At 36.6% G+C, this 72,089-nt stretch overlaps 1 protein-coding gene across 1 annotated transcript; it reads left to right on the plus strand.

Moving 5' to 3' along the window:
• The first annotated feature begins 1,386 nt into the window (after nt 1–1,386).
• On the plus strand, nt 1,387–58,481 carry ints13 (integrator complex subunit 13). Its single transcript, XM_028815494.2, has 17 exons — nt 1,387–1,884; nt 4,298–4,551; nt 6,272–6,346; nt 11,564–11,766; nt 12,895–12,975; nt 22,007–22,097; nt 24,412–24,540; nt 31,991–32,075; nt 38,065–38,157; nt 38,245–38,334; nt 41,587–41,765; nt 42,273–42,437; nt 46,047–46,201; nt 50,357–50,587; nt 50,783–50,922; nt 52,392–52,527; nt 58,226–58,481. The coding sequence occupies exons 2-17, from the start codon at nt 4,327–4,329 to the stop codon at nt 58,260–58,262; spliced, it is 2,115 nt and encodes a 704-aa protein (XP_028671327.1). The 5' UTR covers nt 1,387–1,884; nt 4,298–4,326; the 3' UTR covers nt 58,263–58,481.
• The last annotated feature ends 13,608 nt before the right edge of the window (nt 58,482–72,089 follow it).

A 72,089-nucleotide genomic window follows, 5' to 3' on the forward strand; every position in this document is an offset into this window, starting at 1 on the left:
GCCGAGGATCAGACCGCCAAGGTTCCCGTCTTCGGCCCTCACCCAACTCACACTGCACCCGACATCCTTGGCACCTCCCATAGGTGGTGAGCCCATGGGAAGGGGGACCCACATTACTTCTTCGAGCTGTGCCCGGCCGAGCCCCATGGGTGCAGGCCTGGCCACCAGGCGCTCGCCATCGAGCCCCACCTCCAGGCCTGGCTCCAGAGGGGGGCCCCGGTGAACCGTGTCCGGCAAGGGAAAACGTTGTCCAAAGTTTTGATTCATCATTGGAGGTTTGTTGAACCGTTCTTTGTCTCATCCCTCACCTAGGACCAGTTTGCCTTGGGTGGCCCTACCAGGGGCATAACGCCCCGGACAACAGAGCTCCTAGGATCATTGGGACACGCAAACCCCTCCACCACGATAAGGTGGCGGTTCAAGGAGGGGAGTTACTGAGTTATGCTGCATAATTTATATAGTAGTAGTTTGTGTTATAAACCTTGAAACTTTAATTCTGTATGGCTAGATAGTCTACCCATCTATCCATTTACAATCACTGGATTGCCTTTAGTTTAATGTGTCACTATTTTCAATAAACAGAGCAAGACTGTAAGACTGTCTGCCTTATTTAAAGTTTTCTCATTACTGTAACATCATAATACATCACTTTTACTAAGCTGTATTCTCATAATGGTGTGGTAATGCAGTAGGTAGCAGTGCTGCTTTGTGGATCTGGTGTCCTATGTTTGAATTCTGCACCTGAGTTTTGACTATGTGCAGTTTGTACATTCTCCTTGTGTGTGTGTGGATTTTCCTCCCACCTTCCCAAAGACAATAAGGTTAAGTTAAGTTGCAATTCTGAGTTGGCCCTATTGTGTGTGAGTGTGTGTTTGTGACGAGGCCCTGCTATTGCCTTGTATTATTTCTTGCTTTGTGTCAAGTGTGGCTTGAATTAACAGTATCCTCACCACTAGGACTGGATTAAACAGGTTTGAAAATTACTGAAGGTTGATCAATCACATCGACCCCACACAGAAATGGGGAAAGAGGAAGAAGAAGAAGCCCGGTCAACCAGGGTACTGTCTGCAATTTCGGATTCCTCCCACGTCCTCAAGACGTGTAGACTACGTTGATTCAGATCTCTAAAGAAGCCTGATTTGAGCACATGTCCGTGTAGATCCGTGCAGAAGCGTCTTGGGTCCGCCATGGGCTGACAGACACGACGTCCTGTTTTTTAACTGCCTTGCGCCTATTACTGCCAGCGTAGACTGCCTTTTAGAATAAGGTAGTTCTGAAAATAAAATATTTATTCACGGTTGGAAACTGAACGCTATGCGGAACAAGTGTCTTGACTTACCTAAAGCCCTAAGCACGCCGTGGACTCTCTGTACCGAATTTCAAAGAGTCGACAAATACCTTATGGGTTTTATGATCTCATTCTATATAGACTTAGTTAAAACAGTACACGCTTACATTTTGGCTTAATCATTGTAACAAATGTATTGTAATTATGGCTTTTTACGCTTGTAAAAATGCTATACAGTAGTCAACACAGTTGGACTATTCAAACGAGTCTAGAGGCGGAACAGTTTTCAGGAAAGCTCGGCGTGCCGCCCGACCGCTAATGTGTGATGGACCGGGAAGAAATGGTGTGAAAGTGGAGTCCATCATTTGACAAGTAATATATTATTGATGTCTGGAACATCATCGTGAGAGAAAATGTGTCAGTATGACTGAAGGCAGTGGGAAATTACCAGATGTACTGGGATAGAAAGCTATTATAGAATCCAAAGGATACTAATCTGGGACGGCTTTGTTTACTTTGAACATGAGCAAGCTCTGCTGTTTCTCTGTGAATTCTTTAGCTTAAGCTTGGATGTGAAGAGGACCTAGCGAAAACAGGTGACTCTATTATTATTCCCAATAAGTTGATCTTTATAGTAATATGGACTGGTTTATGTTTTTCAAAAGTAAATAATTACCATTTCTGGATATACACACGTAGACTAGAGCCATTCTTGTTTCTTCGTTTAACGTGTATAAGAAATGCACTGCTGCTAGATTTATTATACAACAGCTTTTGTTGTAATTGGTTTAACAGTTAATGTTTAGCTACTTCAATAAAATTTTTAGGAATTAAATATTTTGTCCGGAGGTAAAATTGAAACGCTGTACATGATACCTTTGTGAACTTAATAAAAAAAATAACACTTGATTAATGTGTTCCACTGTTCTTGCTTGCAGATTCAAATCTACTTGATTTTACTGACGCTGATTTCGAGGGCATAAATTGAGGTTGCAGTGCATTTTTGTGTATAGTAAATGATGCATTGCTTTGTATACTAAACGATTAATATTAAAGGAAAATATCAAGGAAAAGTGAAGTTCGATGATTTTATTATTTTTTTGAAGTCGCTGCATGAAATGAATTAATACAGGGTAGCATAGATTGTTTAAGCACTTAGTGGGGCTCGCACAGTGAGGTCGTGGGTTCAAATCCTGCTGCTCACAGACGGAGTACGTTAACAGCCTGGTAATTCACAGGAATCCGGTTACTAAAATGCCTCTTAAAGAAACAGGGATATTGGTCTCTGATTTTGTAAGTTACACTCCTGTTCGCCCGTGCATCTGTTAGCTTGGCACACGTTTTCATCATCCACAAAATACATTTCCTTTGGCAAATTCTCTGGCGAGTGTATTATTCCTTCTCCTGGTTTATGTCTCTGTATTTAGTACTCCCTAAATTTTTGTTGATGAGCAGTGCTGGGGTAATTCGTTAAAATTAACACAATACTTATTTTATTTAAGTAAAAATACCTACGTTATTACCACAGCAGCTCTGAGCTTAAGGCAAGAAACACAGGTTACTCTCCATTACAGGGCTTAATTGCACAGCTACGTAGAAAAGAATGTTACAGACCATCAAAAAAAACATTTTAATGAAGAGTCAGTTTAGTTTTAATCCAGCTATTTCCTATGCATATATAAGTTAGATCGGGTGGATACAGTGTTCAGTGTTTATACATCGAGTACAAAATTATGGAAGCTGTAATAAGAAATAAATTAGAAAATGTTACAAAAGAAAATAATACACTAAATAACAATCAACTTTGGTTTATGAGAGACGGTCCTAACTAAACCAATCTTTTAGATTTTTTGGATGAAGCAACTGGAATAGTTGAGAATATCAAAGCATACAACATAACTTCCCTAGACTTTCAAAAAGCCTTTGATAAAGTCCCACATCAAAGGTTAATTCTGAAACTGGAAGCATTATGCATCAAAGGTAACCTACAACAGTGGATCTCTAGTTGGTTAACCAGCAGGAGACAAAGAGTACAATTGAGAGGGGAACTCTCCATGTGAAGTAAGATCATCAATGGAGTCCCTCAGGGGTCTGTCCTTGGACCTTTACTTTTTCTTATTTATATTAATGACATTGATTCTGGTATAGTCAGTAAACTGTGAAATTCACAGTTGATACTGAAATTGGAGGGACGGCAGACACTGAGGAGAGAGCAAAAAGAATTCAAAAACACTTGGACATCCTTCAGAACTGGACAAACACTTGGAAAATGTAGTTTCATGTAGAAAGGTGCAAAGTGCTACATGTAGGTAAAAGGAACATCAATTATAAATACAAGATGGGGGACACTGTCTTACAGGAAGCAACCTCTGATAAGGATTTAGGGGTACCAGTTGACCCAATATTTTCATCAACTAAGATATGTACAAAAGCAAGGTTTTTGCCTTAACCAGGTTACTCACCTTATCTTGGTTTGGAATGTGCATGTAAACACACTTACTGTGTGATCACTATCAGTCACTTCATCTGCCTGTACTCACAGTTGGTTTCATTTCTTGTTTTTCAGTTAATCTCAGATATTATAAGTCACCTTGGCCTGGCATCAGCCAAATAAGTAAATGTATTGCAGCTGTTGTTCTTTTTAATGTGACACATTTGTTTAATACTATGATTGATTGGTTTGAAATTGAACCAGAACATCTTGGTATGCATTCTAGCATCTTACCCACACTGCCTGCTACTATAGCTGTTGTTTTAATTTATCATCTTGTCTGACAATAATTTCAAGTTTTTACTTTTTGAAGTAAGGAAAAATTATGAAAGAGTTCATTACATGTTTCTTCCAAATTAATTTTATAACACAAAGAAAGCAGAATGTTTTTGTTAATCATTTTAATATGTATTGTTTTTAAGTAACACTTGAAATCATGTACATTTTTATGAGATGCACTAACAGTATTAAAAATTAATGTTGATCAGATTGATTGATGTCTAATACTGTCTTTTCAGATTGCATCTGATCTTAACAGAATAAAGACATGAAGAACCTTTCAGTTTCACACAAAACAGTGTTTGTTGTGGACCATTGTCCCTACATGTCAGAATCCTGCAGGCAACAAGTGGAGTTTGATATGCTAAATAAAAATCGAGCTCAAGGCATCATTCCACTGGCCCCTATCTCAAAATCTCTGTGGACATGTGCTGTTGAATGTTCAATGGAATATTGCAGAATATTATATGATATATACCCATCCAAGAAGCTGGTAAGTTAGCTTTATTTTATCTGAAAGACATTGACTAAGTAAATACTATATGTCACATTTAATTCAGCTAGTTATATAATTTAGCACTTGAGATTTTTTTGGCAGGAATATAAGAAGAATCTAATTTTTATATGGATAGACTTTACACGAAGGGTATTGAAACACTGAGGAAAATCTTGTTGTGGGAAGAATTCTTAAATGGTCTATTTATTCACTAGTCAAATTAAACAAATGTTCTAATGATCTGCTTTATACTGTGAGTCTTCTGAAGGTCTTAATATCCAGAGAGCAACCTGAATGCCTAAAAAAGTAGAGAGAACTCTTTACCGTTGTAGTCATTGGAAATCTGACTTATCCTCAGTTAGAAGCTAATGACATTTTGCACTGTGGCTGAAAATCAGAGCATACCTTCAGATACAAAATGCAGAAAATTCTTACCATTTTTCCCATTATGAAAGGAAACATTCTGTATCATCAAAATCTGTAATTGAAACAATCTCTATCCATTTTAATTTCTTATTTAATATTTACTTGATCAGTCTTTTCTTTGTTATTTCTTTTTGTTTATTGTAATCTTATTCCACATAGACCTCTTCAGAATTATTATTAATAGGACTCTCCACACTTGTATAAATATTTTTTAAATACTGAAGTATTGTAAATCAAATTAACAATTTAATAATATTTCCTCTTGGTAACCTGCGTTTTGTTGTTACAATACTATGTTTTTGTGAAACAGCAATCCTGTCTTCAGTAAACTTAGGTATGATAAAATATAAAATTGTAAGTTCATAGCAAGATTCTAATTGTGATCCTTTGTATTGGAAACTATATTTTACTACAACAATACAAAGTCCATTTTATTTTTATTGGGATAATTCATTTTTCCATTTGGACTGAATAGAACATCTATCTTTCCCTCCGTTTTCTTAACTTGCTAATCCAGAGCAGGGTATTCATGAAGCTGGAGCATATCACAGTAAATATCAAGTATAAGGCAGGAACAGTTCCTGGATAGGGAGTCCGTTCATTGATGGATGAACACAAACATCAGGGCTAATTGAACAATGCCTGGACGTCTAACCTGCATGTCTTGGAACTGTGAGAGAAAAGTAGACACTCGGAAGAAACCCGTGTGAAGAGCAAGCAAACTCCACACAGGGAGTGTCTAGGAAGTGAATGCCAGTCATCTTAGACCATTTAGTAAAAGAGAAGTAGATTGTTCCACTTGTATTTTTCTGTTATACAGCAATACAAACTAAAGTTAAGTTCACCACAATATATAAAATGTACTGTACCTTTTGATTTTCCAATATTATTTTAAGTCTGTTTGTCAAGTTCTTTCTTTATTTTCCACCTTAATAAAATGATTTGTCTGTCTGTCTGTCCATTCAGTTACTGTATCTCTTTCATTCCAAAAGATGGCTCATCACAAACATTTTTAGTAATAAAGTGTAGTACATCTGTAATTCCAGTAGATAACGCATCACAGACATTAACATTGATTTTACAAATTTCATAGCAGATGGCATATAATAAAGACCTATGCATTGCATGGTGCATGGGAAATGGTAACAATGAGGTATACATTATTTACTTAGGTTTCAACCTATCTTAGACAGATAGCACAATTAGTTAGTAAATAATACTTTCTGTTTACATTTGAAATATCACTTGCTTTTCTGTTTTCATAGGTTATTTGCACTCTTGATTTTTTCAGGTTTGTTACATTGTAAGCGACTCTGAGTTTCACATTTTAAATAGCTGGAACCAAGAAGATCAAAATGTTCAAGAGGTAAGATAATACAATATATTTAGAAGGAATACAGTAGTTTTCAGGTGACAAACAGTAATAAATCATTTACCCAGTCTTTAAATAAATTTACTTACAAATTTGTTCTGAGTATATAAAGTATTTAAATATTTCAAACACAAAGCACAGTTTATTTATTTCTGCTGAAAGTAATTTAAAATACTTAACTTTTTTATCGGAAAGTTTTAATGGATACAATTTATTTTTACACTCTTTTCTTATACGTTACTATGGTTCTTGTATTATAAACCATAAAGGTTGTTGCTTCAGTCACCGTCATTAATTCACCTGTGCGATCCTAGATTGTTAGCTTAACCTGTGTGCCCTCCAACCTGAAATACTGTACAGTCTTGTGAAAAAGTAAGTACACACCATAAAATGTTTTTTTTTCTTTTTAATATTTGTGCACATATCAGGATTTGATTAGTATATTTGTTAAGGTGATATGATTAAAAAATATAAATTTCACATTGCAATAATTTCTCTCTGTTATTATAAAAAAAAAATCCTGAGACGAGAGGAGACTTTTTCAGAGAGATACTTTCATGTCCCACAAGACGAGACTTTGTGCCAAGAGATTTAACCACGCCCGGGGCCAGAAATAAAAGACACAGAGTAGATGACAAAGTAGAACGTCGTAAAGAATTCAAAAATGTTGGCGCGATACACATGCAGAGCAGGTTAGAGATAATGAAAGTGCTAAAATTCAAAAGTCTCAAAAAAATGATAGTGAAGATTGCATTAGCGCAAACAAACGGAAATTATTACTCTATGAAATAACGGAGCAGTGAAAAGAGATCGAATATATTGCTTGGATTTAAACTTTAAGTCGCAGACTTGTAAATCGTCTAATTTGTGTTGCCATCAGGGAAAAGTAGTGTTTCTTCCCAATGAAGAGGCGAATCTGCGAGAATTAAAAGATTTGTTGTTTGGTGAAAGTGAAATCCACATACGCGAGCAGCAGAGACACGAAATGGCTAATGCGTAGTGCAGGCTGCTTCGGGGGGTTTGGTGAGTATTCAACAAAAAATAAACAGATACTCCAAAAAAAAGAAAGTGTACCCTTGATTCTAATACCTGGTATTCCCTTGTTTGGTAGAAACAACTTCAAGTGGGCATTATGTATAACTATCTACCAGTCTCTGACATCTGCTGGGAGAAAGTTGTTATAAAAAAAAAAAAAAAAAAAAAAAAACATTTCTCCATACACAATTCTTTGTGGTGTCTGAGAGTGTTTTGTATGGACAGCCTATTTCAAATCCTCCAACTGGATCTCGATATGATTCAGATCTGGGCTTCAACTTGACCATTCCAGAGTCCTCCATTTCTTTTTTTTTTTTTTTTTTGCCATTCCTTGGTGGATTTACTGGTATATTTTTACAAGTCCAATCCTACAAATACTTAGGAGTTCATATAAATGATAGTTTGGACTGGTCTACTCTTTCTTATATAGTTCTTCCCTGTTCAGAGAACAGGCTCTGTTTCCTTAGGAGACTGCATTCATTTAATGTGGAAAATGACATCCTTCAGATCTTCTGTAACTCTGTGATGGCCAGTGCAATTTTTACACTGTGGTGTGCTGGGTCAGTAACATCACTTCAAGAGATGCCAACTGAATTATTAATAAGTAAAAAAAAAAAAAAAAAGTTCCTTTTTGAACAGTGCTGCACATGCTCTCTCTGACACACCAACACTGATGACTTTCATCCAACAAATTCTTCAGCAGAAGTGTGTCAAGAAACTCTGCTGTGGCTTCTTTATTCTGGCAGGTATACGCCTGGATAATGCCTCGCTGTATCTGTGACAGCCAAGTCAGAAGTTTTCTTTCTTTGTAATTTTCGTTTTTGCTCAAACCAAAGTGTGCGTGTAAATTTATTTATTTAAAGAGATTCTTAAGCCAAGTTTCCCACTGGGGACAAATAAAGTTCTATCTATGGGTTGATCGCAATGTTGTTTATCCTCAAGTAATTCTGGTACAATGAACAATTCACATTTGAATTTCATAATGGTGTGCTGGTTAGTTCCTGAAGCAGCATAGCAGCCCCAAAAAAATAACTTTTCCACCACCATACTTTATAGTTGTTATAGGGTTCTTCTGTTTAAATGTTGTCTTTGGTTTTTGCCATGCATTTCTTTGGTACTGCACCTAAATTAATCTGTCTTTACCTCCATCTGTCCAGAGCACATTGTTCCAGAAGTCCTGGGGCCTCATGTACGAGGGTTGTCTGGGTTCCGCGCAGAATCACTCGAAATAAGTAGCCAAGGATTTTTTTTTCTATTTTTCTCATGTACTTCGATCCTTTTTAAACTTTTTCCAAGTATTCACCTCCAACATCAATGCACTTTTGGGCTCTTCTGACCCACGCCGCAAAACACTCACGAAAGTCTGTCTTTGGGAGGTTGGTTGTCCAGCTGTTCTTTGACAGCTGCAATCAGTTCCTCTCGAGTTTCGAAGTTGTGGCCTCGCAGGGGTTCTGTCACCTTCGGGAAGAGCCAAAAGTCACATGGTGCAAGATCAGGCGAGTAGGGTGGCGGGTTCAAAACATTGACACCACTGTCTTCAATGAAATGCTTCGTCGCATTAGCCGTGTGGGCTGGCGCATTGTCATGATGCAAAAATTGCCTTCGCAAGTTCTTGGACCGGCCTCTAGCCATCGCAGAAAAAACGTCAGGCAGGCACTGAGTGGTGTACCACTCAGAGGTTACAGTTGTCCTCTCCATCAGCGGAATTGATGCGACAATGCCATCGATGTTGAAAAAGATGGCAAACATGGTGCGTTCCACCGAGCGGATTAAACCATCAGAAAAGTCGTAAAAAATCATCACTCGAAAGTCACGCACGCACGGAGTCGGGAGCTTCGCTGCTAGCGCCGGCTGCGCACTCTCAGTTCGTTTGCTTCTCGTGTTCATTCTGAAGGAAGAGAGGGAGCAAAACATCTGAACAAAAACATGCAACCACTTGAATAATCCCTCTACACAGCAGAACAGGTTTCGACAGGCTGACACTCGACAAACGATAAAATTCCACGCGGAACCCAGACAACCCTCGTATAGACATTGCATACACACAAAAATGTTGCTTACGCCTGTTTCCACAATTACATCACAATGTATAAAAACTAAACTTGCCATAAAGCCATGTATATTCTCGCGCCAACCACAATCCATTTCGTACACACGTTTTCTGCTTGGTTTTGCAAATTGGTGGCACCCAGCATCAAAGCAGTGCTACTGTTCCTCTGTGGTTTCCCTTTCTTTTTTAGATTCACATCCCTGATGTGGCATTCGCTGAAATTCCTTTTTTCACGTGCTTTTGCCATTGTCTTTTAACCAAACACTGAACAAAAAGAGATATTGATATTGATCTGCATGTTAAAATATTTAAAATTATGGGAGTAGTAGGGGTGGGAAGGCAGGTGTCTGCACGTGCGTTACTTTTCACGCTGACTGGGATTTATGGAGTGGAAGTTGGCGTATGCATGGTTTTGTGCATCTGATTTTTTTTTTGTGTGTACACACATTTCAACTTTTACTCGTACGCCATGTTTTAATGTGAATTCCACACATGGCATTATGCATGAGGCCCCTGGTCTTTGTTGAGGGGTTCTGGGGCAAACTTTAGTTTTGCCCAGATATTCTTTCTGTACAGTAAAGTGTCCTCCTGGCACACCTACCATGTCATGACCATAGTTATGAACTTTTAAAGTTTGAACCTAATAGTCTGGACCTATACCTTCTCCTGCTTTTTTGGTAATGGCATCATTTCTTAGTTCACATTGGTAAAGAGATACTGCCCAATTATCCCCAAATGACTTTCCTTTTGTCTTTCATAATGCAGTGGAACCTTGGTTCACGACCATAATTTGTTCCAAACCTGTGGTCGTAAACTGATTTGGTCGTGAACTGAAGCAATTTCCCCCATGGGATTGTATGTAAATACAATTAATCCATTCCAGACCGTACGAACTGTATGTAAATATATTTTTTTAAAGATTTTTAAGCACAAATATAGTTAATTACACCATAGAATGCACAGTGTAATAGTAAACTAATGTAAAACATTCAATAACACTGACACAATCACCCAGGCTCAGCTGCACGCGCAGGCTCTCTCTCTCTCAGCAGCACACAAGCTCTCTCTCTCTCTCAGCAGCACGCGAGCCCCCTCTCTCTCTGTAATATTGCAGCAGTTTGCGCTATAGCCTTACAATCCGATCGCTGTATAAACACTTTTTTTAAAATGAGTTTTAAGCACAGGGGGAAAAAAAGGAACATTTGAACAAATCCGAACTTTATTTAAAAGCCAGCCAAGACAGTAACATTGCAGGAGTTCACGCTAATAGCATTACAACCCGATCACTGTAAACACTCCTTTTAAATGAGTTTTAAGCACAGGGAAAAAAATTGAACATTTGAAAAAAGAGAAAAGTAACATTGCAACACTTTCTTCTCACCACTCTTCACTTGCTTAGAAGCCATGGTTAACTGCAAAAGCACACGAAATACTATAGAGCACAAAGAGTTAATAGGTAAAGCACGCACGTCTGACTGAGAACAATGAACAGGGAGAGGCTGAACACGTGCTTAAATACAGTAATCGGCGCATACGAACCGGAAGGGAAATGAAATAGAGCACAAAGACTTCACAGCGAAAGCACGCACGCGCGCACGCCCCTGCAAGCATGCACGTCTGACTGAGAACAATGCAACAGGTGCGGAAATCATCGTCGCGCACAAACCGAAAGGGAAACTGGCTTGCTCATATACCGAGTGTGTGGTCGTGAACCGAGGCAAAAGTTTGGCGAACTTTTTGGTCGTAAACCGAGTTGAATGTGTACCGAGATGTTCGTGAAACGAGGTTCCACTGTATATGGAAATTGTTATAACTAACACATTGTGTGGTAATGTCATAGGTAATAATTTGCTGTACATGTGGCCAATGGCCTATTATGTTGTTATAAATCTGTGTGTGTATTTACAAAGTTGTCACATTGTATTACGTGGCATCTGGTGCTAAATATAGTAAAACTCTTTGTCTAGTAGTTATTGAATAGTATGATAACTGTCATTGTCATGAGAAAAATTAAGGAAGAAACTGGCAAAAATGCTTCCTCAGCTAAAATAAAATCAGCATGAAAAAGTGTCCTCCTTCAAATCTATGATGTGTGTATAATACCGGTTCATCTTTTTTTAATGCAGCTGATGTCTGCCCTTGCAGCTGTTGGTCCCCCTAACCCTCGTGAAGACCCTGAGTGTTGTAGCATATTACATGGATTAGTGGCTGCAGTAGAGACTCTGTGCAAAGTTACAGAATACCAACAAGAAGCTCGCATCTCAATGATGGATAATGTAGAGCGCGTAAGCAACAGAGGCCGAATTATCTGCATCACAAATGCAAAGAGGTATTTGAAGTAGTATTAACAGTTTATGATGGAGCGTTTCTGTAAATCTTATTTGAATCTGGAATTAAATTTTTAACAGTAATAATTACTGCAGTGGGCTGGCACCCTGCCTGGAATTTGTTCCTGCCTTGCGCCCTGTGTTGGCTGGGATTGGGATCTTATTTTTCTATAACATAAAAAATGTCAACCTTGTTGGCCTGAGGAGACTATAGCCTATGTACAGCAAGAAGTTATTTGGTTGTAGCTGTGTATTTGGACATGTTTTTAAATTCACTCCTATCTAGTTGTGACCACACAGGGGTGCCAGAGAACCACAGACCCAGCAATACACCACATGTTAATAGAATAAAATAAAGAATTTTTATTCTTCTCCCAGGCACATTCTACAGTCCTCTACCGATGTAAGCCACAATTTTACAGTAAATGAACAATAAACTAACAATTCTTTCTCCTTTACTACCTCCTTTGAGTTTTGCTGCTGCCTCCCGACTCTGACTCATCCATTTGTAGCAGCGAGCTTCCTTTTATGCCAGGCCCAGGAGTGCTTCCGGTCTCATGCCATGTCTTCCGGGGAGCACTTCCAGGTCATAAGGGGACCCCGACAGGGCAGCCCTTCCTGTCATCATCTCGCCAGCGGGTGTCTCAACTGGGATCCCATACAAGGACCATTTGCAACTGGCATATGGGGAATGGAACACTCCTAACTCTTAACTTTACGCCTGGACAGACTAATATTTTGGATGGACCAGCAGAAGCTATTTCCTCATCCAGCCATCCATCCCATCTGTTCTTAAGTTTTGACCTCCCGTCCGGGTAATAACACATCCTCCTTACTGGTCGGGATGCCCATTCTCCTCCTACATAGTATATTGAATTAATGAATTAGTATTCTATATTTTCATGTCAGTTGTGCTTAATAACATTTCCAAAAAAGTATACACTTAAAGTATAAAATAAATATTTTTCTACTTTTGTTGAAATTGCCTAAAATCCTGCAATGTCATTCTGACGCATATAAAAACATTAATTTTAGAAATGCTTTCTTTTTGTGCTTAATGTAATTACACTCTGAAAAAACTAGCTCTGAGATGTATTCCTCACCCTCTCATTTCATACCCTATCATTTAGTGACACACATGTGCGAATGTTGGAGGATTGTGTTCAAGAAGCAATTCAAGACCACAATAAACTTGCCGCTGGGTCAGATCGGTGAGTATATGTTTTTGTACATTCTAACTTAATTCTTGGTAAACTTGTATATTACACATTTGGTGTTTTTTTTTCTTAAAGTGAAGACTCTTTATGTGGAGCTGACCAGGAAAAAAACAGAAATAGAAAATGGATGGATATATATTTAAGTGGGAGTAATTAGCATTTCCCGTTGACTTTAATTTTTAATAGTGATTATTTTGGTCTTTCTGAATGTAATGTTGGGTGACCTTATAAATAACCCATCACACCAATGTAGTATCCATTCCATAACCTTTCATAATTTGAGCTCTGTAGAGCACCATCAATTATAGCCTGCTGTAGACAGGATACCTAGAATAGCTGTATCCTAACACTGCTGTGGAGGATGCAGTATAGCTGTACAGTGACAATTACTTCATCATTAACACAAATAACAGATACACCTGTATATGTGGACAGACATATTTAAAGAGTGAGGACCCATAGCTGTATGCTTTACTAAAACAGAGATCTGATAGAATTTTGGTCATGATAATTATTGGCTCATGAGCTCCTTCAAGAAGCCATCGCTATGAACCTTTACCAGTAGCTGTCTCAAACCCATGAGAGCTCTTCCAGTGTAGGTGCACTTTCTTTCCATAGTTGGGTTTCCTGTGACCTTTCATAGAACTTACAGGCAGGTAAGGAGTTATTCTCTGAATCTTGCCTGATTTTGATTACCTCCTTAATTGACTGCCATTGTTACAGGCTGAAAAATAACATTTTAATTTTCCTGTACCAGTGTTAAGGGCACCAAATAAGTTACTTCCTGTGTCCTCTACAGTTGTCATTAGAATCACTGTGTCATTTGGAAAGAGAGACTTCTTTTTGCTCAAGATGCTTTAAAAATAGAAAAACTTGCAACATCAACTTGATTTTTTTTAAGCAACAATGAAAATACTGCATGCAACAAATACATATGGAGCTCTTTTTTGTACAACGGTAGGGTGAGCAAGACTGGTGATGCGTCTTAGTAGGATACCAACTGTTCCCTAAACTTGCATGCATCACACCTTTCATTTGTTTTCTGTACTACCCATAGTTGTGAAGCCTGCAGATGTACACGGTTTCCAACACAGAATTAAAAATGAGGTTACTGATAAAATCGGGCAAATACTTGAAGTCGTGAATGTTGAGGATCGACTGTATTACTTTTTTTTTTTTTTTTTACATTCAGATATCAAAAATATGTAATTTGCCCAAGGAAGCTCAAACTTTTGCATGCCATTTATATGTATATGTGTACAATTTTGTAAATTGTTTATAGGAACTTTCAAGGAATATTCTTACATTCAGATTTCATAACATTCTAGGCACAACAGTATTGTAAATGACTCCCCCAGGTTAATTAATGGTACATATTTTATTTTATATTATTTGCAGTCTGTTTAATATAGTGTATACATTATGCATGTCAGAACAACCAATAGTAGCATTCTCACTCGAAATAGGAATGACTTTTAATGGAATTGAATACGATTGCTTAGGGCTGCACGATAACAGAAAAAATGATTATCACGATTATTTTGCTCAAAATTTTTATCACGATTAATAATGACGAATTTTCCTTTGGTAAATGAAGTCTGTGACCAAAGCAGTGTAGCCTCGGCCAGTTATTCACAGATGCTGCCCTAATCATATTAGCTGCGTTGTCCGTTGTGATGCACACAAGTCTTTCTTCCACCAAGCCCCAAGCGGACATCGCTTCTTTGAGGCCCACTGCAATAAACTCTGCTGTATGGTCTTGTGGGAAAAACGAAGTTTGCAAAAGCTTGCTTTTCATCTCAAACTCGCTGTCAATAAAATGAACTGTCAAGCTCAAATACGGTTCCGCAGTTCTGCTTGACCATAAGTCGGTCGTGGCAGCAAAATATTCAAGGCTGAGCCTGAGAATTTCTCTTTCTATTTCTTTTCGGCATTTCGCATACAGCGAGGGCAGCGCAACATTGGAAAAATGGTTGCGTGAGGGAATGCTATATCTTTTATCAAGTGTTGCGATCATTTTGTTAAACCCCTCACTGCTCACGGTGGTTCTTGGACACATATCCTTGGCTATATGGTACGTGATCGCCTCTGTTATTTCCCGGTGTCTTTGCGAGCTAGGCAGATATGGTATTGCGTTGAACAATGTCCCTGATATTGTTGTCTGTGTTGTGGATGGCTGGTAATTTTTTGTTGTTGCTGTTTGTGCCTTCAGTTGTTGAAATTCTTGATAGTGTACTTTGTGGTGGCTTTTAAGGTGGTTGATGAGGTTTGTTGTGTTACCTTGGGACGTTTGGACGGAACAGGAGCAAAGTTTGCACAAGACTCGTACCTGATCAACATCACATTCCTCGTAATCAAAATAGTTCCAGACAACTGAGTATGACCCCTTTTTAGGAACTAACGATTGCACTTCTGCACCTTCCTCACGTTGCTCCGCCATCATATGTTTATTCTGACTGACTGTTATTGCTGCTATTGACTTCTACTGCTTCAGAAAGCGCTTGCAATCTAGACGCAGTACCGTCATAGTGACGCAGTCCAATCCGTAAACTCAGCCCATAAAAAACAGTTTGGTCTTTATACTGTAAAATTGCGACGATATTTATTAACTGATCGTGGGTCATAAATATCGTTATCATGAGAAAAAAAAGATTAATCGTGCAGCCCTACGATTGCTGATTTTACCCTTTGTATTGGTCCAGTTTGGCCCTAAAATCACAAACAACAGTACTCGTTAGAAATTTAGAATTTTTTACTCTAAGGTACAAACAAGGACACTTTAGCCATTTTCATTTATTTGCTCTGAATTACCTTCTGTAATAGTAAAAGTTTTAGGGTGTTAGAGGGGAAACTAATATTCTTAGACAGCATACTAATTTATAATTTTATTCCAGGCCGTGCATTTCCACATATGCAAAGAATGTGGACAAATGCTGAATAGGTTTTGCGTTCAAGATAAATATAAGTGAAAGTGCACAATTTCCTCTTTATATTAGTGCTTATTTGACGAAACTTAAAGAATTATAATTATGCGGTACTTTAAAGACTTATGAAAGTAAAATTTCATTCCCCTTCTGGAATACCTCAATTAGGACCTGTTCAGCTGATTCCAAAATATATTTCAGTGATGGACAGAATTAGTTTTTTCTCTGTTCTTCCTGATATAGCTGAAGCAAATTTTACTCGATGGTGGACACTGTTGGGTAGCTTCTAATTCTGCTTGCTGATAAGGGAGGGATGCCAATGCCTTTTTTTCTATTCACCAATAAGAAGGCTGCTTGTAAGTTTCACACCTTCAGCATTATTAGCAAAACAAAAATGTTTAATGTCATGAAGACATAAATAGTAACTGGAAAATATCCAATAATTTATATTATCAAGTTAAGTGTGATGTGTGTGCAGACACTTTGTTGTCATTACTGATAACAAAATCCCTTCAGCCAAAACATTTGTGGTATGTAGAGAAGTGCTTGCTTTATGGCTGCTTTAAAATAGATACACAACAGATAACGTATGACTCAGCATATGAAGTACATTTTTTCATATTACTTTTAACTGTAACAACGTGAAAATCCAGAATTGTGTCACTTAAAAGAATCCAGTAATGTATTATTTTTTCAAACTTAATTTAATACAGTATGCACAAAAAAAAATAACTACCATAGAGAAAATAAAAGACCTATTTGTAAATAAAAATTGGTGGTGGGAGGATGACCAACAAATATGGAGGCAATGTAACAAAAACAAGTTGAGTATGGAAAGAGGCATAAAGCACAGAGGAACAGAAAAGGACAAAGGAAGGTTTGAGTTTGGATATTTTGAACTAATTGCCACACCTGAGCTAAGAATTCTTAAATGCAAATGGAGGGAAAGGCATTGGGCAAGGCAAGAGTGATAAATACTCACAGGCGCTTTGGTGTGTCAAGGTGAAAGGCCAGTGCCAATCAGTTGCTGATTAAGCAATGTTTATTGTAAAAAGGTTTACAAAGAAGTAGGTATCAAGACTCTTATTTTAATAATAAGCAAGGAGGATTATTTAACCTCTTGCCAAAGTTTTAATTAGTGGGTCCTTGTATTAAGAAGCTACAAAAGCTACTATATACACAGTTGAATTTTAAAGTAACTATTTCTGGTGTTGTAAATGTATGTTGTGGGAAGCAGCCCGGACACAGACAGATGGACATTATTTTAAGTCCAATCCACGTTTATTTACAATTCAAGTGAAGCACAACCCAGTGCCGCAGCATCAATCACCCCACAAGTCCAGGCCCTCAACAAATGCCTTTCCTCTCTTCAGGCTGCCTCTTTCCTCTCCCAGACCTCGTCCTCTTCCACCCGACTCCAGCCCTGAATGAAGGGAGGCAGCCCCTTTTATTGTCCCCCTGATGTGCTCCAGGTGTGTTCCGGCAATCTTCCACCGACACGCCCCAGCATGGCAGAAGTGCCGGCTGCAACCCCAGAAGCACTCCGGGTGTCTCTGCTCCTCTTCCTCCCAGCACTTCCTGGTGTGGCAGAAGTGCTGAGGTCCAGGGCTCTCCAGGCATTGGGGCACACCCTGGCGGTGACCACGGGCCCCTACAGGGTTGAGCTTCAAAGCTCTGTACCCATGGTCCCCACAGCAACCAGGGCGGTCGCCCTCTCGTGGTCTGGAGGAGGCGGTCCTACGGTCCTCTTGGGTGTCCCGGCTGGGTACCACCCCCAGCCGCGTGCCACAATGTATAAATAGTTTATTTAAAAATTGTTAGAAATATCAGAGGTACAGAAAATTGCTTTGGTTTCCATCCTAATACAGAAACTTAGGGACACCATACTTTAATAGGCCCCATTCTCTTACTTGGAGGAGGATGAGAAATGATCAGTAGATTTGCAACAACTGCCGCCAGCCTCCTTTAAACACGTTGCTTCCTTTACTTTATACTATAATTATATATACTATAATAAAGTACACATTTACAGTACAAATTTATAAATGACTATTGTGATATTTGGTTACTCACAGTCACTCTTAATAATGAAGTTGTGTTAATTCAGGTGGAGTCGCAGTTCTTAAATGGATGGATTGGTTTAGGTTATGGAATTAATATTTATTTGTGACCATAGTTTTGTAGAGGTTTAATGTTGTGTGCTCAGTTTGAATTAGGTTCATGAAAATGAGGCCTATGCAGTACTCTTTTTCAGTTTATCCCAGTATATATAACTGAACTCCATCAAGAATGTAGTGTTTTAGAACTAGTCATATGTAAGAAAAAGCCTCTATCTTAAAGAATATATGTTCAAAAAATCTAAAATATGAGTAGGCTTGTCTGTAGCAGACTTTGAGTTGTCTTAATATGTAGTGAACACTAGTGTGACTAATGTATTTTTTAACTGCTGTGTATGTCTCTTAGCTATTACTTTCATTGTTTTCCAGCATCATTGTTACTAAATAATTATAGAGATGAAGGAAAAAATCTTCCAATCATATCCAAAATTAGAAAACAACCCTAAGAGTGAGCTGTCACCATAGACAAATAGTGGGATCAAACTATTAATATTACAGTTACAGACCATGAATGGAAAGCTACTCTTTAAAATGCAGTTCTCTTAAGTTTGTGCTACAGTTGTGCTTGAAAGTTTGTGAACCCTTTAGAATTTTCTATATTTCTGCATAAATATGACCTAAAACGTCATCAGATTTTCACGCAAGTCCTAAAAGTAGATAAAGAGAAACCAGTTAAACAAATGAGACAAAAATATTATATTTGGTCAGTTATTTATTGAGGAAAAGTATGTGAACCTTTGCTTTCAGCATCTGGTGTGACCCCCCCTTTGCAGCAATAACAGCAACTAAACGTTTCCGGTAACTGTTGATCAGTCCTGCACACCGGCTTGGAGGAATTTTAGTCCATTCCTCTGTACAGAACAGCTTCAGCTCTGGGATGTTGGTGGGTTTCCTCACATTAACTGCTGGCTTCAGGTCCTTCCACAACATTTCGATTGGATTAAGGTCAGGACTTTGACTTGGCCATTCCTAAACATTAACTTTATTCTTCTTTAACCATTCTTTGGTAGAACGACTTGTGTGCTTAGGGTCGTTGTCTTGCTGCATGACCCACCTTATCTTGAGATTCAGTTCATGGACAGATGTCCTGACATTTTCCTTTAGAATTCTCTGATATAATTCAGAATTCATTGTTCCATCAATGAAGGCAAGCCGTCCTGGCCCAGATGCAGCAGAACGGGCCCAAACCATAATACTACCACCACCATGTTTCACAGATGGGATAAGGTTCTTATGCTGGAATGCAGTGTTTTCCTTTCTCCAAACATAACGCTTTTCATTTAAACCAAAAAGTTCTATTTTGGTCTCATCCGTCCACAAAACATTCTTCCAATAGCCTTCTGATTTGTCCATGTGATCTTTAGCAAACTGCAGACGAGCAGCAATGTTTTTTTTTGGAGAGCAGTGGCTTTCTCCTTGCAACCCTGCCATGCACACCATTGTTGTTCAGTGTTCTCCTGATGGTGGACTCATGAACATGAACATTAGCCAATGTGAGAGAGGCCTTCAGTTGCTTAGAAGTTACCCTGGGGTCCTTTGTGACCTCACCGACTATTACACGCCTTGCTCTTGCAGTGATCTTTGTTGATCGACCACTCCTAGGGAGAGTAACAATGGTCTTGAATTTCCTCCATTTGTACACAATCTGTCTGACTGTGGATTGGTGGAGTCCAAACTCTTTAGAGATGGTTTTGTAACGTTTTCCAGCCTGATGAGCATCAATAACTCTTTTTCTGAGGTCCTCAGAAATCTCCTTTGTTCATGCCATGATACACTTCCACTAACGTGTTGTGAAGAGCAGACTTTGATAGATCCCTGTTCTTTAAATAACACAGGGTGCCCACTCACACCTGATTGTCATCCCATTGATTGAAAACACCTGACTCGAATTTCATCTTCAAACTAACTGCTAATCCTAGAGATTCACATACTTTTGCCACTCACAAATATGTAATATTTGATCATTTTCCTCAATAAATAAATGACCAAGTATAATATTTTTGTCTCATTTGTTTAACTGGTTTCTCTTTATCTACTTTAATGACTGAAAATCTGATGATGTTTTAGGTCATATTTATGCAGAAATATAGAAAATTCTAAAGGGTTCACAAACTTTCAAGCACAACTGTAAGTATAGACTAATACAATTTAACATTACCATACTTCCAGCTCAATTAACCCTGCTCATTTTGAAGAATCTCTGCACCCCACTATATTTTCTAATGGCTGTATACATGTTATAGAATCCAAAGCCTGAAAAAATAAAACGATCTCAACATGGCATCTATCTAGAAGTAATGCATCCCTTATTGATCCCTTACATGATATACTGTACAGTCATATGAAAAAGTCTGGGAACCCCTCTCAGCCTGTATAATAATTTACTTTAAACAAAAAAGATAACAGTGGTATGTGAATGTATGTAACTGCTCAAAACTGATTACTTGCAACACCAAATTGGTTGGATTAGCTCGTTAAGCCTTGAACGTCATAGACAGGTGTGCACAATCATGAGAAAAGGTATTTAAGGTGGTCAATTGCAAGATGTACTTTCCTTTGACTCTCCTCTGAAGAGCGACAGCATGGGATCCTCAAAGCAACTCTCAAAAGATCTGAAAACAAAGATTGTTCAGTATCATGGTTTAGGGGAAGGCTACAAAAAGCTATCTCAGAGGTTTAAACTGTCAGTTTCAACTGTAAGGAATGTAATCAGGAAATGGAAGGCCACAGGCACAGTTGCTGTTAAACCCAGGTCTGGCAGGCCAAGAAAAATACACGAGTGGCATATGCGCAGGATTGTGCGAATGGTTACAGACAACCCAAAGATCACCTCCAAAGACCTGCAAGAACATCTTGCTGCAGATGGTGTATCTGTACATCATTCTATAAGTCAGCACAATTTGCACAAAGAACATCTGTATGGCAGGGTGATTAGAAAGAAGCCCTTTCTGCACTCACGCCACAAACAGAGTTGCTTGTTGTATGCAAATGCTCATTTAGACAAGCTAGATTCATTTTGGAACAAAGTGCTTTGGACTGATGAGACAAAAATTGAGTTATTTGGTCATAACAAAAAGTGCTTTGCATGGTGGAAGAAGAACACCGCATTCCAAGAAAAACACTTGCTACCTACTGTCAAATTTGGTGGAGGTTCCATCATGTTGTGGGGCTGTGTGGCTAGTTCAGGGACTGGGGCCCTTGTTAAAGTCGTGGGTTGGATGAATTCAACCCTATATCAACAAATTCTTCAGGATAATGTTCAAACATCAGTCACAAAGTTGAAGTTATGCAGGGGTTGGATATTCCAACAAGACAATGACCCAAAACACAGTTCAAAATCTACAAAGGCATTCATGCAGAGGGAGAAGTACAATGTTCTGGAATGGCCGTCACAGTCCCCTGACTTGAATATCATCGAAAATCTATGGGATGATTTGAAGCAGGCTGTCCATGCTCGGCAGCCATCAAATTTAGCTGAACTGGAAAGATTTTGTATGGAAGAATGGTCAAAAATGCCTCCGTCCAGAATCCAGACACTCATCAAAGGATATAGGAGGCGTGTAGAGGCTGTTATATTTGCAAAAGGAGACTCAACTAAGTATTGATGTAATATCTCTGTTGGGGTGCCCAAAGTTATGCACCTGACTAATTTTGTTATGATGCATATTGCATATTTTCTGTTAATCCAATAAACTTAATGTCACTGCTGAAATACAACTGTTTCCATAAGGCATGTCATATATTAAAAGGAAGTTGTTACTTTGAAAGCTCAGCCAATGATAAACAAAAATCCAAAGAATTAAGAGGGGTTCCCAAACTTTTTCATATGAATGTACATCCTCTTTTTCACCTACCAGAGCAATCTTTGACTCGCAACTATGTAATACATTATAATACGTTAGCTTAGTGTAAATTTGGTTAAAGGGCATTTCCGAATTATGTATTGTCCTTTTTTTTTTTTTTTTTTCCCCTCTTACTCTAAAGTCTTATGCAGATTCAGCAGTGTGAACTGGTTCTTATTCACACATATCCATTTGGAGATGACACTCTTGTATCTGACCGGCCAAGGAGAGAGGTATGCATTTGAGAGCATCACATCAGATCACTGTTTAAGCCATTAATTTAACAGTTTATTTATTTCACCTTAAAGTCTTTTGAGTTTTAGCATATTTAGCATATTTTAAAAAGTTAATATTATAAGCAGTATTTGTCTTCTATAAACCTATAGTATTTTAATTATAATCTGTCTATTTTATAGAAATAAGAAATTGGAAATTTTGAAAAGGATTTTGAATTAGTGCTTAATTATTCACAATGGATTTTATTTAATTAGTGTACTAAATGCATTAATTATTCATTTAGTTATAGAATTTAAGTTAATTTTTGTGTGTGCTTACATCTTAAAACAAGTGTAATCTGTATTTATTTGTAATTAATTTCCAAAAAATCAAAGATAACTTAAAGTATAACAGTAATATATTAAAGACCATCTGATAATAATAAATGCATGTTTTAGGCTGTGATGTGGTCCTGTTACACATACACTTTTCTGTGGCTTGCCTTATGTTTTACTTATTGGCCAAAAACACTGTTTTTTTATTTTAATTTCTTTGAAAACATTTGCATTTGATATGCTCGTACAGGAGGACTAATTTATTGACAAAATAAAATACAACGTGCTTCTAATTGAACACCTCTATTCATACTGTTTGAATGAATAGGTACATCTTATTAAATTGCATGGTACATTCATACCTTTTCCAGAAGAGTGTTCCTTTTTAAGGATGCTATAAAAAGTAAGGATGTGTAATAGTATAAATGACTCCTAATACTATATAATTCATGAACTGGTACACACAACATTTCCCCAAATATATAGTTTAAAATTTTGATTTATCAACAACTATATAGTTTGAACGTTTTGCCTCGTCATTTCATACCATTATTTTCAGTTAATAGACGGAAATATGTTATTTCTGGATAATTTTTTAATAGTTGTCAGTTTTAATATATTGTGTGAATGTATATACTGCTAATGACAAGTATAATACATATAAAATATTGTGAATAACTTTTTTATGTATTTACAGTTTATCTTTTTTATATGTTGTACTATAGTCAGAAAATATAAGCCTTGCCAGTAAAATCAGTATAAGTATTTAAAAGAATATATTTTTATATTTCACATAGTTTAGCAGTGAAGAAACTAGATGAAGTAAGTTATTGTAAATTTAACTAGCTGCTTAACTTGGCATAATGTTTTAATGCTTTCTGTTTAAATAAGCAGAATGAGTTAATTTTGGACAACATGACAGAGCTTCATTCACTTAATAATAACAAAAAATTAACAAACATACTAGAGTATACAGCTTTCTTAACATACCCTCTACTGTAATTTTGGTATTTTATGTTTGTAGAAAATTTTGAGCAAATATTTATTAAAAGCAGCCACCATTGAGGTCTTACATTTACAGCAATTTAAAGTTGTCACCCACAAATATGTATGGTTTTTCATTGTTTTAAATATAAATATGTGATTTTAACCTGGTAGTTAAAAAAACTTTGTTATGTTTTTAATTTCCATCACAAAAATTAATTTGTGACATCTTCCCCAAAGACTTGGAGCATATATAGACCCCCAACCCACATAATTTATTCATATTTTTAGGTTTCTACCTTAGTAGTACATTATGTACATATGAATATTGAAACATGATTCAACATTTACTTATATTTTTTGTTAAAATACTAAGTTAAATATGAATAAAAACATTTTACATGTAGCATTTTCGTGCTTTACATTTTTCTCCCTACCTCACTATGGATATTTTGTATTTTTTTACTATTCAATATAATTAATAGTATTAATAAAACAACTTAAAATTTTTCAATTTCATAAGTAGTTACAGACTTTGTACACCCACATATTTGTAGCTAGAGATAATCATCTTTACATGCATATACTGTATTTGATAGCAATTGGGTGTCTTGTATAGGCAATACATTGCTGATTAGATTAGATAAACTTTATTAATCCTGGGGGGCAATTCAAATGCATACAGCAGCAGAAACATTAAAAAACAAGAATATAGACTCCCAGGACAGATAATACAGCTAATCCTTCAATCGATAGATAAATAAATATAGCTCTGTTTTTTAGCTGATACATTCAGTTGCAGAGCAGAAGTAACAAAGTTTTCATTTAGTTTTAAATTGAGAGTAAATTTACTTGTGAAAAATATGCTAAAATTTAAATCAATTGATTCAGATGGTTTTTCCTTTATGGAATTTTAAAACAAAATCTGTGCAGATCTGATTGATTTAATCAAAGTTTACCTTTTCCGTTGGTTACCTGTGCCTTGTCAAAATTATTGTTGCCATTCTTCCAGATTTCTCCTGTCCTGACCAGTGAAGTACATAGTGTTCGTGCAGGAAGGCACCTTGCAGCAAAGCTAAACATTTTAGTTCAGCAGCACTTTGACTTGGCTTCCACTACCATCACAAATATCCCCATGAAGGTAAGGTTCAGCTATTTTCCTAACTTATCTTTTAGATTGATTTCTTAACTGTTCAATTTTGCTTTTTTTTGTTAACATGCATCATGTCAAAATAATCTTTGTATTGCTTTTCTTTTCGCATCATATTTTCTGTTTTGATAGCCCACATTCAATGTCTGTGACCAGGTTAGTACATTTTACATATAAAAAGGATCATAGTACTGAAAGCTATATTGTTACACCTTCCAACCCAATAAGGCAATATAGCTTGGACATGTTGTTATTGTATATATCTCTCCAAACTCCAGTAACCTTTGTTTCTTAAGTATTTGTCTGTGATCCTTTGTATTGTGCTCATTAGTGACCAATGACCATTTTTGTAGCAAGTACTTAATTCATGTTCTGCCCCCTTTACTTTTTGTAAACCCCTTTGCTATTTATTTTTTGTATTAGAGTATTCATTTTTCCCTTCCCTTTTATTTTTTACGCAGCAGATCTAAGCAGTCAGCTTTTATAGGCTTTTATTATTGTATTGTAACTTGATAAACATTATATAAAATGAAAAACATGAAGACAAGAGAGATTAGATTGAATAAATATTTGTTTTATTTGACATTGTATTAATATACTCATTGCAATGAATTATAAAAAACATGCCTGTACTACTTTAAACACTTAGGCATACTTTAATAAATACCAAGAACTTTTGATTGGGTATCTTAAAAATAAACAGCTGAATGAGAACTTTGTTGAATTGATGAAGTTATTTCTGACCCTATGTGATTTCTTTAAATGTATAATGTACCTGGCATCTACAAAAATATATTTTATAAATAATATAAAAATAATATTTTAATATCCTGAACGTTTAATGTGAAATGTCTAGGAACTGTTTCATTTTCTGCTCTTTGTTTAACCATTATATAATGGCATTATTTTTTACAAGTATTAGTGCAGTTTTGTGCTTTTCAGATTTGTTATTTTTTATAATATGACACATGTGCAACATAAAATGAAAGTATTGTTCCACATGCACAGTGAAACTGATTAAAAAGCTGATCATATTGATCTAACAACAAAAATCATGCTTGGTTGCATGCCTTTTAACTGCTCGCAGCTCCATTCTATAATCTGTTACAGTCTAATCATATAGATGATGCCCATGTTAATGTGTGTCTGCTTGGCATAAGATAAGTCCTCTTGTTAACTGGTAACTGTGTTTGTGATATTGCAATTGCATCACAGAACTTACAGAATTGTTTGTTTTCTTAAGGTATTTCAAATTTTGCTACTTTCAGCACTACATGCTAGCAGCATCAAAGTGCATTTAGACTGCTGTTGCATAGCTGTTAAGTATCTATGTTGAACATATTTGCATTTACAGATTTTTTAAAAAGTTGCTATATATGGCATCCCTGATAATATACCAACTGCACACTAGGTTGACCTTTATAGTGTAATCTGTGCATTAGGCCAGGTAAAAATGTGGGCTCTTTTTGTGCCATCATAGATATCTTTTCCATTACTTATGGTAAAGATGCTGTTGACAGAAGTGTATGGATACAAGAGAAGTTAAGAGTAGTTAGAATAAGATGTAATTAATAAATTGGCAAAATGCAATGGTTGGTTTGTTTCCTATGAGCAGCGCCTTTGTGAGCAGCGTCTTTGTAACCGTATTTCTAACAGTACAAACAAAAGTTTTGTTTGCTTGAAGCATTATGCATTTTCAGCTTTGTTACTTATTGTTATCTGGAGTGTCATTTTTTTCAGATTTCATTTTCAAACTATAATATAAAATTAAAAAGTGTAAATAATATTTAGAAAGTATAGAACTATTACTATAGTGTACTAGTTTTCTAAGAATATGCTGTGTGTTACGTCTTTAGCCTGGATTTAAATATTCAGACTAACTGAGTACCCTTCTGTCACCTTGGTGGCACGCATCGAACATTCTTTTTTACTTTTTTTTTTTTTTCCTTTTTAACCTTCGGTTTTTCTGAATAGGATTGCCTTTAAGAAACTGACAATGTAACTGTTGTCAGTGTGTTTGTATATTTGAAGGATATGAAGAGAAAATCTTCAAAGTGTAGTCATTATCCCAAGGTTGATACTTGCTAGAATCTGTGCTGGGTAACTTTAAAGTTCTCTACAGAACTACAAAACACAGGTGCATTTGATAAATTTGACATTTTAAAAGATTTTACAAAAAAATTATATTTGCAAGACTAAATAAATAGCAGCAACTGTAGATACAGCTTGTTTGCTTTTTTTTTTTGTTTTTGTTTTGTCCTACACTAGACTGGCTTTCTTCTCAAAGCTGGTTACCACCTTGATCCCTGCTACCTTGTACAAAAAACAGGTCTGGAAACAATATGTACTGTGTAATTCTAATTTAAAAGGTAGGCAAGGTAATATATAATTAGTGCAGAACATATGTAATAAAAGAAACTAAACATACAGTGCATACATGTAGAAAGAGAAATTAATATACTGTATATATAAATACACAAACATTTAAACACATTTAAAAGTATACAAGAAATAATAATATTCAGAAAGACATATACAGGGTGGAAATGCACACAAATGATTGTTTATATATTAAACAATCGACCGGTAGATCGGAAAGGTAGTGCAGGTATATCGCGTTGCATTAAAAAAAAATGTTTTAAACATTAGTGTATCCTATATCCTCCCTATGGCATTTGTCACTTGATTGACATACAGGGCGGCCAGTCTGAGATCTCTTTTCTTCTAACACACGGGTCATCCCACATGCACTATCAAATGCGCGAGCTACTGCAAAACTCCAGCTGTGATCTAGTTAGCCTTCCAATTTATATCGACTAAAGAAGGGATTTTAAAAAAAAATTGTTTGGGGAGGGTATGGGCTGGCTGTGGAATTGGAAGAGGATTTTTTTTCTCACAATGTCACAATCGAAGTGCGTTTGTCTAATCTGTCAATCTATCATTGCTATTCCAAAGAAGGAAAATGTGGAAAGGCACATTTACATATATTGCCTTGATTCTTGTAAGTCTAAGCATTATCCTGTGATGAAGACCCCTGGCAGGGGTTGAAAGCTCAGGAATACAAACTACTTTATGATACGTGATTAATTTTTCTCCCTTTGTGGATCTCCAGCTGCAAGTATGCAAACTATATCACAGACCTTCTCTTCCATTCAAATATATATATATATATATATATATATATATATATATATATATATATATATATATATATATAAAATATAGCATTTTTAATGTAGGTAGATCATTTCGACCTGGTCATTTTAAAAGTAGGTGGCAAGCCGAAAAAATGTGGGTACCCTTGGAGTAGAGGATAATCTTCAATAAAGGTTGTTCATGTAGACCAAGCTGATCTTTTCAGTTTTGGCAAGACAGAGTTTTGTTTTCAGCATGAAAAGGTACAGCTTCACAGACGCTCATCTTTTTCCATCTTCCTGTTAAGGAATTTTTTTTCATGGTGTCTGATCAATAAATACAATACTTACAGTTGATTATGAATTCAGAAGATGTATGCAACTCATTCTGGGGGATTTTTAATAGATGGACTTTCAAAAATTGAGCTTTTATTAAAATAAACTTTTCTGCCAACCAGTTAGATGCTCAACAGATGGTACTGTTTTCCTTTCTGCCTCAGATTTGAGATGCCTAGTCAAGACGCTGCACCTGTCAAAATTTTGAAAGCCGAGGTGACTACAGAACATTGCAGAAAGAAGCAAGGAACATTAAATTTACTAGGGTTTGAAAAGAGGTCCTAAAGTGTATATTATATAATTTGACAAAATCTTTTACATCGATAGTTTTTAATCCAAACTGGCTATGGCCATTTGTTTTTTCAAAATGTTTACTTTTTCAAGGTAGCATCGGGCCATATTACCTTGGATAATTGGGGTTCTACTGTTAATAGATGCTAGATAGATAGTTGCTAGATAGAGTACAAACAGTTCAAAGAATTAAACAGCATGAACTGTGATTTTCTGTCTTACATAGATAGTAACTACACTGTAATTAATTTTTAATTAGAAACTGTTCTGACTGAGCAGTTCTGGCAAAATCAAAGTCATTGTCCCTATTAAAGCATTATTTTTATTCTGATTCAATTTTGATTCTAATTCTAAATCTAGTTTTTCATTTTAAAAGCATAGTTTGACAAGTGAAGTATATGAGTAACATAAATAATGTTAATCAGTTCTTGCTGTTTGAAAGACACTTTGATTTAAAAGGATGTAGTATCCAGGACAATGTGTTAAATAATATGATTCCCTCAAAATGCTTCATTGGTACTTAAGTTAAAGTACCTGGGCATAGCTCAGTACCTACCCTTGCTGTCAGTTCATTTGCCAGCTTTTAATTATCCCAGGTATGTGCTGGGGATGTGTCCTACACCTGTTACTCTTGAGGTTCTACATTTTTTCAGGCTTGAATTTTATTGATCAAGAAAGACTTGCAGTAAAAAAATGACTTGCAGCACCAAGGTATTCCAACCCCAAAAAAGTAAATACCAAAAAGTATCCTATTACCATAATGCATTCATGTGTTCTCAGAAGCAGTCAGTATGTATGAGAGCTGATTTCAGCAGTCAGGGATCTTTGGCATCAGCTAAGTATTGTCCAGTCCTATCTCAGTTCATCTTATGGGGTGCAATGGTGCACCACTACTTCTGTAGAGTGTTGCTTTAACAGGAACAACCAAATTAGTAGGCATAATCCTAAGGTCATGCGAAAAGACAATTTTCCCTTGGGGGATTAATATGGTGTGTAATACCAAAGATTCTGCTGTGAAAGTGATAATAGGTTCTGAAATGAAATAATGACATCTGCCAAAGTGCCAGACTACTGTAATGAATGCCAGGTGTCACAAATGTACACTTAATGTACATAATTGAGTAAAACTTAATCTTACTTATTACTAGCCAGTTCTGCCTCATTACAGGCAAACTGTGAAGGCTCCAAAGTGTAGGTTGTGTGCTGTGAGTTTGGCTATACTGCACATACTGTATGTGAGATGCATTACAATCTTTTAACTCGGCATATGACCTTAACATTTAAAAGCAGCACACCTACTGAAAAAGTTGGCAGGCAGTGCTTTCTATACTATTTGTTTATTAGGATTTAACATTTGTTGTACGTTTTATAAACTCCAAGTGGCTTCATGTGTGAAACTCACTTCATAACTTAAGTATAAAAAAACTTGACATGGTTTAGTGCTGGATTAATAAATGTAGCAGAAGAACAAGAATAAGAATGCATTCTTTAAATTTTAGTTTAAATCTGCAAATATAAGGGCAGTGCAATACTTACCTCATACACATTGTGAAGTATTCTGGTATACATATTTTACCAGACTGTACTATACCAGTTTTTAGGACTTGATTGCATGGTTTAATTTTCTTGTATAAGTTGCGCGAGACACAGCAGTATTATTATTTTTATATAATAGGTCTTTGTATAGAAATATTACTCTTGCTAGCTTAGAAACTGGTATCAGTGTGTATTTAAAAATATACAGAACTCTTACTGTGTAATATGTATTAAGTGACAGGTTGGTTGTACTTAATATTCTGGCCAAAGTATTGATATAGGTAGGTAAATGAGAAATATATTTTTTATTCAGGGCAAATGAATTTTCTTAAGTAAAAAATATTTTTTGTTTAATAAATGTGTTTAATTGATTTTGTTAGTGAGGGAAAAATAATTATTTCAGTATGTTTAAATGTATATAATATTTATCTATGCAGTTAAAAATTACATTGGACAGAGTCCTTTATAGTTCTCAGTGTTCTTGAGTATGTCTGTGTAAGCTTTACAGATTCTTTAATACAGATTTGCTATAAATCTGCCAGATTAGATGGAAAGTGTCAGTAGCTAGCAGTTCTCAGGTCATTCCACTTTAGGAGCTATTGCGGAACCATTCTAGAATTCTAGTTTTTTTTTTTCTTCAAGCCATTCCTTCGTATTTTTTGCTGTGTGCTTTTAGTTATTGGCCTGCTGAACAATTAATCTTCACACTAAATGTGTACCCATAGAAGACTGAAACTGGTTCTCCTCAAGGATTTCCTGTATTTGTCTTAATTCTTGTTGCCCTTGATAGTAGAAAGCTTTTCAGTTCTTATAGCTGAATAGCTATCCCAGGCCATGATGCTGACACCACCATGCTTGACGGTGAGGATGATGTTACCTGGTTGTTCGGATGTATTTGGCTTTTGCCGAACTTAAAACCTTTTTTCTCAGGAGACCAATTTTGTCTGAAAAAGTTCTTTCCAAATGGTTTTAGATTTTGTAACATGTCTTTTGTAAAACTCCAGATCTGATTTAATGCTGGCCTTTTCTGTAAAGCATTGAAGACATAATTGATTTCTATACAGATTGTCCTGTTTCAGCCAAAAAATTCTGCAACCCTGTCAGTACTTTAACTGGCTTCTTGGTAACGTATTTAACAAATGCTGTTTTTGTCTGGTTGCTCTTTTTCGTAGGACATCCTAATTTTAGTGTTTGGATAATATTGTTTTCCTCCTAACAACTTCATCTCGAAGTTTCACGGGGAGCTCCTTGGTTTTTGAGACAGCAGGAGTAATCTGATTGGCCATTTACTATTTTATTTGACTTGCATAGTCAGTGCTATTTACAGTGCAATCATAGATTTGAATGCAGATGGATTTGAAATGAACACTGGTGTATCTACATGAGGTTTTTAGTATGATTTCTCTAGAAAATTGAAAACTTTATTTAAAATTGTTAAAATACAGGGTTGAATTCTTGTCAATTAAATCATTTTTAGATTTAGATTTTTAATAAAATTCTGGATATATCTAAATATCCAGAACTTTACTTCATTTTAACATTATAACGAATATTCTTCTAAAGGAGTAGAAAAACCATGTTTTAATTTGACTTTGCAACATAGCAACAAGAGAAATAATCAGCAGGGGTGATTATTGTCTTAATGCATTATAAATGAAATTATTCTCTTATTAACTTGATCAGTGCCAGTTGTGTTCTAATAATAATTTTTTCCATTTTAATGAAGAGATACCATAAGTGTAGAACTCCCTTTCAAAGTTTTAGGCTTACTGATTTATCTATTAAATGCCGTAGGTTAAAAATAAAACACAGTCCTCCTTTTAATGTTAGTATTATTTCTTCAGACAGCTGTAAGTTGAGTAATGAGAAATAATTTACTTGTGTTAGTGGCAGAATTAGGGAAAACTATCACCTTCTCATATTCTGACATGTTTTTTTCTTAATATTGATAAAGTTAAATATACATTGCATAGTTTAGTTTTTTGTTTACACAATATATGCCATTCTGTATTAGTGTAGCTAAATTAATTTAACATATTTTAAATATTCTTGGTAATGTTTATGTATATTGACATTCTAAAGATGGCCAGCATTCTTTTTGTTATTGTTAATACATATTTTTATTTTATTCTTGTCTTGTAAAGGAAGAACAGCATGCAAATACATCAGCTAATTATGATGTGGAGTTATTTCATCATAAAGATGCTCATTTAGAATTCATCAAAAGTGGTAAGCACGAAATACAGACATTACAAATGATTGATTTCATTTTACCACAAAAATCCAAACCTAAACTTGATTCTCTTTACGATAAAAGGGAATCAATTTTACTTTAACGGGATTCATGCTAAAATGTAAACAGTTAACATTTTTAAAATTGTAATTGTGGGAGAAAGGAAAACATGGAAGTGCAAGCAAGTCAGTGATTCCAAAATCACAGCAAGTATTCACTAATTCATTCATTTGATTGTAGACAAAAAGCACTATTTTGTTTTTCTTTTACCGCCTCTGTGTTAGTATTATAGGCACAGAATCTGTTAATAGATGTTTCAGGGTATTCCATTGTTAAAGCAGACTCCAATGAAGCGGAGAGGCCAATGAGAAGAAATAACTTAAACATTAAAGTCTATAGGCAACATAGAAAAAAAAAGAATTCTGAACAGGATTTTAAAAGGATGGAGAGCAGCAAGTAGAATAAAAGGTATGTGAGTTATTTAGAGAGATGTTACACACAAAAAGAGGGGAAGCTAGCTTACATGTGAAAAAAGTGATATAGTGTATTAGCTCAGGTATATGTTTTTAAAGTTATATCATTCTCCAAAATAACTGCTTTTTTTGTTGAATGTAAAGCTCCTGTGGATATAAGCTAGTAGGATAATATTATGGAATGCTTTAAGAATTAAGGGCTATTTAGGATGAGAGCTATCGGACTAAATATATAATTTATAGTTAGTTATATAATATGTATTCTGAATTTCTTCATGCGATTAGTAAAGTTTATCTAAATCTAATAGTCTTACCTAAAATATTTGTACAGAGTGAAACATTATGATTAGATTTAGGTTGTTTACATATAATTTTAAAAAGCATCTACTGCAATTGCCGTGTCTGTATGTCTGCATAAAACAACTTGGTCCCCTGGGGACTGACATAGTTGAAATTTGGCACACTTATTCTTCAAGGGAACTTGTTGAAAAAGTTCAGCGTTTGTTGAGATATTTCAAATACATCTCACTTGGCACATTTTTAATATTTCAAAAAAATCTCATTAAGAAGCATTGGTGAATTTTCAAACTCCACTCGAATTTCGGATTTGTTGACTTTTTCAAAGCTACTTTGAGAGATGTCATTTGAACTTGTATATTTTGTATACTTTCCTCTTCTACTCATCGAGCGCCAATCCTGATGGCAAAGGGGATCCTCAATACAAGTTAGTCAAATGCCGGGGAAGGCATGTATATGTACAGTGGAACCTCGGTTCACGACCATAATTCATTCCAAAACTCTGGTCATAAACCGATTTGGTCATGAACCGAAGCAATTTCCCCCATAGGATTGTATGTAAATACAATTAATCCGATCCAGACCATACGAACTGTATGTAAATATATATATATTTTTAATTTTTAAACACAAATATAGTTAATTATACCATAGAATGCACAGCGTAATAGTAAACTAAATGTAAAAACATTGAATAACACTGAGAAAACCTTGAACAACAGAGAAAACTAACACTGCAATACTTGGCACTATAGTGCTAGGAACCGCTCGCTAAAAATACTTTTTTTTTAATGAGTTTTAAGCACAGGGGAAAAAATGAACATTTGAAAAATCCGTAATTTATTAAACCACCAAGAAAAGTAACATTGCAATAATGCAGGCTACGAACCGATCATTGTAAACAGAACTGAAAACAAAAACAAGCCTTCTCTACCTTATGCGTCCCTCCCTCCCTCTCTCGCTCGCTCTCTCTCTCTCTTTTGCGAGCCTGGAGCGCCTGTGTGTGTGTGTCTCTCTAGCACGCTCCAGTGTGTGTGCGCACCTCTCTCTCGCACTCCTGTGTGTGCGCGCGCGCGCGTCTGTCTCTCTGCCTGTGTGTGTGCGCAGCTCTATCTCTCTCTGCCTGTGTGTGTGCGCGGCTCTATCTCTCTTGTGCTGCCTGTGTGTGTGCGCGGCTCTCTTGTGCTGCCTGTGTGTGTGTGTGTCGCACTCTCTCTCTCTTGCTCACTGCACAGGAAATGCACAGGGAGAGACTGAACATGTACAAACCGAAAGGAAACCTGGCTTGTTCGTATACCGAGTGTGTGGTCGTGAACCGAAGCAAAAGTTTGGCCAACTTTTTGGTCGTAAACCGATTTGTACGTGTACCGAGACGTTCGTGAACCGAGGTTCCACTGTATGCCACAAATCTGGTACAGCAGCACACTTCTCCTTCTTCCTGAAGTAAGATAACCCTGAAAATATTTTAGAAATTAATTTAAGAGGAAGAAAGGGAATTATGTAAGTGTCACTCTGTAGCATGGAGTGAACAAACTTATACTCAATATTTACAGTGCATTACACTAAAAACAACCAAACATTATCTGGACATTATGATTTAGTATTTCTCTGACAGTGTCATTTATCGACAAATATCCAGACTTGCTCCCCATCATGGTCTGAAGCAACCAACAGTTTTGCCTTGAGACTTAAAATGAATTGTGAAATGTCTTTCAAAAATGTTAGTCATAGAGCCTATAAGAATGCTAGGGGTCGCTGTCGCCCCGTTAAACCCAACGGACAGACACGTAGACACAGGGTAAAAGCACTTAGAAGATTTTTAATCTTTTTCTTTTTTATAGTGCCTCCAAAGCACCACATCCACAATACACACGCTAATCAACACACTATTTTTCCTCCTTTCCTCCTGGCAAGCTCTGTCACACTCCCTCCCAACTCTGGCTCACTTGCTGGGTCTTCACCAGTCCTTTATATAGTCCTTGACCCGGAAGTGCTTCCACTCTTCGGTCCCTGTGACTTGCCAGCACTTCCGGATCAGATGGAGAATCCCAACTCTTTAAATCAGCCCTGTAGTGTGGGGCTTCCGTCCTCATGACTTCCAGGCAGCAAGGGAAGCATGACTCCCCAGATCCTTTCATAGCTCCCCCTGGCAGCACCCACGCACCCAACAGGGCTGAAAAACCAGACTCCAAGTCCCAGGATGCTCTGCGGGAATCCGGGGAATCGCTACACTCCAGGGGAGCAGCCATCTAGTGTTTTGGAGGAGGCAGTGTCCTGAAAAAGCTGCCTTCCCCCATCATTCCATCACAGGGGCGTCCTGGCCAGGATGAGCTGCCAGCCGTCCGCCACAAGCCTCAACTAACATCGGGACAATAGTAAATTACATTTTCACATTGCTTCGATAGAAATCTGCACTCTATCAGAGAAGCTACTTTTTGGCTACATTTTTAAGTACTTGATATAGTAAGGTGCTGTTGAATAGTGTGTAATTAATGTAGTCTATTGATAGATGTAGTTGCCAGTCTGGACAAAATGGTAGTTTTAATTCTGGGCAACCAAACTACAGACCCACAAATCTTGGCAAATTACCAGATGCTTTGGACCTTTGGTCCGTGTAATAGTTTCCTAATCAAGAACAATTTGATAAATACAAAAGACCCAATTCTTCATGTATGTTCTTAACTTCGGGGTTCACATTTAAGCACAGCTACTTATAGTGCCAGACTGTTGTAAACCCCATCTAAAGTCTGGTTTATACTTAACGTGTTTGTGCTGGTTGCAAGGGAAGCACAGCAAACGCACTGGATTTTTGCTGTGTACTGAATTTTTTCTATCTATGCAGAGATATGGGCATGGCACTGTTTAACCTCAACAAGGAATTTCAAGGAGGGGCTGTTTACGTTGGTGCCAGAATGATGTACAAAGGGCTCAATATGACTCAAAAGGTCATCAAAGTGCAAGGAAGACATGCAAAAGTATTTGAAGTGCATCTCTTAATCATGCAGAAGGCCCACTCATACTCACCCTCCCGTTGTCACTTTTGATTAAAGTGTCAGCACGCATGTATGCACACACACCCCCACAAGTGAGGAATAAAGAAAAGTTATGCAGCCAGCCTATAAAGCAAGACAAACGTTATAGTGAGTACAAGATAGTGAGTGCAAGAATGCCAAAAGTCAGTCATATCCACTTGTCATTTACCATAATATAAATATAAAACAGCAGAGGAGAGGACACAGCAGTCTGTTCCACTACTGCTTCAATACCAGTTACAAGTGAAAGGAGTCATAATTTCAAGCAGCATTTTGACAAAAATAAAAAATAACTAATTCAAATACTTTACATTTTTTAGTAGATTACATACAGAGAATATTCCGCAAAGTAGCAATGACTACAAGGAGGGGACAACATCACAAACTAGTTAGAGAATATACTGCGCTGTATGCAGAGGGGATTCAGAAACTATATGTAAAAACAGTCTTTTGTTTACAGTAAAAACTAATTTTAGAATTGTAAAAGTGAGAAAGCACAATAATAGAATGCTTACTTGTCAGATATTTCTGCCTTCTCTTCATATAAAACTTGGACTCAAAAACAATTTCATAAGAACAATGAACAAAGAAGGTGAAGGATTTTAATGTTTGAGATTGATGTTTCCACAAATACATGATGGGTTAATTAAGTAAACCATTTCTGGTGGTCCCACAAATTGGATACATCATCAATGACAAGCGTTTCGAAGATCTTCAAATGGCATTCAGAGATGTTGTTGAGAATTTTCTTGACAACCACAGAGCAGCAAACTATGTCCAGCTGCTTGAAGCATGCAAAACTATGAAGTGCAACATTTCACTAAAGATTCATTTTCTGCATTCATGTTCAGACTTCATCCTTGCTAATCTTGGTGCCGTCAAGGGAAAGGTTTCACCAGGACATGGAAAAGTGGTAGGCAATTGGAATCCATCAGTACTGTTTGACTATTGTTGGACATTGACATGACATTATAAATGAAAATCTTCAATAATATTAGCTTAACTGAACTAATGCAAAATGACAGAATTGTGAAACGATTAAACATGATAAACTCATTAAAAGATAATTTTCTCCAGATTCCTACGTGATAGTCATTCTTAAAATATATTTGTTTAGCTTGAAGCTGTCTATCATAATCACTGAAATTTTTTCAAGAAGTAAGTCTTCTGAAAAAGTTTGTTGTCCAGTATTATAGTTTTGTTTTTCTTACTTTGTTCAGTGTTGAATTATGCCATTAAATTATTGATGAAGCAATAAATATTTATGTCATTAAATTGTATGTGTTAGGCCAAGTTTATATCTGTGGTGTATCTGCAGCTAATGAGTATAGAGAAAAGCCAAGCAAAATGACACCTTTTATTGGCTAACTAAAAAAATTACAATATGCAAGCTTTCAAGGCAACACAAGCCCCTTCTTCAGGCAAGATGTAATCACAGGCCCCTGAAGAAGGGGCCTGAGTTGCCTCGAAAAGCTTGCATATTGTAATCTTTTTAGTTAGCCAATAAAAGGTGTCATTTTGCTTGGCTTTTCTCTACATTCATAATGGCTAACACAGTACAACACCCTAGTACTACAGCTAATGAGTAAAAAGGCTTACTGTGGATTATTGGCATCTTCATTTATTACCTACAGAGAGAATAAAATAACTGTTGAATACCCACAATAATGAGAAATACATTATTTATAAACCATCAATGGTATCATCATGATGTTATCTACTGGTTAGTTAAAACATGTATTTTTTCTATGCTTACATAATCTATGTTATGGCAATAACCCTCTGCTTCCCTCCACTTTGCAATTCACTTTTTTATTCTAAGTCCGTTCATAACTTGCATCATCACAACATAAAAATTACCATACAGAATGAAAATGAAAAACTCAATAGTACAAATAAAACCTTTAGAACAGCAGAGAAACTTAACAAAGATTGCAGTGTTAGCTGGCACTATGAAGAGTATAGAATGGACATCAAAATTAAAGATCAGTACACCGTAGAAACAGAAATCAAAGTCAAAGAAGCTGTAGCACAATAAAGCACAGTAAAGTTGATTTTTAACTGGTGGTACTGTATATATCATATTGAATTGCGTTCATTTATGTAATTACTTAGGTTTGTGAATCCTTCTGCATCCCTTCCCTTATTAATACTTAATTGTCTTCTGTATGTACATTTTATAGGTGATTTGCATCCCCCAGGTAGCAACAGCAGGGACAGCAATCTTAAAGAAACTGTCACTTTGAAGTGGTGCACTCCACGAACTAATAGTGTTGGTAAGTTCTAAAAGTAAGTGCTTTTTAGCATGACATTGAGTCAAAAATTAATGATTTTTATTAAAATTTTTGTGTATTACTTTATAGAACTTCATTTCTGCACAGGAGCTTTTCGTATATCTCCTGTTGATGTCAACAGCCGACCCTCATCTTGCCTGACAAATTTTCTTCTTAATGGTTAGTAAACAAGACATTTTTATTGAGCTTTATATAAAATGTGTGTTGAAAATTCATTATTTTTTGTATTATGACTATTTTGTTATAGCAAGAACTGATAAAAATGCCTGGCAGTCAACCATTGAATTTTCTCAAAAGTTACTAGATATGTAATAATTACTACATATCTTTTTCTAATCTGTATTTTTTTTATTGCAGACAGACATGTATAAGAAACAAAATTAAAAGTGTTTAAAGGCATAGTGAGTTATCACTAGACATCTTCTAGTCAAAAGCTTAAATATGCTTCTTGTATAAAATTATTATGAGCCTTGTGTGTTCTTATAATGTAATATGGTAAATAAATAGCCCGATGAGTTTGGTTTCTACCTGTATACCACTGGAGTCCGTGTCAAATTAACTAGATCTAAAGTAAAGGTATGCAAATGAATACTGTATATTCTAAGTTGATCTTAGAAGTGATAAAAGTATATAGATTAGGAAAAGGGTTAAGAGCTATGATAAAAATGTTCAGAGATTCCACTGAACAATGCTGGTACATAAATGAAGCAATGGAAGCTTAACATCTGATAAAGAATTAGACTCTGAAGGAAGTTACAGAGATACAACCACACCTTAAATGACCTACTGTACATAGTTCAGTGTCTGATTTTGGCATTAAGGTGTCAGTCAACTATAACATGTACCTGTAACATGTATGTAAAAGTGACAAAAAATTGCAATACAACCTAAGGGTGATCAGGTAAGTTCTGGGAGAAGGTCTGGTGGTGAAATTAAACAAAGATTGATGCTTTTGGCCAAAATTCGCAACATCATGCGTGGCCCAATATTAATGCTGCTCATCCCCCAGTAAACACTCCATAATTAGTGAAGTATAATAATTACTATATTACGTTAGGTAGTGTGACAAATAATGCCAAAAGACATGATAAAGGTTTGGAGCAGCCACCTGTATATTGTATCCTGGCTGCTAAAATTGCAATAATTGAACAGCGATATTCACATGACGGAGTCCAAAACAGAACTGATCACAGTCAAGATGGCGGCTTTAAAGGCCCGTTAAGGAAGTGACGTCATCTCTGGGGCCAGAACCGGAAGTGATGTTTTCGTGACTGGAAGTGACATCATCTCTGTATCCGGAACCAGGAGTGATGTCACCCGGGCCGAAAAGTGACATCATCTTTGGGGCCGGAAAACTGGAAGTGACATCATTGAGGGTGCCGGAACCTCTTGGGATTTCCTGGGAATGGTCTGCAAGTAACCGAGAAAGACAGTTAGCACACAACCCCAATCCCAGTCGGAGGTTGAATTACCATTACTTAGGCCCTTTAGCTGCCTCCTACTTGCACGTGTGTGACAATAGATATTTCATGTGCAGGAAATAGGCAATATGGTAGCGGAGAATGAACCATGGAGATAGCAGAATCCTGGAACATATAGAGTTTTTCTTTCAGTATGCTGAAAAAGTATAGATTGAGGGAATATTTATCTTTCAGCAAGACTATTAATTACAGTTTTCCACTTCTTCCACTCAGTTTCTCTTTGTACTTCTCTGCATTTAGTACTTTTTAAATGGACTAATCCTACCTTTCTGCTATTGTTTCAAAGACATTGCCATTTTACCAAACAGGTGTTAGTAGAAATTGGTAGTATTTACAGAATAATTTTGTGCTCATCTGAAAAGTAACTGGACCATTCATAATCTTATAGGGCCCTGTCTGCTGTCCAACTACAAACAGAGCTTAATACTAGTGGTTTCTTTGCCCTTCCAAGATCATTCCTTGAGTAAGTCAGAAATCTTAACAATCCCTGAGAATTTCAAATTAATACCTGATTGTTCATATTATGTGATATCATCTACTGTTAAATACTGGCCCGTACTTGTAAAATTTTTATTTTTATACTGAATTGAGGATTTGTTCTGATTTGTATATTGTATTGTATTGACCCCCTTCTTTTTGACACCCACTGCACGCCCAACCTACCTGGAAAGGGGTCTCTTTTTGAACTGCCTTTTCCAAGGTTTCTTCCATTTTTTCCCTACAAGGATTTTTTTGGGAGTTTTTCCTTGTCTTCTTAGAGAGTCAAGGCTGGGGGGCTGCCAAGAGGCAGGGCCTGTTAAAGCCCATTGCAGCACTTCTTGTGCGATTTTTGGCATGCAGTCATTCAATAGGTATGTTCTTCATGGAATACGTTCTGAAGAAACCTCTGCAAAGCAAATTGCTGCTTGTTTTATGCTCAACTAAAGGCATGTGGATGATCCACTGGCCCTCTAGGCTAGAGTTATTGTCACAGTTGAATCAAAAAATTAAACAATTTGGTCCAGGATAAAATATTTTAATTGACAAAATAAAGTATTTTTTTCTAATTAAGAACTTCATTCCAGCTATTAAGCATATTGATAAATATGTTTAAGTATTTTGCTCCATTGATACAGGAGATCCTGTATTGCTTTTACTGTTAATTGAATAATGAGCTCAGTTATAGAGCCATTAGGTTAGAGCTTGAAGACAAACTATATCAGAATATTTATGTAAATCTCCTGCAAATTAACTGAAGAATTAAAGATCTCACATTTTTAATTTTCCTAGTAAAAAGTCTTGTCTTAATTGATCCTGAAATGTTAAGACAAGAACTGAAGTAAGCTCTTAATATGTGGAAGCTGTCAGTTATCTCATGTGGAACATGTGGAAGAATTGGCTAATGATGTGATGTAAGTGATTAATTGACACTTAAATAGGATTCATTTTCCCTAAGTGTATTGCTGATCTTTCCACCACCCCCAATTACTAAATTGGAATTACCCAGAGTTGGAATGGAATGTACTTATAGAATTTCACAGAGGCATCATAAGCAATCCAATAGATTGTTTAATCCTGTCAAGCAAGGCTGTTTCCAGTATTTCGCCTTAATAGATAGATAGATACTTTATTAATAGTCTCTATTTGGGACATTAGTTGTGCATGTGAGACATTTCTATGTATTTTGTGAGACATTTCTATGTATTTTGTGATTGATATTTACCTTATAATCAAAGTGAGAACATTGGGGTGTCCCAAGCAGAGCTGAACAGTGTGGCTTTGATGATTTTTATGTTTGTAGCGAAGATAAAGCAAACAATAGACATTAAATCTGATAATGTTCTTAAATTGTGTCTTTGTTGTGAAAGTAATATGGTTTCTTTCCAGAATCAAGTTCTTGTTTATATTTGCTATGAAATAATGTAATTATTGTGCGCCTTTCTTATTTTAGGGCGCTCTGTACTTCTGGAACAGCCTCGAAAGTCAGGCTCCAAAGTCATCAGTCATATGCTCAGTAGTCATGGAGGAGAGATCTTTCTTCATGTTCTCAGCAGCACGCGCTCTATTTTAGAAGATCCACCTTCTATCAGTGAAGGCTGTGGTGGCAGAGTAACAGACTACAGAATTACTGTAATTTTTATTTTTAATTCTCATAATTTTTGAAATTCTGTACATTTGAAATGTTATAAGGAAGAAGTAGAAAAATGTAATTAAACACTAACATTTAATAAACAGACCATGTTTTTGTTTTCCAAGTGTATTTGTATTCACCAATATATTTTAAATGGTCAGTCCTAAAAAAAATACACCAAACTTCAAGGCTACATCAGCTAAAGCACCAGGCTCTAAGCCTACACTTGTTAAGATTTTGCAGGGCTCCAGGACTACCATGCCTACTACTGTGACTACTGTGCCATTTTCAAAAACTGTGTGTTGTGTTTACTCAGGTTGTCTTTTTTATTGTACTAAATTTGCCTGCTTAACATTCAGAACCTGCATGTAGTTCCATATATGGTAGTTTCTAGATTGTTATGAGGCTCAGTGAAACAATTATCTTTATTTGTTTGCTTTTTGTGAATGTTATAGTCTATAATCTTAGTATCAAATAATATTATTTTGTATCTGTTACTCCACTAGGATTTTGGAGAGTTTATGAGAGAAAATCGTTTAACACCTTTCCCAGAGTTTAATATGATGGAAAGTAATGAGGTTCCTTTGGAGAGAGCGAAGGCTCAACTTGAACGACACACTCGCTACTGGCCCATGATTATTTCCCAAACAACAATTTTTAACATGCAAGCGGTAAGTTGGGTACATATTCAATTAATATGTATTTTTAAGAAAAGGAGATAAAACACTTTTAAAGATATTAGTGTAATTTCTATTTCTATTTTCTGGTTAAGATAAAACCTGATTTCTTCAAAGTTTTACACTTAAGTAACCATGCAGTATTTATTTCTCCATTATACACTGTTTACTACTACATACTTGAAAAGAAAAAACAAAACTCAGAAGACTGATTTTTATAATACAGATCTTAAACAGACATCCCCAAAACACCACAGAAATAAATTCTAAGAGAATTGTCATCTTCACCATAGAGGATGTTGCATTTGGTGGTAGGAAATAATATTAACAAAACTGAACCGATAACATTTAACCTGAACCTCTCGCATGGTAGAAATTGCTGAAAGCAACTATTTCAGATTAATTAAAATAAGTATTATCAATCGCAGTTTCACCTATTATCAGTGGTGCACATTTTTTAGATTACTAGGGGGATTCGCCCCCTGCTCGTTTCGCTCGCCAACCACCCTATTTGGTTTTCCGGATACACACTTTTAAGATTGTTTTTTTTTTAATTGTTGCTATTTCATTAGTTTCACTTTTATTTCAGAACTTCTGTAAAAACAATATTTGTAATCTTGCGAGTCCCAATATGCTGAATCTGTTTAATGAGGTCAGGATAGGTTTCTCTGTTTGGAATTTCAGCATAGACAAAATGATCTACATCATCAGTATTTAATAATTTTTTTTTACAAAGTAACAAAGTAAGTAGAGTTCTGCATTGGACTCCTGTCTGTAAAGTCGTGCTATTTTCCTCTCACAGTTCCAAAAGTACATGGGTTTACCAAGGTGATACCCCAGCTTTTGTCTAGGTTTTTGTACAAGGGCTAGACAGAATGTTTTTGACTCCTGGGATAAATTTAGGTTTTTAAATAAGCAGACAGATATATATATATTAACAAAGTAACCAATAAATGCATGTGCGGTAAACTCCGTTTTTGAAATTCTCAAGATTCTTTATTTGTCACATGCATAGTTATACAGGACAACGCGCAGTGAAATGCATCCTGATCCGCTTATCAAAAACTGTGCAAAGTTAGAAGAATATCAGTTAGATTAACAAAAAGTCATAGATCGAAAGATAACAGTATAGTAGAACATAATAAATAAGTAAAATTATGTGAATAAAGTAGAATTAAGTGTTAAGGTGCAATAGTGTAGTAATTATTGTGCAAAACCAAAGTTAGACTGGTGCATAGTTAAATGAGGCAGTTTGTTTGTTTGTACTAATGCGATCTTTACTTTTTTACATTTTCTAATTTTCCTACTTTCATATCCTTTAACTTTCTCCACATGTGTATAGCGCCGTTTTTTTTTTTTTTTTTTTGAGCCTTTCTAATTTCCCTGGTTTCATAGTCTCTAACCTGCTCTGCATGTGTTTAGCGCCAACATTTGTAAACATCTCTATGAAGTTCTACTTTGTCATATTACTCACTGTCATTTATTAAGAGCCGGATTGGACGTGCTTTTTTTTCAATTCCTCGTATTCCGTGCTGATAATTACTTTCCTTATTTTCTGAATTTGCACCTCGATTATTCTTTTTTGCTTTTGAGTCTCTTTTCTCAGCGCTTTTCTTTTTTCTTCGTTTAATTGTCGATGTTTCATTTCTACCCTATTCATTTCATTTCTACCGTATTGACCTTATACACTTTATATGCACTGAGCCCTGGAGCTGTGTGTGCTGCATGACTGCCTTTACACTACTGATTTTTTTTTTTTTTTTTGATATTGCTTGTAAGTAGGGTGTGTCTTGCAAGACTGTCTTTCTATGTTCCCGCGAGACGCACCGTGGCAGGTCTCTTTCGTCTTGCGGGTCTTTAAATTATCTTCCGAGAAAAATCATGTATCGTAGACTATCAGGACAGGGGACAGGATTTCTTTTTATAATAGAGAGACTATGCAATACTGTACTTATACAACAGCAATATTAATTTCTATAGCACAATTTTCATACAAAACCTGTAGCTCAAAGTGCTTTACAAAAATATATATATATTTTTGGTATTATCATCTTACTAATTGATCAGAGAAGTAAATAGCATGGTCCACTGTCCAAAGACTTGCTGGAAGATTGATTGTTGAGTGTGAATTGATCAGTGATTTGCATGTGTGATTTAATTGATGTGTGCATTTGTGAGTAAATGTGTAAGGCTGTGTTTCTAGGACCTCTTTGGTGGACTTTTGCTCTTCTCGGGTAATTGCTTTCCATCCATCACTCCTGGAATAAATTCTAGCAGCCTTCCAAAATTCAATTACCACATTGGTAAATGCATAGCTGAGTAAAACACATGTTGGGAGTTGGAATTAAAAAGAAAACAACAAGCACTGAGTAATGCATACATTTAAGTATACAGTGGAACCACGGTTCACGAACGTCTCGGTACACGTACAACTCGGTTTACGACCAAAAAGTTCGCCAAACTTTTGCCTCGGTTCACGACCACACACTCGGTATACGAACAAGCCAGGTTCCCTTTTGGTTTGTACATGTTCAGTCTCTCCCTGTGCATTTCCTGTGCAGCGAGGAAGAGAGAGAGGGAGAGAGCGCGGCACACACACACACACACACACACACACACACACACACACACAGAGGCAGCGCGAGAGACAGAGAGAGCCGCGCATACACACAGGAGCACGCGCGAGAGAGGCGTACGCATACACACAGGAGCGCGGTAGAGAGACATACACACAGGCGCTCCAGGCTCACAAAAGAAAGACGCACGCACACACACACACACACAGGCGCGGGAGAGAGAGGCGCGTGCACACACACAGGAGCGTGCTAGAGAGACACACACACAGGTGCTCCAGGCTCGCAAAAGAGAAATACACACACACGCAAGCGAGGGACGCATAAGGTAGAGAAGGCTTGTTTTTGTTTTCAGTTCTATTTAAAAGTGATCGGTTCGTAGCCTGCATTGTTGCAATGTTACTTTTCTTGGTGGTTTATTAAATTACGGATTTTTCAAATGTTCATTTTTTCCCCTGTGCTTAAAACTCATTAAAAAAAGTGTTTTTAGCGAGCGGTTCCTAGCACTATAGAGCGAACTATTGCAGTGTTAGTTTTCTCTGTTGTTCAAGGTTTTCTCAGTGTTATTCAATGTTTTTACATTTAGTTTACCATTACGCTGTGCATTCTATGGTATAATTAACTATATTTGTGCTTAAAAACAATATATATATATATACATACAGTTCGTACGGTCTGGAACGGATTAATTGTATTTACATACAATCCTATGGGAGAAATTGCTTTGGTTCACGACCAACTCGGTTTACGACCAGAGTTTTGGAACGAATTATGGTCGTGAACCAAGGTTCCACTGTATACATAAACACTGATATAAGAGAAAATTTTATTCTTGCTTTAAGTTCTTTATAGCATTGCAAATTAATTGTTAGAGAGTATGTATAAATAACATGAATTGTCATCTTAGGTATCCTTCAAAATACTTTAATAACCTTACATAGAAATTGCATAAACTTTTGACCAGTCATTTACAGTATATTAATATTTTGGACATAATTTTGATACCTTATTTAAATCCACTATGTTTCAGGTGGTTCCTTTAGCCAGCTTAATTGTAAAAGAAAGCCTGACAGAAGATGATGTGCTAACGTGTCAAAAGACTGTTTATAATTTAGTTGACATGGAAAGAAAAAATGACCCCCTTCCAATCTCCACAGTGGGCACAAGAGGAAAAGGTCCCAAAAGGTAAAACACATAACGTATTAAAAGGTTTTGTTTACGGACTTATTGTCACAGAGTCTAAAATTTCCAACAGTATAATAACTTAGATTTTGTTCTGGTTTGTTTTGTTGTGTTAATTTTCAATATATTTACTAGCAGGTAAAGTGTACTTATTTATTTTCTATATTACATTTTTAATATTAGTAAATTCTGTATAATGTAAAAAATAGCAAGAAGTTAATTGTGGTCAAAGGTGATTATAGGAAGATTTAATTCTTTTATATTACAGTTTCTGTAGGCTTTGCTCATTTTTATTGTGTTTCATTATAGCTGGTTTAAGCTTCGCACTACATATCTTTTTTTAGAGAGAAACTGTGGATCACAAATCTTAAATGTTATGAAATATACAAATAATCAGCTCAGTTGATTCTTAAATGGCGCATTATTTGAAATGGAATTAGTTATCATTTTTAAATTAGTTTTGTTTTTATAGCATATTACATGCCTTTAAACAGTTTTAGTACGGTTTTAAATTTTTTCACGTGCTCCCTTCCAACAACCTTTAAACTTTTAAAATTTTTTGTGTCATTAACTTTTCATTTCAGTAAGTGGTTGCTAATATGAACATTGCTGTCATATGCTACAAAATTTGTGCTCACAATTTTACATTAACAATGAACAACACAAAAAATAACTACTAAACACATTGCTGTTAAGCCAAAGAAGAAGTAGTTAGGAAAATGGATTTAGGGAGGGATGCAATGTCAGATAGAAGTAAACCTTGGGTAAAATCATCAGGCAGTACAAAAATTTTACAAAGCAGTCATAACTTACGTGTGCTTTTAACTTTTGTGATGCCTCTGTTATATGCTATTTGGTATAGGGCTGTCAAATTTGCCAAAAAATGTTTGAATATTACAATTAAAAATAAGTAAATATTCTAATATATTCATACTTAGGTTAATGATTCTGGGCTTTATAGATATACGTGTGTACATGCTATTTGTATAATTTCTTATTATTCTAACGGTCTCACAACAACAACAACAAAAAAAAGAAATCCTAGAGGTATGAGGACAGCTGGTATTTAAATACACGTCACAATACATTTGAGGCCCAGGGACACCAACTGAGTTCTGCTAGAGGCCCTGCGAGTGAAAAAAGTCAAAAAAAATATATATATATATTAATAACAATGTAGCGGAGCACAGTGTGAGCACATGCTATGAATTTTGTATCCTTTCTATGACTGCTTTTTATAGCCTGATGTCCTGACGAAGATTGTAAGGAATACAAGTAATTTTGTAAGTCAGAGTCTGCACAATCTATCTACTTTTTTCTCCTTTACAATTGTAGGCTAGCAATATTTTAATACAGGTGGCCTCATTTAATTATACCTCATTGTTTTAGTAATTATTTACTGAAGGTGATTGGATTGATTCCATCATTAAAGTTTTGGCTAGGTTTTATAGCCAGGTGTCCTTCCTGACACTAACCTTCTCTGTTTACCCAGGTTTGGAACTAGAGCCAAGTTGGGCTGGTTTGCTCCTTTGGTGGCTAGATTTTAATGTCTTAAATGAGCATGACAGAAGCAAGAATAGATGGAAAAGGTACTTTAAAAATTTGATGAAAGAAGAAAATCTAAGGCTAGTATTTAGGAGTGGAGTACGGTAGAAAATACCAGAAGAGTGGACTAACAGTGTGGTTGTAACCATTTTATAAGGAGAATGGTGATTTTCAGGACTGTGGAAACTATAGAGGGATAAAGCTGATGTCCCACACAATGAAGATGTGGGAAAGGGCTTTAGAGAGAAGGCTTAGGGAAGAGACCAACATAGAGGAAGTGGAGCAACTGATGCAGTCTTTGCATTTTGACAGATAATAGAGAAACATCGAGAAGAACAGAAAGGATTACATATGGTGTTTATTGATTTGGATAAGGCTTATGATAGACAGAAAAAGGGATACTAGAGAAGTATGTGAGGATTATCCAGGACTTTTGTTCAAAGCAGTGTTTGGATAACAGACACGATCCCAGTTAGAGTAGGTCTGCACCAGGGATGATCTTTAAGTCCTTACCTCTTAAATCTGGTTATGGATGTGTTGAGTCAAGGGATAAAAGACCAATCTCCCTGGTGCATGCTTTTTGCTGATGACATTGTGTTGTCTAGCACCAGAAAAAATGAAGTGGAAAGGAAGTTGGAAGAATGGAGAGGGGCTTTGGAAAATGGAGAGTTAAGGTAAATAGACCAGCAATTATTTATGGTACAGGAAAGTGGGTTAAGGTGATATGGCCATGTGATGAGGAGAGACAAATGAATATGTGGGCAAAAGAGTGATGGGAATGGAGGTACAGAGGAGGAGAAAGCAAAAGAGATCAAAGCAGAGGTAGATGGATAAACTAAAAAAAGATCTGAAGGTTAAGGGCTTGACTGGCGAAGAGGTGTAGGACCTAGCTGTTTGGAGAATAATCAAGCACATTGACCCCACATAGAAGTGAGAAAAGGTAAAGAGGAAGAAAAATATTGTTTTAGGAATTGTGTGTCAGACTGGCTGCCATATAAAATGGAGAGTAATTGTAGAACACAGAATTTTCAAGCATTGAAAAAAAAGGAAAATCAGAACTATAAGTTATTTTACATTTGCTAATTGAAAAGGTCGTGGCATTATACAACAGTCAGGGATCTCAGGTTTAAGAGTAATGGGAAAGACCTAGATGAAATATTATGCTTTCAAGGCACCAGAAACGCGTTTAGAATAACAGCTCAAAGTACACTTGTGGGATCTGAAAAAAAAAAAATATATGTTTAAAGGGGTCTGGCTGTAAGAGTTCCTAATAAAGATATCAAGCTAACCATTCAAAATAATTAAATGGCTGATAATGGAAGTAAAGTGCAGAAACAGATATCCAAAACAATGTAGTTTTACACAGTGCATACAGCATAACTCGATGCCAGAATTAGTGTGGGTAGACAACTGTAATTTTACATTTGAATGTCAGCTTTTGCTTTCTTTATTAAAGAAATGTGAATTATATTTTATATAGCAACGTTCCATCTGACAGACATAATTTGGTATGGGATTTGTAAAAGCAATGTTAATATTTGTAATGTGTAGGGTTGCCAGATGTCCCTTATATACAGGACATGTCCCATATTTGATAATTTTGTCCCCGTCCCATACTGACCTTTCAGGGACACCCAAATGTCCCGTATTTAGTTCATTTTCAAATTTCGTAATAAAAATATATTTTTACTACCTTCTTACGGAACTTAGTTATATCTTTATAAGTAATTATACTTTCTTTTCTCAGATTCTCTTCATGAAAATAACCCAAATGTAACGAGGAAACTAGTGTTTACTGCCTGTTTGCAACTTGTTCAGTTGCTGTGGTTGGCTGAGGACAGCAACACTGTTACTGTTTTGCTAAATGATTTTACTTTTGTTTTCCTCATAACCCATTTAAATCCTTGCTTTATGTTTTTAACTTATGTCTCTACATTTATATAATATATTGCTCTGGGTGTATAGGGGGCATGTATAAATTTATATATACAGTAATATACTGTAGAGAGATTTTAAGAGTGATCCGTATTTCTAATTTTCTAATCTGGCAACCCTAGTAATGTGCCATCTATTGAAATGACAAATATAATGCATTTTAGTACTGAAAACGTTTTAGATATGCCATCTTTTGGAATGATCGAGACATAGCAGCTGGGTGGACACACAGACAAACACACAGACACTTGTCCATTTATTAAGGTGGATGATGGTATACCATCAATGTGTATGTAGTTGTGCATATTCTGAAAAACAACTTGACTGTTAGACTAGCCTCAGTACATCTTAAAGAAATAGTCTATCATATTGTGCAGTAAAAGAGATATGAAGTTCGTAAGATTTAAAATTTTTCCACAAGTTCTAGAAATTATCAGCTAATTAATGTTGAATTCTATTGCTTTTTAAAATGGTATGTTAAGCATATGGAGCATTAAGCAAGCACTTGTCATACTTGTTTTTTCACTTTGCTCCTGATGCCCATAAAATTATATAGGAGGAAGTTCTTTTCAGATTAAATAGATAGTTGGTATAGTTTACAGACTTTTCACTTCATGAAGATGTCAGCATGAATCCCTTAACTCAATAGTCCTATGTGAAATGTCATTTATTTCCTAGAGATGAACAATACAGGATTATGTGGAATGAATTGGAAACTCTGGTCAAGGCACACAATAAGACCTCAGAAAGACACCAGCATGTCTTGGAGTGCATCCAGGCCTGTCGGAGCAAACCTCCTGAAGAAGAAGAACGTAAAAAGAGAGGCAGAAAGAGAGAGGAGAAAGAAGACAAAAGTGAAAAGAATGGCAAGGATGTTGAACCAGAGAAAACTTGGCAGGAGTCCGAAAGGTAAGGTAAAATGTAAATAAGGATTAGGAGTTGTATTATGTGGAGAAATTGAAAATGAAGCAGTGGAATTTTTGAAGGGCAAGATGTCAAGAGATATTAGAGAGTATTTTTTATTAATGTTTAATATTTTTAATTGTTCAAACTATTTCTTGAATAGTTAAAACACCATACTTAAAATATAGTATTTACATTTAGATTAAAAGGAATTTTAGATCGAGAGAAAGAAGAATTGGCTGAAGCTGAAATCATAAAAGATTCTCCAGACTCTCCAGAGCCTTTAAATAAAAAGCCCAGGTTAGCAATGGAGGAAATACATCCAGTGGACAAAGCAAAGGGTAAGTGGGATATTTTGCATCATATTTTTCACTGCTTTCTCTTGAAACCCTTTGGTGTCATTTCAAGTGAATGTCAAATAATAATTTGCCTCTCTGTTTTCTAATATACTCCTTGTTTGCAATGTCTGCTTTATGTATCCTCGTAAAAAGTGGAGAAAAACTGTATCACAAAGACCTTTTTTCAGTTCATTTTATTATTTTATTTTTACATAAATAACAATAAAAACAATTATTTTTTGTGATTGTGCATGATAGTATATGTTTACTCTGTGATTTAATTTTTTAGGCAATGGGCCCTCTACCACAAAATTTCAGTGCTCCAGTTCAGAATCATAATATTAATGTGAAAGTGTTTAGGCAAAGCACAAAGATCAAACTCAGTTATTGACTTGTTGCAACTTACTTTGTGCCTTTCTGTTTTGCATATTATCAGATTTGTTTCTCATCTTGAGATATTTGGAAAACTCTTTAAAGTATTACTTACCTGAAATCATGCCAAACCATTGCATGAAAGAACAAATTCCACTTTAGTCTTTTTAGTAGTCTTTCAATCCAATATGTTTAATTTTAGGAGACAGTAGTATAACAACATGTAATAATGACCAGGTGGATATCTCTAAAACAGAGTGCTATTTAAAATGCATTGTTATTACTATAGGTGAAGAAATGCACCAAGGTGATGTACAGACAAATGGCTTCCAGTCTCTAAAACAGAACAAAAAAATAGTGAACGATGTGAAATTAACTTGTTACAAGGAATGAGTTCAATAAGCAGTGGCTTTGAATGGAAGATGTCTGTGGTCCCATACAGTATCCATTTACACTTAGTTACACCAAGGCTTCAGATGTAAACTAAAGTTAAAAAATAGAACTAAATATTACCTGAGCTTATATCTTTTGTTACTGCTTTGAATTCCTGTTATATGAGATAAGACAGATGCAAAGGCAGCCACAAAATGGGGTCTTATTAGTTTTTTTTCTTTGGTATTACCATAATACTGTATTTCCATTTCAGGAAAATAGATATATCACATATTGGCACAGTGTCGCATTGTGCAGCACCTCTTCCTCATTGATTCTGCAATCCTAGTTTTTGATCCCACACCCCAATGTTGTCCATGTAGAACTTGCATGGTCTCCCCACATCTGCTTGAGAGTCCCTCCCACATCCCCAGAGATATGCAGGTTAGGTTAATAAGTAATTCCAGATTGCCCCTGTGTGAATGTGAATGTGAGTGTGACTGTGTGTGTGAGCAAGTAAGTAGGCACAGTGTTGGACTGGTACCATGTCTAGGACTGTTTCTTACCTTGTTCCCAGTGGTGAGATAGAATCCATCCGCTGATGACCCTAGATTGAATTAAGCGAGTTTGAGAATGTTATATCATGTTACTGTATGTTGTGCTATGATGTATCACATAATTTACAGACTTTTATTATTTATCTTTGGCTAAAATTGTTACACTTTTAGGCCCAGTATCATTATTGACATTATGGACCAACAGGATAAATGTTGCTAATTCAAAAAAACACCAAGAATTTGTTGGACGCATGAATTCTGTAAACAACAAGGCTGAATTATACCAACATCTTAAAGAAGAAAATGGGTTAGTATTTGCAATACATTTACAATAAATGTAAACATTATTTTTATTTCATTTCATATTATATTTGGAAAGTCTATTTTTTCTGCTCTTACATTCAAGTAATGTCTAGGTTAAAAACAACAACTTTATATCTCTCTCCTCTTGTCGCTATGTTTGATGTTTGTGAATTTTTTTGATTGCAAAAAATTGTTCTTGGTTTGGCGAGATGGTCACTTTCCATAAAATCAATCTCAGGACTTCTCATAGTCCTCATCTATAGCAGTCTGGCGCTTCCTTTCTAGTCTTATTAAATGTATCATTAGCTATTGCAGTTCTGCATATAAAGTAATCTTAGAGCCTCCCAATTATCTTAGGCTAGTGAATCTAAAGGAAGTAGTCAGCTTCACATGTCTGCCTTCTCTCCATGTATGATGATGTTTAGCAGATCTTCTCATTCCTGTACACACTATCGAGGATCAAGAGACTTTTTTCCCACAATTTAGCAACATAGTTTGGTTAGCGTCAAGCTTTACTTGCTATGGTTACTCACCCCCTAGTCTTAGTCCTGACTTGACATTCATAATTGTCATTTCTAAGTTTTTCAGTAATAGTTTGAGTACTATTATTGAATAATACTACATCACTCTGTTAGCAATGATTACTTTTGTTTTTAATTTCATGTTCTGTCTTAACCAGGGCTGAACTACCTTCTCACAAGACCACAAATTCATTCTTTACAGTATTTCTTTTAGCTTTTATCAATTTTTTGTTTTAGTTTTAAAAGCTTTCCTGTATCCCATGACACATATTCATGATTTATTTAAGCCCCCACCCAACCCTTTCGCTATTGATAAACAGTAAAAAAAACTGAAAGTCAAAGTGATAACACAATTTATCAGATTAACAACACATCTCATTGTTAAACCTTGTTTTTTTTTTTTCTCAAACAAAGTCATCATTATAATTTAATTGTTTAATCTATTCCGTAATATTTGCTGAGCCTAGATGGCATTTTCTTAAAAAATGTACACCCTGTCCTCTTTTCCAGCTTTTTAAACTGCACCTTGGACATTAAGTTTACTCATCCATTTTTTTTAACCTTCCTGTTCCAGGTTAGAGACATTGCCATTGATACACCTACAAATACTCTAACTGAAACAGTCTAGAATCACCTATTATTTTTATTAGCAGTAGAAGTGTATTTAAAATAACACCTGCACATTTCTGTGCATTTGCTTTCATTTCAGATGTCATTCTTCATGAATTGGCATTTTTCTAATGAATGTCTTTGTATAGTCATACCAACATATTTAAAACTTTCCCTTCTAAGCACCTTCATGAATCATTGATGTCCTTCTTTCATCTCATGTATATTAGATCCCAGGGTACTACTTTGTTTTTATTGTTAATGTACAGTTTTTGTTAATCGAAATTCAAGGTCAAATATTTCACCTGTACAGGTAGTTCAAATCTAACAAATATTTTTTCTGTTATGGACATATGAAAAGTTTAAACACCTACTCATAGGTGGGTTTTTCTTTATTTCTAAAAAATTCTCTATATTTTAGACTAGACCATGTCACATTACACAACTTTTCCAATGATTTTCAGTTTGTCTTTATTTGCATAATCTTACCAAGTCGGAGGCACTCAACAGTGTATTTCCTTGAAACCAGTCATATAAATTGACATGCCCAGGGAATCCCCTCAACTGGTCCATGACTATTTGATTTTGTCTTTAGTTGTAGTGGTGTGCATGAGCTGACAACCAGTGAATGTTCACCCGGAAGTACCATACATATAATGCATTGATAAGGAATAAGTCACAGGTAAAAGAGGAGCTCATTTATCTGATGTATTATGTTTTTATGTACCACAACATAACAAAAAAAGGACAAAAAGAGCAGAGATTGTGGCTGAACCTTCCACACCTGTTACTCCTTTGTACAATGCAGGATCCATCAGGCAACATATTGTTGGCTGTTAGAAAAAGGGGACAAGCATGACTGTGCTGGAAGTTCAGGATGCAATCGCTAAACTTGACTTTCAGTCATGTAAATTGTCATGGTCTGGCGATGTGATCAGCAACTGCAGTTGGCAAATCTGATATAACCCAGGACTAGAAGTCACGTAATGTGATATCAGCTTAAGTCATCCTAAACCATCTGTTGTTTAGTTTAGGTGACCAGTCGTCTGCTGCCACACTATGCCAAATAACTGACATAATCTGAAAATGTGTTTTGGGTCATTGTCCTGTTGTAAAATAAATGTTGACTCAACTAAGCACAAACCAACTGAGATATAGCTACCGAATGTTGTGGAAGACATACTTGTGAAGTTTACCATCAATTCTAAATAAAACACTGACAGTGTCACCAGCAAAGCAGCCCCACACGATCACTCATCCTCCTTGTGCTTCACAGTTGGTAACGTAGATGCACACATCATCCATTCACTTTCTCTACATCTCAAAAAGACATGGGGGTTGGAACCAGAAACATGAAACTGGGATTCATCAGATCAGAATACAGATTTTAACTGGTCTGATATCAATGACCTGTGTTTCTAGGCCCAAGCAAGTCTTTTCTTATTTGTCTACTTCAGTAATGGTTTATTTGCATAATTTTTATCATGAAGACCTGATCCATACAGTGTCCTCTGAGCAGTTGATGTTTCTGTTGATGTTTTCTTCTGAAAAGGAAAATTTTGATTAGCCTTTCCTGTGGCTGTTCTTCTCAGAGCTAATTTCTTTACAATACTTAATGGATGCTGAACTTGAAAAATCTTCATTTTTAAATTTTCATGGTTTGCTGACCTTTATTTCATAAACTAATGATTGACTGTTGATTCATTTTGGTAAACAGGGGTTTTCTAGCAATATTGTGAACTGCTATAACTATAAAAAATTGACTCCAACCAAATAGGACATTTTACATTATCCTGTTACAGTTGACTGAAATACATTAACAAGTTAAGAAATTCTAAATAATGAAATCATCTAAGAATGGCAGCACTCATGGATGCAATGACTACTTTGTGTCCAAGCCAAACAGCGCTAAATGTTGTCTCTTGGACAAATAGTTTTTCAGGTGTTATATAAATAAAATGTATTATTATTATTATTATTACTTTGTGTCCAAGCCAAACAGTACTAAATTTAGTCTCTCGGACAAATAGTTTTTCAGAACTGTCACATATTGATATCAGTTGAACAAATAATCAGTCTTACAGCCACGAATGTCTGTTGAAAATCATAGACCTGGCACTACAGAAAATGCTGAGCAGTACTAGCTTGCTGAGCAGACCAGATGCAAGCGTTGTGAGAGGAAGCTGAAGCTCAAAATCAATGGTGTGTCCATCTGGTTCTCCATTGTTTACTCCCTGGATAACAAGCCTGGAGTGGATCAACTGTGACACATGAGATGCAGGACTGCTGTATCTCCATATTTAAAGAGACATGGTTATGTGAAACATCCTGGACTACCTGTCACGCTAGATGGTCTGGCTGCTTTCTGCTTGTATACCAGCATGTACGCTTCCCAATGAGGAAAAACATCACATTGGACCTTGTACACACAAATATGTGTGAAGCATACAGAGCTGCACTGCACCCCCATGTTGGAGATCAAATCTCTATCTTCTTCCTGCATACAGAAGTTAGGTTAACTGCACAAAGCCTTTGCAGAAGCAGATCAGAATGTGGCCAGATGGTGCTGCCTCAGGTCTCAGGATTGTTTTGAAAATATAAACTGATGCATTTTTCAAGGAGGGTGCCATCTATTTTGATAAAATCAATCTGGAGGAGTATGCATCATCTGTCACAGGATACATCAGTAAGTGTATAGGTGAAGTGATTGCCCTGTCTTGTGACAGAGCGGTGAAGTGAGCATACACACAGAAAAGCCATGGCCACTTCCAAGACTGCAGAAGTGCAAGGCACCTGTGACAAGGTATTCAGGACATAGCCAAATACAGGCCCATACCACATGTCTGCACCAGTAATGTCTCTGTCTCAAATGTGCTGAACCAATTCTGAAAAGGTTTGGGGCAGCCACCCATATATTGTCCCCGGCTGCCAAAAGGGTTGTAAGAAAGGCACTGATGTGCATTGGTTGAGTCCAGATTGAACTGATGTGTAATGGAAAAGATGGCGGCTTTATAAGCCGAAACCGGAAGTGACGTCTTTCTGGGCACCGGGACCGGATGTGACATCATTGATGTTGAAACAGGCCGGTTTTCCCATATTTGGCCTGCAGAGATAACAGAGGTAGGTTTAGTGCACCCCACCACCCCCTGGCCTGGCGGGTAATTACCTTTACTTGGTCCACTCGGCTCCCTCCTAATCGCACGTGTGTGCCAGCACAGTTAGATGCTCTGAACAATGTGTCCGCGAGGAAGTGTATCTTGAGTCCTGATGAAGAAGTACTTGAGACTCTGTGCAGCCAATGGGAAACAAATTTTGCCAAGGGTAAATCCACATAAAGCAGCAGAAACATCCCTGGACAAGTATTTAGAGTCTTGAGCACACTAGCTGGCGTATGTCAAATAGAGACATCTTGCAACACTTCTCTGCAACAGGCCAGCATTCTTTCTTGGTTCATACCCACCATTATACTAGTACCAGAGGAATCTGTTGTCTTGTGCCTCAACGATTATCACATTGCAGCGCTCACACCCATCATCACCAATTGCTTTGAGAAGCTGGTTATTGAGCACATGAAAACACAGCTCTCTGCATCATACATCCACCTGCAGATTGCCTACTGCTCCAACTGGCCCATAATTTGTTAGCGATCTGACATTTGCATAAACCCCAAACTAATTTTACTCTCCAAGATATGGCAAAAATACTGTTAATTTTCAGTTAGTGTGATCTATAAATATTATTCTGTCATAATATTTTACTGTGCTATTAAATTTCTCTTTATCCTAAAAATCTAAAATGCATGCAATTCATATATATATATATATATATATATATATATATATATATATATATATATATATATATATATATACACACACAGTATATATGTGTGTGTGTGCCAGATAAAGGGCTTGTAATAGTTGTCTGCATACTGTACTGAACATCCAATTTGAAGCGCACCTCATCGCTAAGAGCAATGAGTCTAGCAATGAGATTAGATTAGGTATAAAGTAAGAGTCAGGGTGCTTGAAGGTGCAGAGGTTCTTATACTGTAGAAAAATGACAATAATTAGTATTTTTTCATTTATTTTTATAAATAAAGGTGCTGAGAACAAATTTTAAAACATAGAACTGCCTGTTTGTGCATGTGTGTATGTGTGTGTGAGATAATTCTGCTTTTTATTACTGGATGTATACAGTAGTTACATTAAATATATGGTAATTAGTGCATTGAAACCCAAGGACAAAGCTCAGGAGATTTTTTTTTTCCAAGCAAGAAAGCTGTGTTTTTTTTTTTTTTAAGACTGACTAACTGAGTTTCCTGCTTTATTAACTGGATAATTGAAGGTGAAGGATTTTTTAAATGCCCTTAAAATTAGAGGAAGTCATTGTGATTTATCTGATCTTTCTTAGTAATTACAGTGCTTCTGTTTTAATCTCCCCATGCCTTTAAATCCAACAAGATACATTGCCAGTAGCCATGTTAAGCTCTTTCATGTTATTTGTTTTATCCAGCTGTGTATAGTAAATCAAAGACCAATGTGCAATTTGTATTTTTTGTATTATGTGTAGGGTGGATGCAGTTGAAAATGGAAAATCCAGCCGATAATGAAGATTAACTAATGAGCTCATCATGTTTTACTTGAAGCAGTCCAGGCAAATTCATACAGTAGTCAGGTTAATATGATTCAGTCTATAGTGTTTTACTTTTTATAATGTTTATAGCTAAAAAAAGTTACATTTTGTTTAAAGAAAACTTTTTAAGAAAATTTGTTTTATAAAAAAAAAAAAACTTTGTGAAAAATAAATAAAATGAATATTCATCTCATTGTCTTCTGGGGCTTGTTTAATTTTTTCATGCAGGGAATATATAAAATAAAGCAGATGTTCATTTAAGAGAAGGTGTTAATCCATTTTAGCAATCTCAGACACTTAGGCTGACAGTGGTTTTTTTTGGTATACTATAAACATTGAATCCCAGTGGCTATTTTTCTAATATAATTTGAAACCTTATTTTTCTATCTATGTTTATGACCTTAATATTATTGTAAATGTTTGTATATTACTATTTATTTGTTAATTGTTTTTGTTATTTGAATCTACACTGCAGTGGGCTAAACATTGACAGGGCTGTTGCATAATTTCTTTTTAATGGAAAATGTTGTAGTTAGTGGAAAGCTGTTGGCATTGACAGGATTTTTTTGATTCATTACCATTCCATCAGGAAACTAATTATTTGAAGTTTTTCTTCTCGTACTTTCTAATTTTCTGTTGAAGTCATCCATAATGTCTTCAACATTATCTAGATGAATTGTACATAACAAGCCTGCTTCTCTGCTTAGCTACACATTTATTGCAGGTTATATTTATGTCATAGTTTCATAGTGTAAAGTCCACAAATCAGAGGTGTTTATTTACTTAATAGAACTTCATTATTATGAAATCATAAGAGTAATAATGAACTTGTGTTTAAAGGATAAGTTCACTGTTTTTCAAGTTGAAGTTTTTAATTCACAAATATGGCATATATGCATGTGCCACACAAAACTACATTCCAAAGTTAAGCATTTTCTATAAATTTAAAAAAATATCTTGGCTGTACCGGTTTTCTTGGATGAATCTATTGTCAATGCTTTGATATCAGTATAATACATTTAAGCAACACTAGCACTTAGTCTCAAAATTCATTTTTGTTCTCTGACTGATTGTTTACCTTCGACAATTCAAAGGTGAGTTGTTGGTCAGTTCTTATTAATGAAGTTGGCCTTGTGTGACTGTGTAATACTGTTTGTGTCCTGTGAGACATTAACAATTAATCCAGGTCAGGTTCTTGCTTGTGTCTGTTGCCACTAAGATAGGATTTGGTTCCACACCACCCTAAATTGGATGGATGGCTTAAAGCATCAAAAAGTAATGCATGACTTTATTTGTATTTTTCCCTTGTCTACTTATTATTGTTAACGTGAATGGATAAAGAATATATGGTACTTTGAGTACTGAGAAAAGTGCTATATAAATGTAATGAATTATTATTATTATTACTACTTAGTGGATCTGTAGATAATTAGACTCAGGTAAGTATCAGTATTTTTAATACATGTCTTTACAAAATTAGGAATATTTTGGGGCTGCACAGTAGTGTGAAGTGGTCAGTGCTACTCCCTCATAGACTATGGGCTCAATTTCCATTCATGTACTGTCCATGTATTTTCACCCCGAGACTATGTGGGGTTTTTTTCTGCCTCTCTGAATTTCCCCGAATTCTAGAAATAATTTCGTTAGGTTGACTCTAAAGTGACCTTATGAGATTGAATATATTTACAGTATGTGAGTGAATGTACCCTTAGAGTTAGTTGCCGTGTAGCACCCAATGCTGCTAAGACACAAGTCTTGGTATTGGCTTAAAAGAATCAAGAATATGAAAGAGTGGAGGGAGAAGACATTGGAGTCCATAGGAAAATAGTGCAAATTTAAAAAATAATTAAAAATGCCTTTAGTTTTTGGTTATAAGAAGTGTGATCCTGCAATTAGTACAAGATAAGCAGATACTCGAAGCAAGAGCACATCAAATGTAGAGTAAAGTAAGATTCAATAAAGTTACAAGAAACCCACAAGAATTATTAAAGTGCAATACAAGACTCAATATACCAATCAGGAGAAGTTCATTCAACAGCTGAGAACAGAGTATAGGGGATCTTCTTTAGTGTGTCTGGAGAAAACAGGAGCAATATTGAGGTTCTGTGGTGGAACATATACAAGATGGGGCTGGGGTTGGTGGGGATCAGTGCCTACCAGTGGCCTGTATGTAATACTTTTAACCGTAGTGAGAAGCCAGAGGAAATGTTACGGAATAGTCCGAGGTTAGATATGGACAAATTACAGCAGGCTGCCCAGCAGCATTGTAGGAGAGAGTAAAAGCTGCAGAAATCCCAAGTTTCAGATGTCCAGCTTAGCAAGAACAAAACCCAGAACAGGACTTTAAGCAGATTACTTATTGATATGAAGGACAGCTGTAAAGGCAGAATTGGTTAGACTCAGAAAGTGGCAAATGTAGAAAAAAATAAAACCAGGGTGAGAATGAGAGAATGTCAGTCCAAGACTTTAAAGCGACAGTGTTTTATCTGCCTTTTTTGTATAAACATTTCTAATAGTGCAAGATGATAGGAAAATCAAGGAAAATGTGATTAAAAAGAATAAAATGTGTTTGAATATTTCCATTATTTATATTGGATATGGAAGCCATATACAGTGCATACGGAAAGTATTCACAGTGCATCACTTTTTCCACATTTTGTTATGTTACAGCCTTATTCCAAATTGGATTAAATTCATTTTTTTCCTCAGAATTCTACACACAACATCCCATAATGACGTGAAAAAAGTTTACTTGAGATTTTTGCAAATTTATTAAAAATAAAAAAAATTGAGAAAGCACATGTACATAAGTATTCACAGCCTTTGCCATGAAGCTCAAAATTGAGCTCAGGTGCATCCTGTTTCCCCTGATCATCCTTGAGATGTTTCTGCAGCTTAATTGGAGTCCACCTGTGGTAAATTCAGTTGACTGGACATGATTTGGAAAGGCACACACCTGTCTATATAAGGTCCCACAGTTGACAGTTCACGTCAGAGTACAAACCAAGCATGAGTCAAAGGAATTGTCTGTAGACGTCCGAGACAGGATTGTCTTGAGGCACAAATCTGGGGAAGGTTACAGAAAAAATTTCAGCTGCTTTGAAGGTCCCAATGAGCACAGTGGCCTCCATCATCCGTAAGTGGAAGAAGTTCGAAACCACCAGGACTCTTCCTAGAGCTGGCCGGCCATCTAAACTGAGCGATCGGGGGAGAAGGGCCTTAGTCAGGGAGGTGACCAAGAACCCGATGGTCACTCTGTCAGAGCTCCAGAGGTCCTCTGTGGAGAGAGGAGAACCTTCCAGAAGGACAACCATCTCTGCAGCAATCCACCAATCAGGCCTGTATGGTAGAGTGGCCAAACGGAAGCCACTCCTTAGTAAAAGGCACATGGCAGCCCGCCTGGAGTTTGCCAAAAGGCACCTGAAGGACTCTCAGACCATGAGAAAGAAAATTCTCTGGTCTGATGAGACAAAGATTGAACTCTTTGGTGTGAATGTCAGGCGTCACGTTTGGAGGAAACCTGGCACCATCCCTACAGTGAAGCATGGTGGTGGCAGCATCATGCTGTGGGGTTGTTTTTCCGCGGCAGGGACTGGGAGACTAGTCCGAATAAAGAGAAAGATGACTGCAGCAATGTACAGAGACATCCTGGATGAAAACCTGCTCCAGAGCGCTCTTGACCTTAGACTGGGGCAATGGTTCATCTTTCAGCAGGACAAAGACCCTAAGCACACAGCCAAGATATCAAAGGAGTGGCTTCAGGACAACTCTGTGAATGTCCTTGAGTGGCCCAGCCAGAGCCCAGACTTGAATCCGATTGAACATCTCTGGAGAGATCTTAAAATGGCTGTGCACCGACGCTTCCCATCCAACCTGATGGAGCTTGAGAGGTGCTGCAAAGAGGAATGGGCGAAACTGGCCAAGGATAGGTGTGCCAAGCTTGTGGCATCATATTCAAAAAGACTTGAGGCTGCAATTGCTGCCAAAGGTGCATCGACAAAGTATTGAGCAAAGGCTGTGACTACTTATGTACATGTGATTTCTCAGTTTTTTTATTTTTAATAAATTTGCCAAAACCTCAAGTAAACTTTTTTCACGTTGTCATTATGAGGTATTGTGTGTAGAATTCTGAGGAAAAAAATGAATTTAATCCATTTTGGAATAAGGCTGTAACATAACAAAATGTGGAAAAAGTGATGCGCTGTGAATACTTTCCGGATGCATTGTATCTGTAGTAGTGGCTTAGAAGAAATAGTCATTGACTTCTACAAGGGTATACTGATTGATAAAGAGGGTTTGGTGTAGTAGGCTGCTTTTGATTTTATTCAGAACATGTTTATCATTTATACATAATGGCCTAGTTGTTAATGAATAACACGAAAGAACAATAAAACTCTTTTAACACGAGATCCAAGATTCTATTGTTGAGCAGGCACCATTCCATTAGAAGGTGCACAGACACACCCACCCTCACTACTATGTGGCCAGTTCAGAAATGCCAATTAATACACACTTTCAGGATGTGGAAGGAAGTTCCACACAAACAGTGGGCTAAATCAGCATTTAAACCCAGTACTTGGGGGCTGTGAAGCAGCTTGGGTAACCTCTGTGTTATGGTCCTGCCCTAGCCACAGCAATTAGATACCCTTTTATTCTCCTTTATGTTTTTTTAATCTATGATAAACTGCCATTTGTTTATTAAAACAGAATACGAGATGAGAGAATGGGTTATTGCAGTACAAAGATAGAAGTAAGTTAATAGAATTGTTTTTTAACAGGCACCTTAGTTTGTTTTTGCAGAGTGAATGTTTTTGAGCTTAAATGTAATGTGGCCAGCAGAGGGTTCTCCTGAGTCAAGCTTGGTGCTCATTATCACGGGAAAACTGATTCTAGCCTTCTCTTGCCCTCTTTAGTCTGTTTGACTTCTTGTGGCCCCCTGTTTGTTGTGATTTATTTTTAAATTTAATTCTATAATAAGTTTGGTAGCAGTTAAAATTCTTTTTACTGCTGTCAGTCTACACAAAGCATTTTCCATAATTTCTGGCCAACTGCTGGATTAAGCCTGGTTTATCTCATACTGGAAGATGGAGAGCTGGAGTCTGCAGTGGTAAAATCATGCTCAAGGCAGAAGCTGTCCATGTTCATGGTAAGCACACTCATAAAATGAGTCCATTTTTAAAGTTGACAGTTAACCCTGTCTTTGTAAGTACATTTATAGGTAGCAGGCTTGGAATTCGACCAGGTTTCTGAGCTCTTCTAATCAGTGTGCCACGATGCCACCCCATTTAGGTTGTCATCAAAAAGGGACTTGCATTGGGACCCACTCTTTCTGTTTTACATCTGTGAGATCATGGTGCTGACAAAACCACACTCTCCATTAGTGACTAGACAAAATATTTGATTGTAATTGAACACTGCTGCCAATGTGAGCTTAAAGTAATGCCATGTTTGTTTTCGGCTCCTTGCAGTGTATTTTTTAAAGATAATGTCATCCATGAAGGTTAAGGTATGTTTACTGCATATCTAGTAAGTTTATTTCTGATTCAGGAGTATTGCCTTAATTAAGTTTTTTTCATTTAAATATGTGGGTTTTGACTTCTTTTGAGCTGGAGAATGGGTTTGGGGGGTTGGTAAGCAATAATGTTCTTTTAAAATCAACTGGTATCCCAATGTCCCTTTCACACATTGACCCACAAACTCACTTCAGAAATTGCAGAGAAGACCAACTCTGTGATGACGGGGATCACAATATCAAAAGCTTTTATTTGAAGTATACAGAGTGAAAAAAATGTTAAGACCCACTGGTTTATTAATTAAATATGGCTAGTGCCTCAAACTCATAGCTCCATGGTTGCTATTTATGTAGAGTTTGCAGTTCTTACTTGGTGTTTTCTCATGTCCTTTCATTTTACTACTGTATCCCACAGACATCCAGATTAACTTGTGTGGTAGGTAACTCTTTGGCGTTCTATCAAGAAATAGCTCCTGCCTTATGGTGGATTCTATAAGAGTAGATCCTGGCTCACAAAGACTCTGATATAGAAATCTTTTTTTTCTTAACTTCACAGAGGACTGCTGCACGCTGTATTCATGTAGTTCTATATTTCACCCACTGCATTTTCATTGAATTTTATTTCATAACATGACGCATATTGACACACAAAAAAATTTTGACAGACTTTGGAAGTGAATTGTTAATCAAGGCCTTGAGAGAGAATTTCAAGACCCTAAATGTCAAGGAGCAGGAATGGTTTCTGACACAAAGCCAAAAAAACTACACAATGGCTTTGGTTCATTTTACTCTTGTCATTTTAGAATGGAGTTTTGTAGCTGGGATAGCAGGCTGTACCAGAGACAGGAAATTATGCTCGTAGAAAAAAAATGAACATTTTTCTAAATGCATGAAAATGATGAATGCAGTGTTGCCTACTATGCAAGAATGTCTTACAAAGGAAAAGTAAATATTGCCATATGAAAGTCAGTTGCATCCAATTTGATTTGGTGAGGCTTGTAACATTAAAACAACAATACAAGTACACTGCCTAAGGGCAGTAGCAGTTATTATCTGCCATCCATCCATTTTCCAACCAGCTGAATCCGAACACAGGGTCACGGGGGTCTGCTGGAGCCAATCCCAGCCAACACGGGGCTCAAGGCAGGGAACCAATCCTGGGCAGGGCGCCAACCCACCGCTGGACACATCCAAGCACAATTTTCAGAATCACCAATCCACCTAACATGCATGTGTTTGGACTGTGGGAGGAAACCGGAGCACTTAGACGAAACCCACGCAGACACTGGGAGAACACGCAAACTCTACAAAGGGAGATCCCGGGAAGTGAACTCGGGTCCCCTTACTGCAAGGCAGCAGCGCTACCACTATGAACCGTGCCACCCCATTATCTGCCAACATTCCATAAAGAACCAATTTAACAAAAAACAACAGACATATTCATAATATTAGTATAGAGGACTCTTAAAGGAATACCTTAGTCAGAAGTTAAAATTTTTTTGTTACCTTATGTAGTAATCTCACATTTTTATGGAGAATGGAGATAAAAAACTTTGTCATAGAATGGGCACCTACAATGCCCTCCATGATGTTTGGGACAGAGACACATTTTTCCTTGATTTACCTACCCCTCTACTCCACAGTTTAAAATTACAAATTAAAAAAATTCAGATGTGATTAAAGTGCATATTGCAGACTTTCATTTAAGGGGATTTGTATACATTTTGGTTACAACAGGTAGAAATGTCAACACTTTTTATACGTGGTCCCCTCATTTCGTGGCACCATAATGTTTAGGACATAGCAATGGCGAATATATGAAAGCAGTCACACCTGCAATGACAACTTGAATTCTGTGGTTCATTGACATCACTAGGTGCTAAGTATTTTCACTGGTGATGCTCTGCCAAGCCTATACTTGCAGCCATCTTCAGCTTCAGCTCATACAGCTTTGCTCCTCCTCCTCGTGGTTCTCACACTCGTACCTTTTCTTTTGAGTGCGTCCCCAAAACTAGACTGACCAATCTGATTGCTCATCGGCTCTGGACACACACACACAGACAGACAGACATTAGTATTTTATTATATAGTAGACTGCTTCTTCAGGTATTTTTGTTGACTAGAAAAACACATAGTAAAGTCTGCTACAATATATGTTGTTTGTGACATGAAGTTAGTGTTATCCGATTGTAACATTTGGCATTTGATTGTCCAGACATATAAAGCCATAGAATTTAGAGAGGGTGCAGTTAACTTCTCAAGTGACAGTAGAATATAAAGCAAGCCATTACTGCACCGTTGCAAATGTGGAGACAGTAGGATTGAATTTTATGGTAACAAAGTTAGTGCAGAGAAAATGATGTGAGCCAGTGATTCATGTTGTATTTGAAAAACAATTAAAAAAAATGACCAAGCTGCAACTTGTCCCAAATGCTTCATTGACCTCCCAACATAATTACTTAATCAAATAAGACTCCTAGCAGTAGAGCTATGGCATTTTCTGTAACTGCTCCATGAATTCTTAATGTCTATTCGTATATACATAGAGAAATATTCTGCTGTCACTGATGCCTGCTGACACAGAATCACTTCAGTCTGTGGTTATATAAAATGTGACAGCTTAACAACTAGTGACAAGTGAACAGCACAAGAGATGTCAAACTACCATGGACAAGGGAAAGGTCAGACTGTAGCCATATTGAAGAGAAATGTATACTTGTGTTTGCGTAGTTGTTTTATGAATCAGTATGGATAAAATGCGGTAGCTATCCATCTAAATTTAATAAAGGCCTCAGGCATAGAGTGAAATAAGGAACAACCAGGGGGCCCTGTGACCTGGCAATGTTGGGTAATGTATTATTTGCTGAAATATTCACTGAACAAAAAAAGACAGATATTCTAAAGATGACAAAAGGGACATTATGCTTTTGGAACAGCATGCTTGAAAGTGTTAATCAGGATGATTATATTGCTGTTTAATAATAATGGAAATCTGTTTGGCTGGCTATTAATACACCTTTGTCTTCTTGATCTCCAGTGGTATGCCGTGGCAGCACTGCCAGATTGATTAGATAAACTCTCTTGGAAAGGGTCTTTAGGTATGGTACCTACCTAGACTAGGCCTTGGTCCCATTAGATAAAGCAGTATTAATCTGGAGTATTGAATATTTTCTGTTAGTGAGCTTAATGATTGTTCACTGTGATGGACTGCCAAGTGATGATAGTGTGCTGGATTCTGGAAGAAGTGTGTTAAGAAAATATTGGCATGGTGTAGCAAGGTGCAGTAAGGCTGAAAAGGAAGAGACAGAGCCCACTTTGTAATATGGCACCCTTGTAGTTGCAGTTTAGAACATCAGAGGTCAGTTTGCTCACTCCGGCAATAGGAGTTCCATTTCGCTGGATAAGCTGTTTCTTACTGACTTGGATATCCCAGGCAGCCTCAATGTGTGGGGATGTGTAACAGAGAAAGGAGAGTAGTTTTTCACTGGTGACACATGGATATACAAGTTTACCAAGTTTACTTGGCTTGCTTGTACTGAACACTTCTCTTTCTATTTATTGACTACCATGTGGTGGGAATGCATATACGTATGCCTGGAAGATGAAGTAGAGACTTGGGGTCAAGAGTTAGAGCCTTACTGCTTGAGCCTGGCTTGATTCCCGGCTGTGGACTTTACAGGTCTTTTGTTTATCCATCTGGGTTACCCTGTCAGTCTAAAGGTAAGTTGTTTGGTGCAATCAGGTGAACACATCCACTTGGGGTTGACTCCTGTCCTCACACTTGAAGCTCTGTCTTCCCACAGTTCACTTTTTTTGTTTTGTTTTTTATTTTATCTATACAAATATATTGAACACTTCTTCCTCCTCCTCTATAACTTTTCCCATTTCTGTCTGGAGTTGATGTGCTTGATCAACCTTCTCCAAACAGCTTGGTGTTGCACCTCCTCACCCGTCAAGCTCTTTTCCTTCAGATCTTCTTTTACTTTGTCCATCTACCTCTGCTGTATCGTCCCTGGCGTACTCTTCCCCTGTACTTCCATTCCCAGCATATTCATATATTCATGATGTCTCCTCAGTACATATCCATACCACATCAACCTGTTCTTTTTTTAGATATCTTTCCTACTTTTGTTGAACCTTTTGATTGTCTCATTTTTTATTCTCTCCTTTTTTGTAACTCCACACATCCATTCCAGCATTCTCTTTTCTGCGACATCTAACGTCTTCTTCTGTGCTCCCTTTACTGTCCATGTCTCAGCACCATACATCATTGCTGGTCTTACCACTATCTTAAAAACCTTACCTTTGACCTTAGCCTTAATTCTTCAATCACACAATATACTGATACTTTCTTCCAATTGTTCTAATCACACTGCACTGTATGGGTTATCTCTGCATCTAGCATTCCAACTTGGCCTACCACTAATCCTAGTTATTTACATTTATCCACCCTTTTCAGTAGCTCACTCTGATCATCATTAAACATCATATATTCTGTTATCTTCCTATTTATCTTCAACCCTCTATCTTAAGTCCTTTCCCATTCTTCCAACTTCGTCTCCACTTCATCTTTTCTGGTGTTGCACAGCACAATGTCACCAGCCAAATGCATGCACCAGTTGGATTGGTCTTTTATCTCATGACTGAACACCTTCTTAACCAGATCAAAGAGGTACTTAAGGACTTAAAGAAGATCCCTGGTGCAGACCAACTCTAACTGGGATCTTTTCTGTTATTCCAACACAGCTTTTAACCTGAGCCCTCACTCCCTCCTACATATCTTGGACAATCCTTACATACTTCTGTGCTACTCCTTCCACTCTCGTGCACCTCGAGACCTCTTGACGTGGCACTCTATCATAAGCCTTCTCCAAATCAGTAAATTCCATATGTAGTCCTTTCTGTTTTTCTCGATGATTCTCTAAGAGTTGTCTCGATGCAAAGACTGCATCAAATTAATTGTACACCAACGTGGTATTTTCTTGCCTTCTGATTATGCAGGTTAGGAAATGACTTGACAGATAGCCTTTAAATTGACTGTGTTGCTTACAACTGAATAGGTTTAAGTGTCATAAGATTTGGCCTTCCTGATGCAGTCCCCACTGTTTATGGAGATATACTGGGCAGGTAACAATAAAATGTAATCATTCCCTTTTATTAACTACAAAACCCTTTATTCTTTCCTTAGATAGCATGATCATTGATAAGTAGAATGTCAGGGAAAGATTAGCTGTAATTTAAACATCAACTAGAACTAAGCTTTTAATGCCCATATCATATATAAACACTGGGTATCTTGTTCATGTACTTTTAGGGATCTGCATTGAAAATTGAAACATGTATTTCTCATGGTAGAACTTCAGTTCCTGGGTCTTCTGTGCTTTCAAAGTATCACAATGAAGTGACACTCTTGCTTTATTTAACATTAATTGTTTTTTTCCTGCCTGTGTAGTTGTGTGATACCCACCCTTCCTCCTCCCAGGCTGGTTTTGGGTGAACTGGTGGCCAGCTGCTAAGAAGCCTGTCTGTCTACCTCAAATTCTCTAGCCCTTTATGTGTCCCATAACTCTCCTGGGCTTTAACTGTGAATGTTTCAGGGTGGTTACTGGTAATGTGCCATAGGATAACATTCACTATAAAGAGGTGCTACATGAAATCCAGATGGGTTGTTAATGGTTTGTTTCTTTTCTTTCTGTTCTCACACTTCTCTAGTATGGATGCTGTTTCGTTTATATTTCTGGCTTGGCTGCAGTTTTTATATGCCGTACTGTTTTTACATTAAGGTATGTTAATGTCGTGGAACTTGCAAACTGTTGTCTTGGATAGTATCTCAGATTCTTCACCACATTAATTTTTTTCTTTGTTTATGGATTTTTATGGCTTTTTCCCCTTTCATAGCAGTATGAGTAATACTTGCATCAAGCCAATGCATACAAAATCCCTCATTTGTTTAGTTACTTCAATAAAGCCTCAATTAAAGTGTTTATTTATAACAGTAAATAGTCTGCCTTACTGCCCATTCAGTTTATTCCCAGCAGTTCCTGTTATTATGTGATAGAACACTCCTTGCAAAATTTGAACTGGTTAAAATAATGTTACACAAATATTTCATTATTTAGTATAATAGTGGTCAACAGTGATTCCCCTTTTCTTAAGGTGTTAGTAGATTTATGGCGCATTTACAATGGCTGGGAGGAAACATTAGTTTTTGCTTGGGCTCAGATTAACCTGCTTGGACGCAGTTTTCAACTCACTGTTGGCCCCAACCCAATAGCCACTCCACGGTACATGTCACTTGAATAAACTTGGCTGTTTTCTTTTAACCAAAAGGAACATGACTCATTTTCTGTGAGAACTCTGTTTCTATTTTTTTGGGAAGCATACAATATGAAGATGCAGCATAATGTGCACAGACCATCTTGGATCAAAGTTAAGGTGTGTCATCAGAGCTTAGTTAGACAAGAACAAATTGATAAGGCACAAAAAGGTAATAATAATAAATTTTGTTTAATAGGAGCCTTTCTTAGCACTCAAGGACACCTTACAAAGAATTAAATAATAGTAATAAAGATAAAAACAAATAGAACAAAAAATCAAATAGCAATAAGGGTACGAAAGCAGTAACAAACATCAAAGCTAGCTGGTTGTAACAGTGATAAAATCATAGTTGGTATGCTAGTTTGAAAAGATATGTTTTGAGGGCAGTTTTAAATTGTGCTTTTGAGTGTAGCTGACGGATGTGAGAGAGAGAATTCCAAAGTTGAGGAGCACTATGAGAGAATACTCAAGGTGCCATAGAGCGGAGTTTGATGTGTGGTACAGAAAGTAAAGCTGCAGATGAGGATCTCAGTGAGTGACAGGGAGCATACATTCATGGCTGAAATTATCGGCACCCCTGGAATTTTCCCAGAAAATGCACCATTTCTCCCAGAAAATTGTTGCAATTACAAATGTTTTGGTATACACATGTTTATTTCCTTTATGTGCATTAAACAACACAAATAAACAGAGAAAAAAAGCCAAATCTGACATCATGTCACACAGAACTCCAAAAATGGGCTGGACAAAATTATTGGCACCTTTTCAAAATTGTGGGTAAATCGTTTTATTTCAAGCATATGATGTTCATTTGAACTCACCTATGGCAAGAAACAGGTGCTGGCAATATAGCAATCACACCTGAAGCCAGTTAAAATGGAGAAACGTTGACTCAACCTTTCTGTTGTGTGTCTGAGTGTGCCACACTAAGCTTGGAGAACAGAAAGAAGAGCAGAGAATTGTCTGAGGACTTGAGAACAAAAATTGTGGAAAAATATCAACAATCTCAAGGCTACAAGTCCATCTCCAAAGATCTTCATGTTCCTTTGTCCACTGTGCGCAACATAACCAAGGAGTTCACAACACATGGCACTGTAGCTAATCTCCCTGGACATGGACGGAAGAGAAAAATTGATAAAAGACTGCAACGAAGGATAGTCCGAATGGTGGATAAACAACCCCAATCAACTTCAAAACATATTCAAGCTGTTCTGCAGACTCAGGGTGCAACAGTGTCAGCTCGAACTATCCGTCGACATCTGAACGAAATGAAACGCTATGGCAGGAGAGCCAGGAGGACCCCACTGCTGACACAGAAACATAAAAAAGAGAGGACTGGAGTTTGCCAAAATGTACTTGAGGAAGCCAAAATCCTTCTGGGTGAACGTCTTGTGGACAGATGAGACCAAGGTAGAGCTTTTTGGTAAAGCTCATCATTCTACTGTTTACAGAAAACGGAATGAGGCCTACAAAGCAAAGAACACAGTACCTACAGACAAACATGGTGGAGATTCTAAGATGTTTTGGGGATGTTTTGCTTCCTCTGGCACTGGATGCCTTGACTGTGTGCAAGGCATCATGAAATCTGAAGACTACCAAAAGATGTTGGGGCGCAATGTAGGGCCCAGTGTCAGAAAGCTGGGTCTGCGTCAGAGGTTATGGGTGTTCCAGCAGGACAATGACCCCAAACATACCTCTAAAAGCACTCAGAAATGGTTGAAGACAAAGTGCTGGAGAGTCCTGAAGTGGCCAGCAATGAGTCCGGATCTAAATCTGATTGAACACTTATGGAGAGGTCTCAAAATTGCTGTTGGGAAAAGGCACCCTTCAAATCTCAGAGACCTTGAGCTGTTTGCAAAAGAAGAGAGATCGGAAATTCCAGTTGAGAGGTGTAACAAGCTTGTTGATGGTTATAGGAAGCTCTTTATTTCAGTTATTTTTTCCAAAGTGCGTGCAACCAAATATTAAGTT

Source organism: Erpetoichthys calabaricus, chromosome 1 (genome assembly GCF_900747795.2).
Source record: "Erpetoichthys calabaricus chromosome 1, fErpCal1.3, whole genome shotgun sequence".
In the NCBI taxonomy this organism is placed as follows: Eukaryota; Metazoa; Chordata; class Cladistia; order Polypteriformes; family Polypteridae; genus Erpetoichthys; species Erpetoichthys calabaricus.

Bases quoted from the DNA above. Each gene is read 5' to 3' on its own strand.
- ints13 (XM_028815494.2), top strand. From the start codon at position 4,327: ATGAAGAACCTTTCAGTTTCACACAAAACAGTGTTTGTTGTGGACCAT. The intron at 12,976-22,006 runs GTGAGTATATGT...CTTACTCTAAAG, and splicing joins CTTGCCGCTGGGTCAGATCG to TCTTATGCAGATTCAGCAGT. The intron at 50,923-52,391 runs GTAAGTGGGATA...TTACACTTTTAG, and splicing joins TCCAGTGGACAAAGCAAAGG to GCCCAGTATCATTATTGACA.